This window comes from Thalia democratica, chromosome 2 (genome assembly GCF_965202585.1).
Source record: "Thalia democratica chromosome 2, ktThaDemo2.hap1.1, whole genome shotgun sequence".
NCBI lineage: Eukaryota > Metazoa > Chordata > Thaliacea > Salpida > Salpidae > Thalia > Thalia democratica.
The window spans coordinates 60,514,040-60,586,128 of record NC_139166.1 but is presented as its reverse complement, the minus strand read 5'-3'; the positions used below and the strand labels follow the sequence as shown (position 1 = coordinate 60,586,128).

The following is a 72,089-nucleotide window of genomic DNA, read 5'->3' as shown; positions in this document are numbered from 1 at the left end:
TTTAGTGTAAGTTGATTGCTTCCGTCAAAAAAAAACACATTTTTGTAATATTTTTTCACTGAAAAATATAAATAGCCGTAAGTATAAAATTGTTTTTGTAATGTTTTCTTATAATTTTTTATTCTCTGTGAATATGTGTACTTAAAACTCTGTAAATGATTTCGTTTAAGGTTGGAAAAGATTGAAATAAAGTAGCTTTTCTGTATGATGTTTCAAGGACTACTAAAAAGTTATAACTATTTTAACGACTGGTGTTAAAAAGTCAAAACATTTAAATTTTGTGAATAGTTTATTTCATTTAATCTCGGCAACAAAGCGAATCAGCAAACAACGGTGTTTATATCAATCAAAACAAATGCGGCAAACTAAATGCGGCCTCATTCTTACAAGTAGCTCACGGTAGTGCTTTATTGAAGTGCTATATTACAGTTTTGCTTTAACAGTTTTAAATTTAACTATTTAAATAATTTTTCTAAATGACACGGTAAAAACAGGTTTTTGGAACTAATGGGGCCGCAAAAAAAAAACTCTGAATAAAACTTCTTACTACTTATAAAAGACTGACGACCAATACAACGAAGAGTTCACACAATTCGAAAAATCTACATGGCAAAACTAACGCGGGCAGCACTTGTAATCGCTGGGGCGCTCCACCCTGTGTATCTGGTACTCCCTGTCGGCTCTCAGGGAATCGGGGCAGCATATCAGCTTCTTGCTGTTGCACGGGAACGCGTGATGCGTCGAGTTGACGCACACCTGTGAGGATTAGAAAGTATCTCAGTATGTCATCCTTGTAAAACTATACTTTCTGCTAACACTTTCTACTGGGTGGCTTCAGATTTCCACTACTATTTTGAATTTTTTGAAAATCATGCAAGTTTTTTGCATATTTGGTGAGTCAGCAAAAATTTTTGAAGTTTTTTTTATAACCTTTTTAATATTTATACCCTTATCTCTAACCTTACTTAAACATAAAAAAGATATATCAAAAAATAATATTTTATTATCATAATTAAAAATGATAAGGAAAAAATATTTGCTGATTCAGCTAATATGCAAAATATTGGCATGATTTTCAAAAAATTAAAAAAAGTAATGGAAATCTGAAGCCACCCAGTAGAAAGTGTTAGCAGAAAGTATAGTTTTACACTAACATGAGTCGACTTGCTCACTTGATTGAAACCATAACTAGTGAACTCTTTTAAACAAAAACAATGTTCACAAGCCTGAACACTACATGTGGATACATGGTATTTGTGCTGTCTACAACAAAGTTTTAAAGTGCTTGAAAAAATAAACATTAAAAAACTAACTTGCGTTGTCTTACAATGTACAGATTCTTTAAAAGACGAGGCAACTAACTGAAAGTGAAGTGTACCTGTTACAAGTTGTTTAATTAGTCGTAGTAAAACTATATACAATACTGATTTTGTATATAACTTACAAAATGAAAGCAGTTTTGTTTTGTGTAAATTTATTAAAAATATACAGCTATTAAGATCATAACTACTTATTCTAAAAGGTTAAAACAAAGAAAAGGTTAACTGTTTTCAGAAAAATTTTAAACCGAACCTAAATACTGAAAGTAGTTAGAAAGTAAAGGCTTTGAAATGATAATTAAATGTATTAATTTAACAACATCTAAAACAAATTTAAATGTTCTAAAGAAACAAATGAACACTTTTATCATGCTGATTTCGGTTCACAAGGCTTATAAGCAACGCACTTAATTACAATATGAGTTCGTCTTCAATCAAAACTTTGAGCGATAAGTATGTTTATTATTAAACAAGTTATTTGTATTTACAAAAACAGTTTTTCAGTAACTTATAATGTTTAGTGACAAACATACACTTGAATTGCTGTAAAACAAAATTCGTTTAGCTTAAGTTGTTATTCGGGTTATTGTTTTAAACAATGTTCAACTTAGTTTTACATAAGTGTGTATATAAACTGAATTTTATTTATGTCCTATTAGGTGAGCAAATTTATGTTTATAGCTCACCAGAATCTTTGTTTGACTTAAAAAAAAAATCCTTTTTCAGTTTATACTTTTTAAGATAAATAGTTTTATTTACATCATAAAACTACGTTGCTATAGTTCTATGAATATTTTTCGTTGCAGGAAATCAACTTAAGTTACAAAACTTATTTTTTTGTAAGTTTTTTTAACGATTTGTTTTTTGCTAATTAAAAATTATTTGTTAGTTAAATTATTTTGAAAACGGTTATTAAGCTCGTAATAATTAAAAAAAAAGTAGTATGTATCAAACAATAACCTTATAATGTTATGTAAATAAATAAGTAAATAATTAACTGCTCAAAAGTAGTTATGTTTTATTAAAACATAGCAAAAGGTTGTAGTAGAATAATAAAAATCTTAAAAATATTTTAGTAGCAAAAATATATCAACAAAAACTAACCTAACAAAATTATTAAAATCACAACGAAGTTCGGATAGCCGTTCATTTTGTTAAACTTCAACAGAAAAAATCACTCAGAGAAAAATTTACGAATTCCTACTAATTATCGGTATTTATACAAAAAAACACATTTTTTCCTCGCTTTTCGACTTCCTCTCTTAACTTCTTTGTGACGTCACTGTCACCGTTTTTCGCAGTGGAATTTTTTTCGGCCCTGCGTTGCATGAAAATGTCACAGGTCAATTTTGTGAGTCATTTTCGGCACTTTCTTTGTGATGTGTGTTTTTCTGTTTTCGACTTTGTTGATTGAAAGTGAATAATTTACATCAACAATTCTGATAACTTTCTGTTAAACACCATGAGTATAATGTTGCTGTTGATTACGCAAATATTTATTTTGTTTAAGTTTACAAATGATATTTACGGAAAAACTAGTGTAGAATATACAAATAAACCTTAAGTCAGGCTTTAATTACAATGTATTATTTTTCTACATACTTCTCAAAGTTTTGAAATTTCAAATTGACATTTCTAAATAAAAACCTAAAACTTGTGGCTCCTAATTAATTAGGTTTAAAGCTATTTGGAGCAAAAGTGTTTTTTCATAATTTTATTAATAACTTTATAACCTTTACATAGTAGCTGAATAGAGATGCTTTTGCTTAATTTTAAGAGTATAATACTTTTATGTAAAACATTAAAAGTATATATAAAGCCTATTTTCACAGTATGTACGCTGACCAAAATACTTATACATTTAAGTTAAAAAAGTCAATACAATTAAGTTAATACTTTGTAGGTTTCAAACAGTGAATGTAAAACTGAAACGTCCAGTTTTAAAATAAAATAATGTAGCTGTACTTTACGGTGGTCCTTAATGTTTATAATTATAACTAACTATTGTTATCTGTGTATTCCATAACTAATCATTAAACTTTTATTAAGAAATTGTTGTAATAAATTTGTTTCTACTTTGTATAAAATATTTTGTATTTTATAACATAAGTTTTTTCTTATAAAAAGACGCTTTTTTATTTGAATTTTTTATTTTTTAGTTTATTTTAAGTATTTTAAAAGTTAATAAGTAATTTGGACATTGAATTTTTGTTCATTTGACAATTGAATCAAAAAAATGTTTGAAATAATTGAGAGTCGTTTTCTAAATTCGATTGAAAAATTGTAAGTTTAATCGCAGAAAAACACACTACAATTCATGTAAACACAAAAGTGTAATCTTTGAAAAATCAACTGAAAATCACAAGACTACCACGTGATGCTTCTACTCATCAACACTTTTTCAAAAAACAAAATTTAATCTAGGTCGAATCTTGCAAGTCAACATGTTTTTCTCCCGTTGTGTCATGTTGTCGTGAAAGTAAACTCGAAAGTGAAGTTTTGTCAACAAAGTAGTCATTTTACTAAAAAACTGGTGAAGGATAGCATAAAAGCAAAACTAAAACACACACACATAGAGAAATTAATATATTTTATTTCAAGTGCCCAATTAACTTTATTTCTGTAGCTAATTTGTTCGCGATTGAAATGTTTACATTAGCTAGACTCTCGACGTATTTTCAAATGTAAACAGTTTACTCGTGAAAGAGTTTAAGCTCTTTAGCGGTTTACAGCCGCAAATTCGAGCACTTATATCAAAAAGAAGCTGATTTGTTCTGATTATCTTTTTAAAAAGCGTCAAGTTTGTTAGAAATCGGGTCTAAGTTGTTTATGCTAAATCCTTAAGAATTCATTTAAATATCAATATTTATATTAGCTGCCGGGTTTTGCTAGTTGATTATATTAACGGTTTGTTTGACTTAGAAATGCTGCAAAACAGGTGTAAAATTTTCAAAGTTTAACAAATGAAGTCGTTTTCTACAACTTATAAATTATTTCTAAGGTTATTTATTTATGTTTAAAATAAACTTTCAGGTTTCTTTTTATTTTCAGTATTTGTCTAAGTACTGAATTATTGAAAAAAAGTGGAAAGTTTGAAGACAAGGTTTAGTAAACTACTAACATCCTTCTAACATTCTTTAAAACTGAAAGCTTGTATAAGTTTTGTTATGTTAAAAGTTAGTAATGTAAAATGATAAAAAATCTTTTAATAATTGTTTTATAAAATAAATAAATAAATTTATATTTTAAATTGAGTTACTTAAAAATTTAAAAATTAATAGAAAATTTTATATTACATTAAGTACTTAAGAAAAATTAAAAAGTTTAAATTCACCAAAAGGTTTTTTTTTGTAATGCTTTACAATAATTCAATCTGAGTCTTAAAGTTTTTAATAAATATGTGTTAAGTAGTTTTTAAGAGTTTCGTATTTTCTAAACGGTAATTATACTTTTTACCTAAACTTTTTGTATATACCAGGGTTTAATTAGAAATTTTACCTCATTTTCAAAGAAGGTTTGTAGTTATATTTTCGATATATAATTAATTTCATCTAATTTTTGAGTTATTTTATAACTATATTATAATCTAAGTTTTTTAACTTGACTTATTTTATCTGATAATTTTTGTTTAATGTACCAAAATAAATATTTACATATTAGCAAAAGAAAAAAACAATTACAAAATTTATGCCATATTAAGCATAATATAACTTAAGTTTAGTATTCAGAGAAAATTATATTTTAAACTTCGTTAAGAGACTAAAATTTATTTATTTTGTTTTTCAAAGCTAGATTTTAATGTTCTGATAAATGTTTAACTTTATAACAATATTTATCAATATTAACAATATTATATTAGTTTAATATAACAAAATTAATAAAAAGAAAACAAAAAACTACTAGTTGAAAAAATAAAATATAAAATATTTTTAATATTTTATCTGTTTGTTGGTTTATAAAAATATTTTTACGCAAAATTAACAAAGTAACTTATTCACTTTTTCCAAGTTAACTTGAATCGAAACTTTGTTGAGTATAATGTAATTTCTGCCCGGGTGGTCTACGCAGCAGTTTTTACATGAGAATTAACTTTAGGATGAAAACAGTTATTCAAAAAATGTAAATATTTTTTTCTTTTGCGTAAACTTTAAACAAACTTTCAGTGGAAACAGGTGCAAAAGTTTATCTTAAATTAACCGAATTCAAAAAACTGTTTTATAATAATTTTGTTTTTGTAAGCTTTTCTACAAATTTCTGTTATGAAAGTTGTAAACAAGTTTAATTGTTTTATACGAGACTTAATTTTTCATAATTTAGTAAAACAGGCGTAAAAGTTTATCTTAATTAACCGAATCCAAAATACTGTTTTATAACAATTTTGTTTTTATAAGCTTTTCTAATAAGTTTAAATAATAAGTTTACAAACAAGTTTAAATGTTTTATTCGAGACTTTAGTTTTAACACAATCGTTTTATAAGTTTGAATTATATAATTAATTGCTTCTTATTAGTAAATAACAAAAAAACAATTGTAAAAATCTATTAGCACTGAACAGAAATTAACTTCAATTTCGAAGATATTTTTTATTTGAATTTCTTTATCAAAAAGTTGTGTAATGATATATGGCAGAATGTGATTATACAAACAAATAAGTAAAAGCAAGATTATCAAACTGCTCTTACAAACACTTTAAAATTGTTTACTTTATGTCTATAGCTTTTTTTTAAGTTGCAATACTATTTACTTTGAAGTCTGCGCAAAAAGTAAGTTATTATTATCTGTATTTCAATTGTTATTTTGACAAGCTATGTATTTTTGGTCATTTGTTATTTAAAAAAGTTAAAATAATAATGATAATGATAAGCTGGTCAGATACCCTATTTAAATACATTTCAAATATAAAAAAAAAAAAAAGAAAAAAATATAATAAATGAACTTCAAAATTTAAAGAAAAACATTTTTTAGTTAAATTCATACTTAGAAGCTAAACATAAATTTACTAAATATAGAATTCCCAGAAACACTTGAAACTTGTTTAGTATTTTTCTACAGGCAAGTTACTTAGATGAGGAAATATTTTAAGTTTATTAAATACAATTTTGTAGGAATTTCTTGTATCAGTACTTTGTACTAATCTCACATTAACAATTTTATATTAAAACTTGGTTTTTATGTTTTTGTTTATTTACTTGGAAAACATATTTTTGTTTTTGCTTTACCTTTAATTTTAAATTTAGTTAAGTTTTTGTTTTATTCCTTTTAATAGTTAATAAAAAAATTTAATGCACATCATTAACTTAACTCTTGTGTCTTCGTACTTGTTTATTTAAGTTAAAGTAAATATAGCTACTTAAATGTAAAAACTAACAAAAATTTATAAATATATCTATTATAAACCTTATTCAACAGTATACTCAACAAAGAGAGTAACACAACTTTTTAAAAGATTTATAGATTTTACTATTATTGTACAAATCAATTAAACGAAATACTTTTGTCAATGTTTACTCAATTTTTACAACCAAACGTTTTACAAAGTATCTTCTAAAGTAGTCTTTTAAAAAGATAAGTTAAATACTCATGCTTATTTCTTAAAGTCGTGCTGTTACATAATTTTTTTAATACAAGAAATAAAATGTTTCAGATAAGTTCTTGTCATTTAAAACACTTACATAACTAAGGAGTCATAGAAACTTTTCCATTAAATCACCGTTAAGACTTAGGGGAAAGTTTTGAAAACTTACGTAAACTTTTTAAAGCTAAAAGTCATTAATTCCCAGTTCTGAGTAAAATTTGATGTGCAGAGAATTCATTAATAAAAATTATTTAGATTTATAAAGTAAATAAACTGTAAATGTATACTTTTGAATACACCTAAAACACTAAGTTTTTTTAATCATTTTCAAAGTTTAAAAAAAAATTAAATGTGAAACTAAATTGAGTTATTGTTACACATCTAACTCATTTTTGTTTTGAAACAATATTTTGATTATTTAAAACATAAATTTATCTAATTTACGGTTTGATTTTTATTTATAAATTTAAATGATGTAGTTTTATTATTCGTTATATTAAAATGTTACCAAACAATCTTTATGTTTAAAAGACAGTTTATCTACCAGCAGGTTAGTATAGAAAATCTTTTAGATTACACAAAATAGCTTGACGATGTAGCTTAACGTTCTAAATTACCATAATTTATCAATAAAACTTGAATGGTTTAAAATAACTAAAATTTGAAAAATTTAATTTTCCAAGATTTAGCTGTATAAACATAAAGCTTTCTTCGCTACGAATTTGAATCCAAAAACTAAATTTTTTCGAATAGGTCGACGATGAAATTGAAAGTTTTTTCGTTGCTTATCCAAGAATTAATGCTAAAATGACCTTTTTTTTGAGGCCAAAATACCTCAGAAAACACTACGTTGGTAATTTTAAAGAAGAAACAAAACTCTTTATTTAGAAAAAGCAAAATGACATTTAACATGAAAAGTTCAAGCTTATTTTTAGCTTCCTTAGTATCTAGATTTTTGTTTCTCAAATAATCCGTTTCTAAACCAGCTCGACAACGATTGGTCCTGCGTGTCCGCAAGTCGTAAAACTTAAACAGAAATCACTGTGATAGCTAAAGTAATTAAAATTAAACGATAGCAGCTGCAAGTTCTTGGTCTTAAACTAATTTATCTAAAAAAACTTCTTTTTTGATAAAATAGTCGCAAAACAGCAAAATGGACCGCAAACTAACTGGTGTCTGTTTAATAACTTTCAGGCCAAGGTGGTGTATCAGCATCAGACAGCATTCTTAACGTTTTTTGTAATGTATATAAAACACAAGAAAAAAATATACCGGACATAAATAGTATATCTGTTTTATTTTTTTATGATTAAAAACTTGTTTCAGAACCTTTCGATTTGACGGTCCGTTTATTTAGATAAATAGCCAAATTAGCTAAGTTTATGCGCTTACAACTGTTTTCATAACAAAAATTTCCAGTTGAAAGCTAAGTACGTTTATTTCTTCAGGCTCTTTGATTTTTTTTTTGTTTGTTAGCCTTGTTTATCGAAATGTTTTATTAACATTTTCGATATTTTCTCAAAAATAGCTTAGAGTTATATTTTAAAAGTTTTGAACTACTTTTTTCACTTTCTGTTTAACTATTATTTCAACTTAATTTTGCTTGTTGCGCAGAAAACAGCATATTGTTCATACTGTTTGATTCCTGCACTCCTATCAAAGCTGCAGCTGTAAGCATTTGGATGGTTCTAACCAACTGACCAAAACTGTTAAAATGCTGAGATTGTTTTAATCTAAAGAATGAAAAAAGTTGCGTGCGACAAATAAATAAAACCTCTGGGTAATGAAATTCTTTTTTTTCAATAAAGTTGTATGAATTAACAAACTATAGAACGGAAAAAAAAGTACTTTAATTCTTTTGTTAGTATTCTACACTTATCATAAAAGTTCGCTGTATATAAATTTCGTCAGTTTTAATTTGAGAAGAATTTATCATTTAAAGTTATTGACTTTTAATGATATATTTAATACATGATTAGTATTCTTATACAAAGTGCTCAAATAAATATCAGGTAGTAAAATTTAAAAATACCAACGTACAGTCTACAGAAAATAAAAGCCGTTTTGAAAGTTCTTGTTTGATGAGGAGTGGTCTACAAGATGATTCCTAAAGTTTCTAGCCAGTTTCTGAAGAATTTTGACAAGAGATGCTTGATTCAAAGATTTTTTGTTTTGGAATGTATAATTGGAGATTGGTGACTTTGGAATCGTTGAATATTTTGGTCGTGAAAGTTTTAGTTTTTTCAATTTATGCCTTGTTATGGTTTTATGTTTGTTTAAACACTGTAATTTGTTTTTTCTTTTTATGTTAGTGTCTTTCAGTTTAAGTGGCTTAGTTTTAATGCCTAGGTCCTTCGTTTGAAAATAAACTTCAATAATAATAATAACAATAATGATATGTAATGGTTTGTCTTAACTAAAAATATTCCTCGATTTACTGAAATAAAAAGAGCTTATTTAAATAAAAACGTGCAAATTAAATATTTCATTTGCTACCTATCGATAAACAACGTTGCTATGTGCAGTTTACTATTTAATTATATTTGAAAAGGTCGTAACTTTTTTGCCACAAAAACCTGGTTGTAAATAAAACGTTTAATGTACACATTTTTATTTATTTATTTTTGTTTTAATTTAAACTCGAATATAAACATAAGTATTTTAAGTTCAGAATTGTTGCTCTTAAGATAAAAAAAATATACAGTTTTTCAAAATAACAAATTGATTGTTGTCATGGGAACATTTGCTTAAGTTAAAATAAAATTTCATAAAAAAATTCAGTGTAAACTAACTTTTAACTTATTTGTCTGAACTAGAAGCTTATGGGTTAATAATAGAATAGCTATGATTTATTTATTCACCAGAGTTTTACTAATAGTCTTTTTAAGCCAGCATCTGAGATTTGGAACGAATGAAGTAACTGCATTAGACAGCGTAGCAACTGAAGACATAACTGAAACCGATCTTGTTGAAGAAACCGATCTTGTTGAAGAAAACAAGTCCTCGTCGTGGCGGCCCAATGTAACTGCACCTGCTAATCTGCTCGAGCTGTTTTTGGCTGCCAACAAGACAATAGAAACGTATCCAGTCAAGAGCGTTAATTCAGACGACAAAAGAGCTGAAGAAAAGCCCGACGACCCGAATAGCTATTGGTTCGAAGTGGACGGAAAGCAAGCGGAAAACAGCACGAGCAAAACTTTCATTGGGACTTTCAAAAGGACTGCGGCGACGGACGCGCTGAAGATAAAAGACGCGATAAACAACATAGTGAACGTCAACCCGACCCTGTACGTGGTCCCGATCATAATCGTTCTCTTCTTCACCTCTTTCGCCATCGCGTTCTTCGTCTTCTTGAGGCAGATAAACCCGATCTATGTTGGGGAGCAGAAAAGTGAAAAAGACACAGAGTATCCGGAATATCCAGAGTATCCGGATGAGGAAGTGTAAGTGTCGTTTGGAACAATAAACGAAAACAATAAACTTGACTTTTTATGTAAGTCTACTGATAAAAGAATACAGATGTTTTTAAAATAATACTCGAAAAAACAATAGATTTTATAGGTTTAAGTAAAAGTATTTTTTGTCTCGCAGAACAGGCTTTTAAAGTCTAGTGTTGGCTTCAAGAAACTTTAAACTGTCATATTTACTGAAATAAGAAATAAATAAACTTTTAATTTTAATTTTTGATTTGTAACTAATTTACGTTGTTATAATCGAAAGTTAGTTTCGATTGACTTGTTTTTTATTTTATTTCAATGGATTTAGAAAGTTTATATTGCATCTAAAGCTTATTATTTAGCATAAAATTTATAAAGTGGTGGAAAACAAGACTTATTGAAATACAATAAATCATACTCACAATAAAAAAAACTTTTTAAGGTGAAAAATAAAAGCTTCTAATCTTATTTTCTTAACTTTGTTGATAAAAAACTAATAAGGTTTTAGCTATTATTACTTATAAGGTATATACTGCAAAGGGTGAACCATATTGTAATGTAATGTTATATATTAATGTTTTATATATGTAATATAATTGGTTATGTAAAATAATGTAGTGTAATGTAATTTACCTTTAACAACGCCCCTTAAAGCCTTACTATAGGCATTAATTGCATTTTTTATGGCCTAAACCTACATTTGAAAATCTCATAATTTAATATAAGTTAAAGAATTGTAAAAGCCCCTAAAACTACTTATACATTAAAAAATTCCAGTGTTACTTACATTAGCAAAACTCATAAACTGAATATTAATATAAAGTTTTGTTTAGTTATTCAAACATTCATTTATTAATCAAAAAATGTTACAAACTTTAAACATTTATTTTGTAAGTAGTTTCATAGTCAAACATATATTGTAACTTTAACAAAAATGATTATTTTTAATGAATGTTTGTTCTTTTTTTTAGAATAATTTTAACCTTTTTATAACATTATTAGTTTTTAGCATATTGAAACTAGCAACAAAGATTATGATTTCATGAGTTGTCAGTTTGGAGTTTTGTTTTAAGTGCGAATTGAAAACAAAGGCTTATTTGGTTTAAACTATTACAAACTTAAATTAACAAAAGCACCCATTTTAAATGAAGTAAGTAAATACCTACTCAATGTTTTCTTTTTTGAGATTAACTAATCTAAAATAAAAAGTTCAATGTACTAATGTGTTATTAATGATACAAACTAGTTATACAGACGAAATCTAGCCTCAATGATTTTAAGTCTTTCTTTGCAAATAAGCTTAGTTTACAAATAAGAATTATCAAAAAGTAGTTTGTACTTACCAAACAAAAAAAAATTACACACCTAAATACAAAATAAACCAAAGTTTTGTGAAATTTAGGCTCATAACTTAAATTCAAAATTAGTAAACTTAAGGTCATATTTTAATTTTACTATTATTGTAGTATTTTAAGCGACGAAATTAATATTACATACTGTATATAAAAAATTGTTTCTTAGATAAGTTTAATTTAAATTAAATCTTTTACTTTTGACTGTTCTAGTTCGACAAAACACAGTCATGTAGCAAACTATGATAAATGGGATAAATACGATAATAGTACTTTTTTGATATAGTTTGCTATATATGTCATAACTAAATAAGTTTTCTTTAATAGACTTTATAAACTGTTGGATTTTAGAGGTTTAGTAGATTTTTGAACATTTTATAGATTTGTTAGATTGTCCTAAACAAGACGTAAAAAAGTATTTGTGGTGTGCGATTCTATAACCGAAAGGTTCTTCGTCTACGGACCTAGGAGCAAATATTTTGAGCGTCTTTTTTTTTGGTTCAATAAACCATTGTTTATAGGCGTGTATAGTTTTTAGATTTCATCAAATAAATAAACTTTTATTATTGCATTTTATATTTGTTTTAAAGTAAGATTCTAAAAGTAAGTACTTTTATGTGATATAAATAAAGTTATAAGAAAACTTTTACGTTATTTAGAGAAATTTTTAAATCACTTTTAAAGTTATAAAATTTAAGTAGAACCAACTTATTTTTTCTTCAAAATTATGATGTTTTCTGTTTTTATACAAAGGGTAAACTTTAATAAGGGTACATATTTATTTTACAATATTTGAAGTTTTGTAATATTTTGTGCATGCCACTTAAATGCATTACATAAATTTTTAAATTTAATCTATACAATAAAAAATTTGATGAGTTAATTTTTTTTCTAAGGTTTGCAGCTCATAAAAAACCTAAAACACAAAATTGTTTGTCTTTTGTTGTAATAAATAGCTTCCAAAAAATATTCAGCAAATCTAGTTGAAAAAGGCTATATGAAGAAAAAAGATTTAGTTTTTAAACATATTACACAAAATTTACTCCTGTATGAAACGTTCAAGTAATCAAAATCTTAAACTCAGGAATTTAATTTGAGCTCTAATTAATTAAGATTTTGTACGAAGTATACAAATGTTGAAGCTTGTAAAACTTAAACTGTCTGTAACGCTTGATTTACAAATACACGTAATGCACTCAGCATAGTTTTGTCTAAAAATTACCGCATATCTTTTAGACAATGAAATTAACAGGAAAAAAGTTGAAAAAGTATATTTTATTGAAAAAGTAATTACATTTAGAAAACTAATATACTTAATTATTTTAATAGGTATACGATATTGTAGAAATTAAATTAAAAAAAGTTAGTTTGTTAGTTTAATTTAAACAGTGCTTTGTTTAAATTTATAATAAACACTTTCAGCAAGCTATAAGTTTCTTAAAAAGTATCCTTAATGTAAATAAACTTGAAAAAAAACTTAAAAGAAGAGAGTTATTTTTCATTTTGTACAAATAAACATTCATATGTAAAATATATAAAATATACTAAATTGACATTACTTAAAAACATGATCACATAAACTAAGTACATGATCTAATTTTTTTAATAACTATATGTTTAAAAAGTCATTAACTATATATGAACTGTTTGTTTGGGTAGCTGTCTAAATTGCGCGAGCGTACAAAATCGCACGAGGGGACAAAATTGCACAAGTTCACAAAATTGCACGAAGATACTTTTGCACGAAAACACTTTTGCACGAGGGGACAGAATTGCACAAAGATAAAATTGCACGGAAATACTTTTGCACGAAGGGTTACTTTTGCACGAGCAGACATATTTGCACGGAGACAATTTTGCACGGATAAATGTTTTTATATGTTTTATTTAATTTCTTAATAATTTGTTTTTAAATTTATTATTATTTTTTTATTACTATCACTGTTAACCCTAACTCTTACCCTCGGTCGGTAAGTTTTTTTTTAATTAATTTTTTTTTTATTATAATTTTTATTAGCAATTTTTTTTGTTTTATTTTTACTATCACTGTTACCCCTAAACCTTACCCTCGGTCGGTAGCTTTTTTTTAATTATTTAATTAATATATTATTTTTATTTAATTATAACTTTTATTAGCAATTCTTTATTTTTACTATCACTATTTCCCCTTACCCTCGGTCAGTATGTTTTTTTAAGTTTTTTTTTTGTTTAACTGTAGTTTTTACTTTTTTTTAAAATTTTTTACTCACGTGCAAAAATGTAACTTGTGCAAAATTGACCCTTTGTGCAAAATCATCTACGTGCAATTTTGTTCACTCGTGTAATTTTGTGCCCTCGTGCAATTTTGGCTTTGGGCAAATTTGGCTTCGTGCAATTTTGTACACTCGTGCAATTCTGTTCTCGTGCAATTTAGTCGCCTCGTGCAATTTAGTAACCTCGTGCATTTTTGTTTTCGTGCAGTTTAGACCCGTTCTCGTTTGTTTACATACTGTTTTAAATCAGTTTGTTCTTCTATCTTTAACTATATTTTGCCTAAAGTATTTATATTAAAACTAAAAAAGTATTTACTTCTTGTTTTCATGATACATCTGCAACCAAAATTTCTATGATGATAAAAAATTTACTAACAATTTAAAGTTTCTAGTTAAATTTCTACTGACTACTTAATACTAACTTTAATATAGGCGTAAAGCGTTTATATTTGAAACTACAAAAGTTCAAAGTGTCATATTTTTCATAGTTTAAACTAGTTCATTTGCTTTGAAAGTGTGCTACAGCTTGCAACACAATACAAAAGTGCAAAGTTGCACAACATGTGTTGATTGATTCGATTATTTTACATAGCTTCCAAACCACAGTTTTATAATATGTTTTGCAATATTTATTCAAAAAGTTAAATCCGAACACGTCTTTTGTCTAAGCTGTCAGAATTAATCATTTCATGAAAAAAAATAGGTCAATCGTTTCAAGTTCAGTTTTTTTTTTCATTGTCATTTAAAATGTAATCAATAGTTATTTAAACGTGTGCGAAGTTTCTATGAACGGGTGGGAAAAGTTGGTAGGTTAACAAAAGCACAATAGCGTGAAAACTAGGCAATGCAGCACACAATAGAAACAACATTTTCAAAAAAGGCGTTTGCGCAACAACTGCATAATGTTAGTTAAGTAAGACACTAATATGCGATTAAATATATTGATAAAATTAGTTTTAGAATTAATAAGTCCAAGTTACAGTTTTTACGCCACTGTTTCAAAGGGTGCACGATTATTCAAATTCCTACAACTCAAAAAAATAAAACATATTTAAGACGCTATATTTTAATAAGTAATGCTCGAAAAATGAGCGTTTGTAACCTTATCAACTGTCTATAAACGATTTTTTACTTTGCAAAGTTTTCAACGGTTTTTGATGTATTGCTATAATAAATTTAAAAAATGCACTAGTTTTTAGTAATATTAATGATTATTTAATTTCAATTAGTTTTAACTATCATAACCTTATCAATTAGACCTATAAGCACATTTTTCATTTTAAATATATATTTTTGAGTTTTTGAGGTATGGTTTTTTAAACATTTTTTTAAGAAAATAAATTCTCGGAATTTGATTGTCATATAAACAGATTCAAAACACAAAAAATGAAGATCCAAGACTTTCGTAACAACAAAAATTATTTAAAGTTTATATCGAGTTTAAAGCAATCACTTAAACAGATTACAAACTAAAAAAGTTTTTTTTTCTGTGAGAAACTTCATTTCGTACTTTTATGTACTTTTACGTACAAGAATATTATTATACGAGCAAGAATGTTGTTGTTTTAAATGTATATTCGATTTATTGTTTGTTAAGTAAAACGAGGACTTAAACTACCGGTTTAAGCCTGTTTACCAGACATTTTTGCATCATTGAAACTAAGTTTTGAGGCTTAAAAAACTTAAGATATATATAGCTGAAAAAAGTTGCTATTTGTGTAAAAATTACAAGATCGGTTTGAATTTTTATTTGTAAAATACCAATCTGTTATACTTACTTTTAAAACAACCAATTTAGCAAACATGTTTCTATGATTTTCAAAAGGTGCTTAATTGTTACTTTAGTAGTAAGAACGTTAACAACAAACACTTAAAACGTAAACATTAAAAAAATTAAATCAGTTAAGCGGCATGAAAAATATGTTTAATTTTTCAAGTAGTTTAGTATTTCGACTTAATTTGAGTTGTATTAGTTTAAACCTTTTTTCTTATTCAAAGTACTTTTTCTTCATTTAGAAAGTTCTACCTAAGTTCATTTGAATTTTATTTTGAGTTTGCAATATTTATACAGTATTGATAGCATTCATCATTGCAGCGTTAAAGCGCAACTACATTTTAGAGTTTACGAAGACACGGCAAGTTTTATACGTCATAGTTTAAGTTTAAGTAAGAAGTTTAAGATAGTTTTAAACAAACTGTGAAAAGTTTATAGAGTATTTTATTCAATCAAAGCTAGTGCAAAATGTGCTGATAATTGCTCTTGTAAAAATGTTAAATTACTTAATCGAATTTTTAATTTTAAGTAAAGTTGTTATATCATCAGAAATTAAATAAGTTAAGATCAGAATTTATTACTTTTCAAAATTACAAACTTGTAAACATTTCTAAATATTAAATCCACACAAGACTAACAAATACAAATGTAATAAAGGTTCGTGTGATATAGTTTAAACTTTCCCTTGAAAAACTGTTCATACCTTCGAGTGAAATATAACTCAAGTAAATGAACGACTCATAACGCTTTAAACCACATGTATATCAAAACTCATTAAAGTTGTTGCTTGTTCCAAAAACTATCAGTTTTTCTCTTTTAAACGCGTGTTTATTTTATTGGCATTTATTAAATACCAGTTAACAATATTTTCAAGTTTCTTAACAATAGTATTCTGACCTTTGAGGTTGTGGAAAAATGGTTTCGAATAGAAAAAAGGTGTGCAAGCGAGCCAGCTAAATTTCCAATGTCTGATTTCGTTTAACATACGAGGTAAACGCTTCACACTGGTTTTGTAAGTATTTGCAACCTATTTAGCAAATATTACGTAGCATTCCAAACTTTTTTTTTCAATAAAAAATCTCTTCTGTTCAGGTCGATATAAACTTGAACTTTGGGCGTGTGGAAAATAAGACAACAATCGCGTATGTTTTAACTTAATAATTGAAATTTACTAAACTTAAGTTTTTTTAAGCATAATCTCAAAAGTTACAGTTTGATAAAAATGACGTTTATGGTTATTTAGACATTATTGTACTAAGCTTGCTGATGAGTTTTTTTTTGTAGTTTCTTAAAAAAACATTATTCAAACTTTCTGAATAGCTTAGAATTAGAAACTTGAAACTTTCGAATGTTTAAGTAGTCAAACTTAGAATTTAGCCTTGCGAAGTTTGATTTATTTAATATTATTCGTCAAAACCATTTTCTTTCATGTATCAATGAAAAAATGCATTATAAATCTTGTCTACAAATATTGATAAATAGTTTTTAAACAACTAATAAAATTTTGGTCTTACAGGAATTCATTTGTAGGACTAGTCTGCTAGGTTTTATTGCTTTGCTAGCTAAATCATTTGCCCTGTTTAAATATTTTTAAACTAGTTTTAAAACTTACATAATCCATAAAATGGGTTATCTTAAACGCTAGGAAAATTAAGAGAAACTAGATATTTTATTGCTTTCAATTTTAACTTTTTATCAGTTTAGCTTACAAAAATTGAGCTTATCTATCGTCTAAATAAAAAAACGTCTCAAAAAACCAAGCTTAAAATTTCTTATACAGTATTTACGCAATAACTAAAGTAGTAAAAATACAAAAACTCTATTTAACAGCTGGTTTAGTCGGTAAACACTAAAAAACTACTAGTCAACCAAAAAATTCAACATGATAGACTACGAGGCCATTGCGAAACAATCGAACTTGGTGGGAAGAGCGCAGGTGGTGATCATTTTCATGCTGTCTTACGCCATGCTCTTCAACGGATTTCAAACGTTCATACCCGTCTTTATTGCGTACTCACCAACTCACAGATCAGTTTTTTGTTAATGAATACAGGTCGAAAAAATAAATCATAATAGTTTTGCGTTGTTTAATTGTTGTAAAAATAGAATTATTACACATTGTTGTAATTTATCATGCATACATTTACTTTGTTTTTTTTTATGGTTTTTATAAGAAACCTTATTAGTTTTATATAAACCTTACTCTGAACAGCAAATGCTTTCAAGACACGAAAAATTAACTTATCGTACAAAAATCAGAGAAGTAAACGAGGTAAATACAAAAAATTGAATCCCACAGCTATAAATATTTAATAACGTTAAAACTAATAAAAAATGTTTAAAAACTTTTAACCTTTTAATTTTCGAACAAATGTAGTACTCTACCAAAATAATGGTTGCGTTTGTGTACCTTAGTAGTATTCGATTTCTGAGAAAGCACTTTTGTCTAAAATGCTTTGTGTAATCAAAAGTTTACAAAACTTTAATGAACTTTCTTCACGGTTTTTCATCAGAAGTATCAAAGATATTTTAAGCAAAAAAGCAGTATTAAGTTTACAACAAATATTGTCTCAAAGGAATTAAATTAATGTTGCTTTACGTAGGTGCAACTTGGCGCCTCTGAGTGAATATGCAGAGAACGAAACGATTTTGCTAAACTATACGACTCCTTCTGAAGACGGTGAATACGATGGGTGTAAAAGGTTGTTTGAGTTTTTAAGCTTTGTTTAACGTAGTTGCAATGTTGGTAAGAACTTTAAAAAGTTGTATTTTCATTGGTAGTAGTGTTTAGCTGGTTGTGTAAACGTTATCTTATAATATTTTTAACTAAATAAAGCGTTTTAAGATACTCAATTAGTTTATCAATTCTTGTACTTAATTGATCAAGCATACTTGGTATATAACTTAACTAGAAGGTTTTTTAATCTCGTGCCTTAAACTTTAGTTTAATCTGTTATTAAGCATTATTATATAGTCGTAGACAACTTTTTTTGAAATTTTATAGACACAAAACGTTAAGATAATTATTAAACTTAGTATTTGTAATGACTTTACTAAATAAACATTAGGTACAGTTATAATTTATCCATGTGTAACTCGACAATTTTAAGTTGTGTTGACAAAACTTCACCAACAATTCAATGCGACCAAGGTTATGTCTACGACGATTCCGTGTTTAGCGAAACTATTGTCACTAAGGTATAGAAATTAATAACATTTTGATTGTTAATAATATTTTTTTTGCTAGTATAAAAGTTTTAAGTTAAAGCTGTTTCTTTGTTTTTATATTAAACTGTATCAACTTGTTTGAAGTATATTGATTTAGTGAAATAAAAGTTTTAAATTTGCTCGGGATTGTGATATTTAACTATACTTTAAAAAAATAAAAAAATATACAAGCAGTTTTAAATGATGCGAGCTTATAAAAATACAAAAATAGTTTTCTAAATATCTGTAACTGAAAAAACTAATTTAAGCCTTGATTTTTCAAGCTTGAAAAAGTTGTTTGAATAAATACAGTTTCTTGATAACATGATAATTTTTAGAACTTTAATAACTAATGTTAGCATACAGCAAGTTTACAATGATGTAGTGAAACATATAATTTGCAGTTTGATTTGGTTTGCGATAGATACAATTTGAAATCTTTTTCAACAAGCATATATGAAGTAGGAAATTTAGTCGGGTCTGTAGTTTTTGGAAATTTGGCCGACAAGTAAAATTTGTTTTGTTTCTTATAAAATTTGTGTAGACTAAAAATAACTTTGGTTTTAAACACTTAGAAAAATTTAAACATGTTTATATCACGTAGCACTATAAGAAAAACTAATTATCAATAAAAATTGACAATATTCTATCAATATCTAATGAAAATATTATTTAAAAAAAGGTGAAGGGGTTAAAAAGGTTTAACAAATAAAAAATTTTGGTAGAAAATGTTAAAATACTGTTTTGTTAGAACAACTAAAAAAAGATTAATGTTTATTACGAAACAACAATACTTAACTTGTTTTATGCACTGTGTTTTAGATTTCAACTTCGAAAACAACAAATATTTGCAAAAAGTTTTATACGATACAGAATAGGTAGAAAGCGAACGAGCATGCTGACGGTCGTGTGCGCGCTTTCATGCAGTTTTGTGACGTCACAATGCGGCTCGATCGTAAGCTACATGGTAGTCCGGTTTCTCACTGCCACTTTCGTCATCGGCTTGCTGGTTTCCACCATGACTTATGGTTAGTTTACTTAGAATCTTTATAAAACTAAACTGCAGCTAGTTATTTCTAGTGCAAAAGTATGTATTGAACGCCAAAGTGTATGTGTTTTTAAACATTACTATTTTTTCTTTGAAAGTCATGCTTTGCGTAGATTGTTTATGTATTTTATTTCATAATTTACACTATTTACAATGAACATTAAGTTATTTTTACTGAAAATTAAAAACTACTTTATTAGATGAGTAATTATAGTTGAATTTTAAAAGCCCTATTCTTAATATAAAGTATAAAAGCAAGTTATTTTAACGTATCGTTGTTTTTGTTTGTTTACATAAGTGTACATCTTAAGCGACAAACAAACACTTTGAAATTTAGAATAAAACAAAATACTTGTTAATTTCCTGTAAAAGCTATTTAAATACAAAATTCAGCGATGGAAATCACAGAATCAAGACACAGAACAAAAGTGATAATCACCTATCACAACATGTTTGCCGTTGCGGTCATAATAGAGTCTGTTATCGCTTACTACTTCAGAGACTGGAACGATATAATGGTAAGGTTTAATACAGTAAAAGTAAAAAATTTGAAAGTTTTTGAATTAAGCTAACATTCAGAAGCTATTCTATTCTAAATAGTTTTAATAATACGTATTATATTTTGAAAAAAATTTTGGTTGTTACTTACGAAACATCTCATTTTAGTTAGCAGTGAACCTGATTGTGGCTCCATACCTCATATTTTCTTTTTTAATTCCCGAATCTCCGAGGTGGTTGTTTGTCACCAACAAAAACGAACAGGGAAAACAGGTTAGAAACTTATCCTTCTTAAACAAAACTTGTGTTTATCTATCTAACATTTTTTTTCCATTTAACAGTGCTGCAAGTACAATTAAATTTTTTAAAGGTTTTTTATTTATACGAAAGAACTTTAAAACTTTTCATAAACATAAAATAATTTCGCATTCATATAGTTTGAGGTAAAATTTTTTATTCTCATAATTTTTAGGTCATAAGACAAATGGCCCGTTTAAACAGAAGATCGTGCGACGAAAGCGTTTGGAAAAATAAATCTGCTGCTAGTGACACGAAAGAAAAGGCATGTTTTTTTACTTGAATACACTATGTTCATAAAATTTAAATTACATTTTGCAGGACACGAAAAAATATTCTCCAACGGAGTTGTTTAAACATTCTCAAATGAGAAACATAACCATCAAAGTTATGTACAATTGGTTAGTAAAACTTCAATTAACTGTACTTTAATAGTTCTTGTTAAAATAGTTTAAATATTACTTGTTGGTTTTAAATAGTTTAGTATATTTAATAAGTGTAAGGTTGGTTATATTTTATTAGAAAAGTTTCTAAAAATTTTTAATAAAAATTCGACCGTATTTTTTTATACTCTAGTACTAGAGAAACTTTGTGGACCAAATGAAGAAAACACTGTTAAGCAGCATTTTAATGAAATATATTACCAATAATTTAAAATTTTACAGCGTTGTAACTTCTCTTGTTTACTATGGGCTTTCACTCAACACCGCAAAACTTGCAGGAAACCTGTTTTTGAACAACGGAATAAGTAAGTAGTTAAATAAATTTCATCTTAGTATTTTTTTTTAAATATTTTATAAGCTTATTTAAAAACTTGGTACAGTTTTTTTTTTCAATACAGCTTATTGACGTACCAGTCATAATTTTTGCGAACTATATAACAGAAGAAGTATTATGTATCATAAAAGTTCTTAAAATGAAACGAAGCTTTTAAAAAAAAAAAACTATTTAAATTTTATTTTTGTAAATTAACTATTTTAAACAATCTATCTTGTTTGAAACGTAAAGCACAAGTTCACTTGAACTAAACTTAAAAAAAGATGCACTTGTTGAAGTTGTCTCCAACGTATCTGGAGGTCTGCTGTCAGAAAAAATAGGTCGCAGACTCACAATATCGGCAGGTTTGCTCATTGCAAGTGTTGGAAACATCGTTTCATTGCTGATTGTTGAGCTTGCTAATGAAAATTCAGGTGATATTAATATATTTATACGTGTATTTCTATGTGTTTGAATTTTTTTTTTTAATTTTAAGTTAAATATTAATTATCATAAAATATAGTTATCAAATATCAAAAAAACAAAAAGTTTAGTATCAAACTCGAAACTATTTTTTATTTTTAATATATTTTAATGTTTTTAGAATTACAAACAGTAGCTGTTGCGTTCGCTTTTATGGGAAAATTTGGTGTTAGTTCCACAACAATTCTTCTTTTTTTGTTTGCATCAGAAATATACCCTTCGGTTATAAGGTTAGTAATTTATTTCCAAGATAAAAGGAAACTATTTCACCTAGAATATTTTATAAACTTGTATATTCGAAATTCCAACTAATTATTTCACGGCGGATATTTTTTAAAGTTAAAACTTCCAACTAAAAATGCATTTAAATCTTATATAAGCACATAATTTTACATTTGACTATAAAAGCTTTTAATAAGGGTTTAAACTAAACAACGGTTTTTTATTTTAGCATGTTACAACAATATCACTTAAAGTATCCGAAACAAATAGAAAAAACAGCAGTATTTAAAAGCCGCGCTCATCAGTTATATCGTGGAATAACAAATCGTTATAAACAGACCTGGTAGTCTTTACAAGTTAATAGTTTAAAACTAAATAAATAAATCATGTTTGCATAAGTTTTCAATTTTTTTTTGCACCTAACTTGTTTTTTTTTTATCTTTTGGCCTTCTTCGCTTTTTTCTGTAAATATGCACATTGCACAAAACTAAATAAAAAGTTAAAGATAAAACAAATTTATACCTATTTAGAAACTTTATTTTATTTTTTGAACTTCGTTTATTACTGTACATCTTTTTTAGTTAATTATTAAAGTTTTTTTTTTATATATATTTTTTGACTTGACTTTTTTTCTTTGGTATATTGTATGTCGTTCTCCAGCTGTATAGTACTGAGGTTTAGAAAAATAATTCTGTTTTGCCTGTTTGTCTAACCAAATTATTTTATAAAATACTATTGCTGAAATTGATTCTAGTTTTCAACATATTGTTTTTTTTACTTTAAGTTTATAAAAATGACTTTTTAACCTAACCAAACAAAAAACTGTACTCCGTTTGTTCAACAAAGTAGTTATAATTTTTCTAATATTTTGATATCACTTACAGTACCTTTATTCTAACAAAAAAATTTATCATTTGAGTAGTGTTAAAAAAACACTCAAGTAAATATGATATACTAGACTTAAGTTTAAGCTTAAAGACTTGTAAGCTGCTTTCCAAGACTTTTTAAATATAAATTTGCAAGCATAATTTTAACTTACAGATAAGAAAAGTTTATGGTTTTCAGACGAACCAAAGCTCGCTTAAACTTTATACTTATATTCAAATATTAATAAAAACAAATTTTAAGGAGCACGGGCATGGGTATGGTGAGCTTCGCGATCAGGATCGGCAGCATTTCGGCTCCATTCGTCATCATGATCCAAAGATCAATCACATGGATGCCAGGAGCCATATACACTGTGTTAGGTTTGTACTGAGTTAAATATACACTGTACTAGGTTTGTACTGAGTTAAATATACACTGTGTTAGGTTTGTACTGAGTTAAATATACACTGTGTTAGGTTTGTACTGATTTAAATATACACTGTGTTAGGTTTGTACTGAGTTAAATATACACTGTGTTAGGTTTGTACTGATTTAAATATACACTGTGTTAGGTTTGTACTGATTTAAATATAAGTTGTATTAGGTTTGTACTGATTTAAATATACACTGTAAGAGGTTTGTACTGATTTAAATATACACTGTGTTAGGTTTGTACTGATTTAAATATACACTGTACTAGGTTTGTACTGATTTAAATATACACTGTAAGAGGTTTGTACTGATTTAAATATACACTGTGTTAGGTTTGTACTGATTTAAATATACACTGTACTAGGTTTGTACTGATTTAAATATACACTGTGTTAGGTTTGTACTGAGTTAAATATACACTGTGTTAGGTTTGTACTGAGTTAAATATACACTGTGTTAGGTTTGTACTGAGTTAAATATACACTGTGTTAGGTTTGTACTGATTTAAATATACACTGTGTTAGGTTTGTACTGAGTTAAATATACACTGTGTTAGGTTTGTACTGATTTATATATACACTGTGTTAGGTTTGTACTGAGTTAAATATACACTGTGTTAGGTTTGTACTGATTTAAATATACACTGTAAGAGGTTTGTACTGATTTAAATATACACTGTGTTAGGTTTGTACAGATTTAAATATACACTGTACTAGGTTTGTACTGATTTAAATATACACTGTGTTAGGTTTGTACTGAGTTAAATATACACTGTGTTAGGTTTGTATTGAGTTAAATATACAATGTGTTAGGTTTGTACTGAGTTAAATATACACTGTGTTAGGTTTGTACTGATTTAAATATACACTGTGTTAGGTTTGTACTGAGTTAAATATACACTGTGTTAGGTTTGTACTGAGTTAAATATACACTGTGTTAGGTTTGTACTGAGTTAAATATACACTGTGTTAGGTTTGTACTGATTTAAATATACACTGTGTTAGGTTTGTACTGATTTAAATATAAGTTGTATTAGGTTTGTACTGATTTAAATATACACTGTGTTAGGTTTGTACTGATTTAAATATACACTGTGTTAGGTTTGTACTGATTTAAATATACGTTGTATTAGGTTTGTACTGATTTAAATATACACTGTACTAGGTTTGTACTAATTTAAATATACACTGTGTTAGGTTTGTACTTATATGTTATATAAATAGATATACCAGGGTTTCCCAAACTTTTTTGCAGATGGCCCCCTTAATAGAAAATTAAAAAGCAATGGCCCCCTTCAACAAGATTACTCATAAACTACGATAAAACACACCGAAGACCTTTTTTTTTTTTTTTTTTTGCTCTTCATGAATATCTAGTGTAAGTTTCTAAACTAACATAAAATAAACATGAGACATTTTTTTTTTTTTTTGCTCTTCATCTGCAACTCGAGAATGTCTAGTGTAAGTTTCATGTTATGGCCTCATGGCTCCCCTGTGGCTCCTCTACTGCTCATGGCCCCCCTCTTCCCCCTTTGCTGCTCTTGGCCCCCTGAGTATCTGTCATGGCCCCTAAGGGCCCACTTGGCCCACTTTGGGAAACCCTGAGATATACGCATATACACTGTGTTAAGTTAATTATATAACTGTGTAGTTTGTATTTATATGATATATAAATGTATATGCATACACTAAGCTTAGTTTTGGTTGAATTTATACTGAATTAAATATGCACTGTGTAAAGTTTGTGTTTGTATGTTATATATATGTTTGTATATATATGTACATACAATGAAAACAAAAGTTTTACTGAGTTTATTACTTAACGTTCGCACGATAACCACAAGTATTTCAATTAAATATAATAACTATTATTCATAATATATATACACCGAATTAGTAATTTATATTTAACTCGTGTTAAATTAAGTATACACTGTGTTAGGTTTGCATTGATTTTATTTAGAATTAATTAAACAATGTGTTAGGTTAAGATTAAATTGTATTAAAACAAACAACTTTGCCAGTTTAAATAGTATAAAGAAATTTATGTTTATTTATTTGTTAATTTTAACTTGTATTGAATTAAGTAGAGATGCTTTTAATAGTTAATTAGATTATAAAAACTAATCTAAAAATAAGATTAATTCTTGCAAACTGTGCTAATATCGACATAAACTAAACAGTAAAAATGATAAAAGAATGTCTGTTTTATTTTTATTTCAAGTTAATAAATAAATAAATAACAGGATTCACTGCAGTTCTAGTGTCACTTTTCTTACCAGAAACTCGGTTTATTGATTCTTTGGAGACTATCAAAGAAGCAGAATACTTTTATAAACACAAAGTACAAATGAAAAATGATCTTAAAAGGTTAGATACGTTTAAAATAATAAGCTTCTAAAATTTATTTATTCGACTTGTTATACCAAAAAAAAAAGCATTTCCTATAAAGTTTATTCATCGAAACTTTTTTTAAATGCTTAAAGTAACCAAGTCAGTTCTAATAATAACATTTTTTTTAATGTTTTTCTTGAATTTATTCTCCAATGTAATAACAAATAAGAGTATAAAGCGAAATTTATTTAGAATGTATTAACTTAAAAAATGTAAAAAGCTCAAACCGAAAACCAAAAACTAATAGTTTTTAGATTATTTAATATTTTTTGATGATTTAAGAAAGTATTAATTTTTAAAAGTTGTTTATTTTTGCTATATAATTTAAGGATTTTAAGTTTGAAAACCAAAGCATTGCCATATGATTCAATAAGCAAATTTACATATCTTAACGTGGCAGAACATATTTAAATTGCAACTAATTAGCAAAACACTATCAAAAAAAAAACTTTGTCTTTCTAACAACTAGCTTAGTTTTTTCTTTGATTAATTTTAAGTTATACTGTGTTCAAACAAGCTAGTTTTCACTTCAAAGCATTGCAGCTATAAAGTAGCAGTATTGCAAGATGTGTGGTAACAAGTTTTTATTCTAAATATTTATAAATAACTATGTGTAGATTTAGCGAATTCTATTCAAAACTACCTTTTTCTTTTCGTAAAAATCATAGTCTTTGTTGTGGTGTATGAACTGTCAAAATTAAAGTGTCAAAATGTTAGCATAAAAGCAATTGTAATGTTAATTATTTTATAAATGTTTGATAAGGTCGAGCTGAAACCTGGTATCAAATAGAAACAGTTAATTTGCACTTGTATTACTACTAAAATAAGCTTATTATCTAGTAAATTTAGCGATTTGTTCTATTGTCAAAATAAATAATCATATAGTTTTATTCAAAAAAGTTATTTTCATAATACATGTTTCACAGAGAATCGGGAAAAGAAAATGGTGCTTTTTCAGTTGCGTGAGTTAATATATGGAGATTCAAAAATTTATTTCTTTGTTTTACAATCAAACTATGTTAGACATTTATACATTTTTGTAACACTATTTTTAATATTTGTAGTAAAGAATTAAAATATGTACGCATTTGAATAAAAACTTGCTTTAAAAACAATTTCTTCTTAATAATTTTTAATGTTTTGTTAAGCTATCTCATTATTTTATTATTGTCTGACTCAGTTTTATATCAACTATGTTGGTAAGCCGCCTTTTACATTATTGTTTTCTCCAAACTGTCGTTCTTTTATTTGAAATATTTGGTGTACATGAAGTAGGTGTACATGATTAAATTGGTTGTATTATTTTATTAGCAAAGTAGTACCATTAACATTAGTTTTTTTTCGATAAAAATGGAATAAGAAATAGTCAGAAAATTGAAATATAAAAAACAAAACTTATCTATAAGACTTTGTTCAGTTTTCGTCGAACAAGATATTAAGTTTGATTTTCTATTCAACTTTTACTTTAAGATAATGAAATTAAATCTATGTCAACGTTTAATATTTTTTCATTAAAATACTTTTAAATCCAATTAAACATAATTTCTGAAGACAATAGACCAATATTAAAAAAATATATTAAAACAAGGTTATGAACTTAATAACAAAAATAATTGAAATAATTTTATCCTTTTTTTTTGACAACATTTATGTTTAAAGCTTTAGTTGTTAAAAAACGTAAGTTTTTTATTTTTAGCAAAAAGGTATATTAATTTAATTTTTTGAATTTAGTTCCGTAGAATGCTGATGTTTTTTTTAATGTTCAATGTATTATATACATTTTACGACATTTTTTTATTAATATTTTAAAGGTTTTATATAAAAACACAGTTTCATAGATAGTTAAAAAAATAATAAAAACATAAATTAGAAACTTATAAGTTTGATATCATACTAAACGTGTTTTCAAAGTATATTTGTAAGTTATTGTATTTATTTTTTTGACTAACCTTTAAACAAATCTTAAAATTTACTAAAACACTTCTGTGGTGCTACACTGCAACAGTTTTTATAACCATTTAAGTTGTACTGAAATTTTATAATAAAGTTCTATTAACACCACTTTATTGTTAAAGCTTAGAAAATATTCAAGAGCTGTTTACATCAGCTTAAACAGTTAACAATGTTTTCTATAGTAAGTTTAAAAAAAGTTTTCTACATAAATGTTTTTTAAAGAAACCTATAGTATTAAAAGCATTAGTAAAAAAGCTAGGAACACAAATAAACTAAAGAATAAGCTTATATAATATATTACAAGAAATAACCGTAAATAAATTCTATAAAAAATCTCTAGGTGAGTCTGATAACATTTTCAAATTATGTGAAACTTAAAACTTAAGAATTTTTTGTATTATACAAACAGTGATAAGCATAAGTTTGCAAACTGGTTAAAAAATTTTTTAAAGCGCTAAAAAATGTAAAATAGACTAAAGGTTAATCCAACAAACCAGTATCTATTATCAACTAAATGATGTTAACTATATGTAAAAATAAAAATTTAATTTAAAAAATCTCTAATGTATACCGTAACATTCACTTGAATGATACATAAACAAAACAGTTTTGTAAAGTTGTTAAGTTATTATTTTATAAAAGGTTATTTTTAAATGCTACAACAAAAGTGATGGAGCAACTAAAATAATAAGAATGTTTAAAACGTATTTAACACTCAAAATTTAACTAGTAAAAGTATTTTAAGTTAAAGAAAATACTTTAATATTCGTTAGATTTTACAATTAGAAACTTAAAACAATAAGTGTCAGTTTATTAACCACACAATATTGTTCTACAAATCAAAATATTTATTCTTTTTTATTTATAGGTATGCTAAAGTCTATTATTTTTAAAATGTACAAACTATATATAAGTAAAATAACTTAGGCAAAAAAGTGAATTATTAAGATTGCTAGGTAGATATAATAAAACATATTTGCTAATCTTTTAAGTATGTCATATTTAAAAATATTACAAAAATTATATAACTAAATATTATGATAATTATGATGAAACAATTATAGTAAAACAGATGCATTTTTCTGAAAAAAAACTACATTGTTTTATATTTTGATAAGTCTTATATTAAAAAACGTTTGCATGTCTAAATGGTAGCTAAACTGAACTTCTTCACGTTGTACATATTTTAGTTTGAATTATTTTTTTATACTCTTTGTTTGTAGAATAAAATAAAACCTAACATCAATTTAATTTAAGTTTTTTTTTATTAAATTTTTTTTTAACCCATTTAAATAAAAGAAGATCGTAATTGTTTCGAATTTTTTTTTGTTAAATGTATTATAGAAAACAAAATTCCAAACAGATTTAGTTTTTTAAAATGCAACAGATATTAAGAAAATTTTTCCTTTTAAAAATAAACTTTTGAAATCTATATTAAATACATACACACAAATATGCTTATAAATAGATGGTGACAAACTAACTAAAAAAGCCAGGACCATGAATACCAAGATTAACGAAATTTGCTTTTCTAGAAAATTCTTTTTTATGCTTTCGATTTAATCGAGTAGACCTTTTATGGTTTTTTTACAAGCTGTAAAGTGTCAACATAGCCCACAAGAGACTAAGTAGGATTAACAGAGTTACAGTAGTCATACTCCCATATAAGAAATATGTGTCAGTTTTAGTAGATATTTGATTTAATCGAGTAATCACACCTTGTTTCTACATTAGGTTGAAACATCCAACAATAATTTTCTCTGTCAGTAATGTATATGTTATTGTCTTAACAGTAGCACTTAATATTCATACGAAAACTGAGAAAGCTTTTGCCATTTTAATGCTGTTTAAATGCTGTTTTTAAAAGGAAATGTTAAGGCAACAAATCTACCAACTGAAGCGAATACTAGGTAAAAAAAAAAGTAATTAGTGTTAGAAAACATCGTCAAACTTGTTCAATGTTTTCCAAAGGAAATTATCATTTAGTTCTACACTCTTACTTGAAGTCTATGAACAGCAGTGTTGTTTTTGTAAGTATTTATATCAGGACTAGTGCCACCTTTTATATTATCAGGATCTAAACTCAATAAAATTAAACGACTATCTAAAACGAACAAACTTACAGACGAGCCACAAATAATATCAGAAACTGCAATAGAAAAATTATACACATACTGGCTATGACTTAATTCTTTGAATTTATAAACAACGAATAGCACAATAAAGTGTCCGACCACAGATATTGTTCCAATCAACATGTCATCACTGTTACAGTTTCCGTTTTCAGCCTAAAATATAAACAGTTCAAAATATTACAAAAACAATAGTTTAGAATCCGTAAAACTATTTTTGTTAGGTATGAGATACTTTTTCAAAAAACACTAATAGTTAAAACTTTATAAACTTATACACCGTCTACAAACAATGATTGATAACTTTCAGAAAAAACTATCAAATGTTACTGTGCATACAAAAACGTTTTTTTCTGTACTAAGTTCATTTGAAAATAAAGTACAATTTTCGTTATATATTTTTAAAACCACAAGATTAATTATGTCTTTAGATATAAATAATATTTTTTATTAATACTTTGCTGGTATGTTAAAATCTTAAACAAAAAATCTAACAAACATTTTACAATTTTGTGCAGTAATATCTAATAAAGCATTTTTTTTCAATTAACAGTAAATCAAGTGCTTTTCAAGTAAATTTTTTATTCAAAATGATCTTTTTATAGTTGTAAAATATACTTAAATAGAACACTTCTATAAATGGTTTTTATAAATGCCTCTCCTCTATTATCCGATTTCTCGCTTATCCGACGGATTTTGGTCGAGAAATAGATTTATTTAATTCAGCTTTAACTTTTAAGATAATAATAAAAACTCACAGCTTATAAGTAAGGATAATAGATTTATAACGTTATGTACAATAGTTTCTGGTTGATGATATATTATTAATAACTGAAAAAATAGCTTAAATTGATTGAACTAGTGAAACAATATTTTGGTAGTAAAATTTAAAAATTTGAAGTTGAAATCGATTTTTTACCATAAATACAGGATTAATTAAGTTTTTTAACTAACCAAGCAATTTATAATTACGTCATAGTTCCAAAATCTTCTCAAACCTGTGCAGGCAAGCATATTGTTGATAAGTTGTGTTAGAATATAATGAGCTATAATTATAACTTTATAACTCTAATTATATTAGCAATTAGTTGTAAATATTTACTATTATACTTTTTTTTTGTTTTACGCAAAAAGTACATAAGCATTCATTTAATTTTTTATAATTGTACATCGTACGATAAAGTTATAATTTAAAAAAATAAAACAAAGAAAATGTATGTTTCTGAGTTATAAATTAAACACATTTAATTCAATGTAAAGTAATTTTTATTAATATATCAATAACAACGAGCCTGAAAGAAAACTGTTTAATTTACTACACATACAAATTATATAATATATTTAAGCAATCGTAAAGTTCTATACTAACAGCTTTGACGAATTGTGCTTGCGATTTTATATTCTTGATTCTTGAAACTAGAAGTTGAGCTTAGCATGTTGAAATGCCTTGCAGTACATTTAACAACTAACGCGTATTTGCAAAACAAACGCCGATATATACGTGTTAAAAGCAAATTAACTCATTCTAATAAACAATGTTATCGTAGGAAACAGGGAAAACTGTTTTCAGAAAGCTTACTAAATGTTTTTATTGTTACAAAAAATCCCATATCACACGTTGTAAAATTATAAAATGAAATGTTAAATTCATTATAAGGTTTTATCAGGCTATAAACTCTGTTAGGTTTATATATTTTTTACTTAAATAAGAGTTTATACCTTAATAATTTCTGTTGCTAGAAACATAGTTGATAAAACACTCTTTAAGCAAGACTAAAGTTTATTAGTATCCTTTTTTCAAGATATCTTAGGTCGCTATAAAAAGATTTTTGCACTTTAAATAAAAAAAAGTTGAAACCTCGTTAATAATATTATCAACAATAATTTTTAGTTAAGGTTTTTCTAATTTTAAATAAAAAAGCGTTAAAATATCTTTTCAAAGGTTGTTAGTGTATACTAGAACATACATATTATTTTTAAACAATAAAAAAAGTGTTTAAAAAGTTTAGTATAAGGACCTGGTGAACGAAAAACATTTCGGTTATCTAGTCGTACACCACATGCTCATACAATTGCTTACGAGCTAAACAAATTAAAAATTTGATTTAATCTTTTAAACCTTATATAAAATAAAGAAATAAAAATATATGAAACCAATCAACCAATAAAATGAACGAATAGAAAAGAGAGTTATACGAAAATTAACTAAAGTATGTGTTTACTTCAGAAAGTTTTATTCATAATGTACTCAAAAACTGTCTAATACGATAAGAATGATAGTACAGTCCAGGGGCGTCGCGTGAGGTGTTGCACTGCCGCAACTGCACCACCTTGAAATTTTCTAAGAAAAAAAGTAAGTATCTATAACGTTTTCGTTATTTTTTTGAACGAAATCTCTTTTAAAACTTCAATTTTGAAAACGACCATTTTGCCTACTTCACTGCCGCAAACTCTTAGACGACTGCCGCAAATGAACTCAAAAAAGCAAAATTTCTTCAAGAATTACCGCAAAATCAATATCTTGCGGTAAGTAAGCTAAGTTGAAAATTCCCTAAAACAGGACTTGCTTAAGTATCATCTACAAGCTATTGTAAACATAAAGTAAAAACAAAGCAAGCTATTGCAAAGGATTAAACTTGAGTTTATGTACCCACATGATTTTTTAAATTTAACCGATCACTTCTATTAAAAGATTTGTCATAAATTGCATTTTTTGTAAAAAAAGATAAAAACCCTAAATCACCAAAGTCTTAAAAATTTGATTTTTTATTTTAATCTGCATACATAAACTTAACTATAACTGATTATTGTTATCATAAAGTTAACAAAATAAATAATAAAATTCAAGTTCTGAAAAAAAGAATTAAGAAGTTTATTATAAACTTCTAGTTCACTCTTACAGAAAAATATTTTAGATTTATATTAAATAAAAAATAGTATTATTGAAACAATCACATATTTAAATAAAGTAAATAGCCTTAATTTAGAAACTTTGATTACTTAGAGTAGTTTAACATTTTAGGAAAATTTAGTCTACCTCTACTTTATATAACTTTTGGCTTAATTTTTTCATAAACAAAGCAAAAATTTTAGATAAAATTGTTGAAACATGGTTGCCTTGCCTCATAATCAGGATAACTTAGAAATGTTAAAAACTCAAGATGACCCAAGATAAATTAAAACAGACCAAATTAGAAAAATATTCAGGCTGACTAAAGCAGTTTTAATTTTTACTCTGAAAATAACAAGGTTATTTAAAATTAAAAAATAAGTGTTTTAACCCTATGGCCACATGAAAACTAACTAACCAAACTGTTACTTCTATAATGATTACATATTTATAAATTATCTTTAAAATTCTTAAAAAGTTCAACAGCCTCACAACTAAACTTAAAAAAGTTGAGCTCCTGAGAAAAATACTGTCATCAAAATGAAAAACAAATAAATATTAAATAAAGAAAAGATACCCTTAAAAAACTATTGAATTTTAAACCTCCAACAAAAAACATTAAAATTAGAAAAAAAGTTAATAAAAATGTTAATGTTTGTAAAAAAAATGTGCAAATTAGTTAGGAGTAAGGGGGGAGGGTGTTTAGGCACTTTTTTACATGTTGTTCTTATTTTAACTTTTTCAGAAAGCTAATAGTTACTCTTTATTTCCAATTAAACTTTAGTTACAACCAGTCAAAGCCAGAGAGTACAATGGTTTATTATACAAGGAGCAAACCAAAACAGCAAAAAATACAATTTCACTGAAAACCTATATTCTCCATCATTTTTAAAACAATTTTTAATTAAACTTTTTCATCCTAATTTTTTTTAAACTTTATACTTTTGTTGAAGAGAAGTTTTCAATTTTTAAGTATCAATATATATTTTTGTATATACAAAAAATAAAACTTTTGTTATAACTTTTTTTTTCTTGGTGTTTTAAATATCTAATTTAGCAATTTTTTTTCGTTTTATAAAAGAAACATCTAAAGATTTTGAGGCCAACTTATAAAAAAAAGATATGATTTTAGTGATTTGATTTATTTGTTGTTTGAGTTTATATTATAAAAATAAGGATTCATTTGTACCTCTGACTGTGAATTACCATATCTCAAAAATTTTAAGAATTTTTTATATTGATAAAAGATGACTTGTAGTTAAATTAAAACTGTATAAAGTAATTTCAGTAAAATAATTCTAAAGTAGATGTTAAGGGCATAAAGGGGGGGGGGGTAAAACATTTTTTTAAACACTGTTTTAGTTTGTGCCTCCCATTATGAACCTTTTGTTGCCTTTGACTTTGACCGGCTATATCTTAAAACATATACTGAATTTTTAAAATCTGTAAAAAGCATCTTGTAGCTTAGTAAAAACTACATAAAATAAGATCAAATTGCTTCATCCCCACTATGCCCTTAAAAACAAAGCTTATCTTCAGGTGTAGCAAAAGTTCAGTTGTTTTCAAGCTTGACAGTAAAAACATATTTTTATTAAAATAATTGATATTTTTTTAAATTCTGCACCACCTAAAAAAAATACCATGCGACGCCACTGGTACAGTCCAAGCCTTAAATTTAAAAAAAAACATTAGAGGTACAGAAATTTTTTAGACTTAATAAAAGTAACTTTAGCTTAATTTTTAACTTAAATTTATCTTAATTTATAAAACCAGATAAACAATACTATTAGCACACATTACTTTTGTTTAAAATTACGTATCAATTGCATAATCGTTTATAACGTCAAAATACAACTACTTATAACTTTTTAACTACAAACAAATATTTGAAAACGTTATAAAGTTAATCAAATAAAAAATGGTTACTTAATTTGTTCAACATTATTGTTTTAATTAAAAAGTTATATTACAACTAATAATTACTTTTTTATTAAAATAAACATGAAAGTTGTTCAGAAATGACTAATGACTATTATTTTTATTTAAAATTTATAATATGAACATCTAAAGTTTATTTTACTTAAAACTTTGATAGTTTCACAAAATAAACTACGACTTAGACTATAAAATTTAGACTAATATGAATAAAAAAAATTGCAATTAAAATAAGTTATGTATGACATATTAGTTACTTTTCACTCTTAAGTATACTAGAAGTACTTAAAAACTAAATTTTTTAAGTCACCTTATTTTTGTATTTTTTATTTTGTGCTCAGATCATACTTTTAAGTTTGTATAAAAAGTAAAAGAATTTTCTTTTTAAATCAGCTACAACAGAAAAAACACATGGTAAAATTTGTCTCTCGACAATATTGTCTTGTATTAAAGTATGCCGTTCATTACTTTAACAATAATTTATTATGTGTGCAATGTTTAATTTCAGCACTTTTGATATCATACTATTGTTTATTGATCGACAAAAAAAAGCTCAAAATAGTTGGTTCTAGGACCTGGTGAACAAAAAACTTCACGGTTATCGAGTCAAACACCACTTGAGTAAAGTTTTATGTCTTAACCAGGGAATTGTTGTATATCATTGTTAGAAGATAAATAATAATGGTTTTTGATGTATCTTGTAAATTTATATTTTTAGATTTATTAACTTAAAATCGAACAGCTTAAACTTAATCGGATAAATATTGATTCATATGATCGCTTTTATTTAAAAAACAGTTAAAAAAAGTTTATTAATATAAATTATATATTTAAAACGTTACTTAAAATGATTCTAAATTTACATTAATGATAAGAATCTACTTTAAACGATGATTTTTTGTTAAGTAATTGGAAACTAATGTAGAAAATTATTTATATATACAAAAAAATCTAGTTTGAATGCAAAAATTACCATTTGTTAGAAGTTTTTATTTTTTATTTCTATTGAACTTTTACAAACTAGTTCAAAATATTTTTTTTGGCTTTAAAATCTTGTAAAACATAGTTTTAAATAAACTTATTTTCTATTAAAAACATTACAAAAACAGCGTTATAATAACTATACTATAATAGTAATAACTATTAATGTTTTATTTTTTAAATAGTTCTGTTGTTATTGTAGTTCCTAGAAAAAACAAAACATTTAAGAATTAAAACAGCTTTTAAAATACAAACTATTTACGCAAAGTTTGTACGTAAAATATCAAATAAAGTTTAAATAAAGTCAATAAAAAATAAAATGCGTACATTTCTAAAAATAAAGTAAAACTTTATACGCTGTCACCAAGGTTTTTTCTAAAGTTTTGTAACCTTTAAAAGTCAATACAGTCCTGTAAAACACTTTTTTAGTACGTAAGAGATTCTAACACGTCTTGTTTAAACTTACTTAATTATACGTAGACAACTTTAAATGCAAAGGTGATAGATTTATACGTTTCAGCCCATTTTAAAGTAGATTTTATTGTTCATTGAACATAACTGTAGCGGGCAAAACTCAATTATCGTCCTTTTATTGCTTTTTTGAGTATATGGAGAATATTAGTTTATTGAATTACGTACCTAGTTTTATTAAAGTGATCATTTTTAGGTACGCTTAGACTTCAGAAAAAAAGATAATTCACACACTTTTGGTAATAGTATTACGTGTTATTCACATTGAATTAACGTATAAAACTCAATAACCTTTTAAATATATAATCAGTGCGTCACTATAAATAACTAATAAAACTAATAACTAAAAATAATTTTGATGATTTATAAATGAACCAACCGCAGCTTTATTAAAACATTTTCTATTTATGAAAAAAGAGAACTTTCAAGATATGAGTATATAAGCTTAAATAATGTCCAAAATATCACATGTAGAAAGTTTAACCTTGACGTAGTAAGTTTGTTAAAACTATATTTATTGTGACTTAAAAAGAGTTTTCAAAGGCTGATATTGATAGGGCTTAGATACTTCAAGTTGCTAAAAACTAAGAGTTTTCATTTATTGGATTAAAAAATATATTAATATATCGTAACTTACTTATAGTCTGGTAGGCTAAAATATAAAATTTATTGTTTGACTTTAATATACAGTAAGATTGTATAATAAAAGTATAAATACAACGAGTTTTTTATCAATAGTCAGAAATAAAAAGTTGAATAAAAGTTTATTTTTTTTAACTAATTCAGCTTCCATATATGGGTAGTTTCCAACTTTGATGTAGCCATACTGACACAGATATTTTAAGAATAAAATAATTCAAGCAACAACGAAGGATGATGAAATTATTTGTACCTCTTCTACTAATAACTACCCAGTCTCTTTCATTCAAATTCAACAAGAAGACATATGAATTGTTGCTGAAAAGATTTGATTATTTGACACAACACAACATACTGGAATATTGTCACTCATTTGAAACAATACCGCCAGTTGATAAGACAGTTTTGTCAATTGCCCCGTATACACATGTCAAATATCGTTGCTCGTAAGTTTGTTTAGTTATTTAGCATAAAAATTTGGTCGTGATTAGCATACATATGTTTTTCTTTTATGTTTTAATATAAATAGTTTAAAAACAATGTAAAAATAAAACATGAAATAGATTTATTTTCTAACTTTTACTTAGTAAAGGTTGAATATGTAAAGGTTTGGAAAAAGTTCAAGTTTATCAGTTTTATAAATAAGTAGAAAACACAGTTACAAAATTTATTTTTCAATATTAGTTTAGAAAAATTAAGTTCATTCATTCACAATGATTTAACGTATAAGATATTTATATAATTAATGAAAATTACAAATTATATTCAAACAAATCAAACACTGTTAACTAGTATTTGCATTTAATAATTTTGCTTATTAATGTTTTAAAGAGCATGTACAAAAAGATTAAAAATTAAGAAGTGTCTTTTTACTTTAATTAAAAAAAATTTAATAGTGAAAATTCATTTTGAACAACTTTTCTATAAAGTTACGGTTAATAGTAGATACAGATAAAATTCAAACAGACACATGCAACATAATCATCTTGATGTTATATTTTGTGGAATGTATTGTTACAACCCAGTTACTTGTAAAGTATTAAAAGGTTACACAAATGAACCTGTTTATACTGGAGTTACTTACAAAGACAACAGTGGAAATAATGTTCATTTTAGGTATCTAGATTAATAATTTTAAATTTAAAAATCAAACATAAGTATATTTACTTTAATTTTTTTTAAATTTTCGAAATCCTTTTAATTTTAGTGATTTTAAAATAGATAACTTAGGAAAAAGATTTAGCTTTATAAAGCTTTACAAATAATGATGCGCATTTTAAATATTTTTTTCAAAGTTATTAAAGTTCTAAGTTGGTTATTACAATCTAAGTATTCTATTTATTTATTCAGGCTTTTGAGTAAAAATATGTTGATTTAGCTAAAAATAAACAATGTCACAGATATCCATCGGCTTGCCACTGTGTAACTTCAACAATAAAAAAACCAAAAGCAAAAACAAAAGAAGTTTGCACTGCAATTAGAAGAAGACGGAAAAGAAAAAACGGATATTTCTAAGCTAACTGTAATGTATTGTGACGTCATCTAGTGCAATTTTGTTATTATTTAAACATAATTGTTACGTCATACAAACTTTTATTTTTGTAAATATTCTTTCAACATACTTAAATTGTAATTTTTAAAATTGATTCAAAACGTCAAACTAGGTAAAACTTTATTTAATCTACTTATTAACATTGTCTGCTCGAAATTGCCAAAGTGTTTTGTTGATTTTTACTTGTTAAAACTGCTTTTATTACTAAAGCAATTGTACTATAGTTTGTTGTTTTAGTTTCAAAGCACGATCAAAATTAAATTTGACTACGAGGTTTGTATTTTTTAAATACCTTAATGTTCTTAAAGTAATGTTATACGGTAAATATGTATACTTGTTATGGAACAAAAAGTGTCAATCGATGTATAAATTACACTTTAAAGGTACTTTTTTTAAAAATATATCTTTATATATATACATATATATATATATTGAAACGTATAGAATTATAGAAAGTATTCAGTAAATTTACTGTTATTGTTATTAGTTTTACAGAATAAATAACTATAAGGTCAATAATTTCCCTAAATTAACTTATCCCCCTAGTTTTCACTTAATTAACAAAAGTTTTAATCGGTCTCAAGAGACAAGTTTTACCAAGCTGTTAACGTAGAAAACAATTAATTATCTTTCGTCTTGTCACTGTGTGACCTCAGCATTTAGAATACCAAAAGTAAAATTAAAAAAAAATTGCACTGTAATTAGAAAAAGACGAAAATGAAAGTACGGATATTTTTATACCTACTTTACTATTAAAGTCATACAAAAATAAAAACTTACGTTATACTCGTTCGAATTTTTGTTCAATTTTTTATTTCAACAATTCAAAAATTATAAACTATTAGTTTTCTTTTTTTAACGTTTTGCTTATTGTATTTATATTTAACACTATTTAATTATGAACTTCATGAGAACAATAGCCAAAATGTTTTGTTGTTTTTTGAATTGTTGTCTTATTCAACAGAAACACAAAAACATTGCTTTTAGTTTTTACTTTACAATAATCAATAAAAAAACGGGAATTAAAAACGTCAAGTTTATACAAGAACAGGTATTTTTAAGTTTATGATTTTTTTCCTGTCATATTAAGCTTTATTTTTAAGAGTTGAAGCACATGGTAAAAGTTTTGTCTTGACTTTATCATATAATTTACAAGCTACTTAACATTAAATAGTCTTCAAATCATTGTTAACATATCCAGTTTTATTATTATGAATATCTTATTAAACACAAACTATAATCTTAAAAAAAAACTAAACATTTTAAACCTACTTTTTTTTTGTAAATATAAAATCTATATCGAAAAAGTCTTCATAAACTAAGTATTTTCGTGATGACTAGAAATGTGATACAAAAACTAATTCGTACTGATTTATTACATTAAATGTTGAAACAATCTTTAAAGTAATTAAATAAACATACAGAAATAAAAACGTAAAGCACATAAAGGTTTAAATCAAATTGGATATACGACTGTTTAAAACCTACAGAATACCAAAACTTGACTCTCTCTGAATGTGCTCATAATAAACAATAAAACCTTAAATATAAAACGTAAACTGATAAAAATTACTAAAGTATGCACAGAAATTGTTGTTTTCAAACTTGTGTTTAATTTATTTATCATATCACACTATTTAATTGTAGTCTACAAACCACACGGTATAACTTGTCTATTTACTTTGTTGTAAACTTTTATGCTACTTTACTATAATTAATATTTTAAAAGTAGCTTATAATTAGAATACTTAGTCTTTTAAATACTTACTTTAAAGACAAGTTTGCTCGTTAAAACAAAATATTTTTTCAGTTTAAGATTGTTTATTTAGTTCAATAAAATCAAATCTTGAACTAAAACAACTTAAGTCTATGTCTGAATTAGAAAAGCTATACAACTCTTAAATTAAAATAAAATGCGGCAAACTTTATCCCAGTTTTATGAAAACTGTAATTGTCAAGATTAATTCTGTTTTCAATTTCATATTACAATAATGTATTGTAATCTACTGAAACACATTGAAAAAACTTCTCTTTTTATTTTGTATATAACATTTTACGCTTACAAATTCTATTAATACAATGAAAACAATGAAATGCTTAAAAGTGGACTTTTAAAATGTTTTTGTGAAATAAGAAAACAACTTTTGTTGTTTTTACTTGTTTAGCTAAATATTAGGTTTACAACTCCAATAAATAAAATTTTAAAGCTAGTAGATAAATAATAAAATCAAATCTATTTTCAATTAGTTTGTTTAACGACTGTTGTTCTTTTAAAATATCGTTACAAGCTAATATCAAAAAAAAAAAAGTTTTTACATAAATAAAATATTAGTTTTATTTAGCTCATACAGTTACTCCTATGAAACATTTGACATTTTGAACTGTTATATATAGATAAGCTGTTTTTACTGTTGTCGATTTTTGTGGTATGTTACTTAAAAATAATAATTTCTCTTTATTTTACCAAGCTAATTAGAATTATGACTTTATTGGTGTTTAACATTCTACTTCAATAAACTTGGTCGTGACGCTTAATTTTACAAGTATGACTTATAATTGAGATTTTATTTAGTATATAAAATTAAACCAACATGTTATGTATAAACATTTTTGTAAAAAATTAATATTTTTATAATACCTATTGTTTTATTTTAAAACCCATCGACTTTATAACTGAAAAGCACTTAAGTTTTCACTGATTATAACATTCTCTTACTAAAATGAAAACTTAACTCAAAATAGCTTCTAAAGTGTCAACTTAACATTTAAGTTATATAATTTATGTAACAACTAACTGTATTAGCATTGACTGTTATGATTCTGTTTTATAGGTTACTTAGTTTAAAAAGATCAAAGCAAACGTAACAAGTTAAATAAAAAGTAATTATTTTCACATTTTATTTAAGTTTTTGTTTATTTTTTTTTATACTTTTTCTGCTTGAAAATTTATATTGTATTAAATGAATTATTTTGTAACCTTCACGCAACTTGTTTTCTTTTTTAATTTTAAGAAAGTTCTAGAAGAAGTTCGAAAATAGTATATTAGTTAAAGTAAAGAATATCTAATACCTATTTAAGATGTAATTATACTACAAGTTTTAGTCAAAACGTCTACTTTTGTACACAGAACAGTTGTAAAATGCGATTAATTAAAATTAGCGGTCCCGAAAAAGAATAAACTCAATAATAAACCTAACCGATTTCGAACAGAACTTCTACACACCTGCTTTTTTATAAATTTTTCATTATTTTGCGCTTATCATTACTTAATCCACAATATCTTTTTTTAATATGAAATTAAAGTCTTTGGCTGCTTAACTTAAAATACAAAAAGTTTACAAGCTCCTATTATGAACAATTTTTTTCTAATTAATATGTATTTCAAATATACTTCTATAATAGCAAAACAATTTTTTTTTCGATCTTTTTTTTTTTAATACCATAATAGGTATTTAACACTCTGAAAGTTTTTATAATATTTTTAATTAAAAAAATTTAAAACTAAACTAAACTATTTGTTAGTACAAAACATATACTACTTACAACAAGCTTATTTTATTTTGACTAAGATTAATTTTATTAGGAGTTACTAAATAGGGCGATAATAAATATGTATGAAATATCAGTTTCAATTTTGCAAAGCGTCTGAATAGTTGCACAGTTGAGCAAAAAGGGATAGAAAAGAAACATTTGAATCAATCAATCTTTCACACACAAGGAACACTTTCGGTCCAACGAGAGTAGAACTTTTTTTCGGTCGACTGCATCCTCACTGACACCGTGCGGATGATATTTTCCTTTTTCGGGCCGATCGGAACATCGAACTCGTCTTCGGAAACTCTGATGTGTTTCCTTTCAACTTCGCCCACTCTGAACTGGGGACGCTGTGTAATTTTTTGTATTACGATGTTGAATAATATTCATTACTAAAAATCCTTGATTAAATTTAATTTTACAACTGATAAAAACACAATTAATTAAACAAAAAGAGTTTTACATGTGTGGTAAATAAAGTTTTTGTTTGAGTTCGAATTTACCTTCTTCATTAAACTTAATGTTCTGACAATTAACTTAAGAAGTGATATTAATAATAAGACAAAAGTGAAATTTCAAACTCACAAATGCATTGTATGTGTCTTCCACGTCTACATTTTCAGGAAACCTCAGTTTGACTCGGCACCAACCAGCACCTATTATCTTTAGGGTTTTTATTTTCGCAACACCCGGCTTCAGACCCGAAGCCTTGAAATCCCCCTGATACATGTTGGTCATCTCAGGTTCCATACTGAACGGGTTACTCCAGTATATCTGAAATCAAAAAGTAGTCTTTTAGTTGTTGAAAAGTGACTGCTTACAACGGTTGTTGATGGTGATTGGAAAGAAAAAAGTTTGTTACAGTACAACTATTTCAATTTTTTTTATAAAATAGCGTTGCTTACCTATGGTATTAGTTTCAACTAGAGAAACAACGTTTGTTTTTAATACTTAGCAAGTTTGTTCAAACTACTTTGCAAGAAATTTAAAACAATTTTGTAATGCGGTAACCTTCCAGTAAAATACGCTTCTTAAAAATTATACAAACACACCTGTGCTTAACAAAAAGTGTGCATCTAAAATGTGCGTACTTACCGGGAAGTTTGTATATAAAACGTTCATCTTCAAGATGATGATCGCTGAAATTTATATAAATTTGAAAATGCCTTTTAAAAATGCTATTAACCGTAACACAATGATTTTATAAACAATCAACATTTTGTTTTCAGTAAAAAAAAAAAATAGTATAACTTTAAATAATCAAACCATGACGTGATACTTGTGGTCGGGCTCGAAATCTTCGTGGCTCAACGTCACTTCCGTCTCTGTGACGTCATCGAACGCGATCATTTCGCGGTGGTTTCCCCAGTCGTAAGCGAACTCGAAAGAGAAGTTGTGATTACGCAGGTTGACGTAATCGTTCAGTTTGAAGGAGAAGAACGGAACGGGCTTGATCTTTTTTTGTGACGTCAGATCGGTGGCTTCGAATACTAAACGATTTTCTCAAATTAGTGAATTATATATTAAATCTAATTAGTGTTACTTAGTTAAGGTACAAAACTTTTGTTGGTCGCTGAAGAATGAAAGATTATTAAAACATTTGTCGAAGTGATTTTTTGGAAGTCTAAAATTATTTATCAACTTATAGTTTAATCAACTTCAACTGAAAAGCTGTATTTTTTTTACATTGTTTTTAAACCTTTAATTTTAACTGTTTAATCATAGTTTAGTCACTTGTACTTAACTATGAAAGTTAAAATGTAGTGAGTAATTTAGAAATTTTACTGTTTGTTGATATGTAGTTAGTATTCAAATCTATCATAAAGCAACAACACTATATAATATAAGATTGTAAAAAGTATTGCAATCGTACTAGAGCCTTTATAACATGTTAAAAGCTTACTTTTAATTTTTTCGCACTTGCAGCCATTTCTTTCTGTTAAATTTTTATTTTTAAAAGGCTAATCATAGTTTTTATTTCCAATTTTTAATACTTTTGATTGTACATTTAGTACTTCGTAATAGTATTAATAATTTATATATCGAGTTTCCTTGGGAAAACTAATAACTAATTAACGACTTAAATATATTTTTTTGCTCACTTTATGTTCTTTAACTTTAAACAAATCAACTGATTTTTTTCAGTTTAAAATTAAAGTTAATATAGAGCAATTAAGCATATCTTTTTAATTTCTAAAACAGAATTAAAGAAAAAAACAAGCTAACGGCAGACTCCTTTATCAGAACGCCCATGGAAAACCCCGGAACCCAAATAACGATTCCACTTCTCGCATATTTTTCTCACCCTTCCCGGCTTGTAGTTTTGATAAATATCTTGCCGACCAAAGTGGTATGTACCGTAACCGTCAAACCCAGGCTCAAGACCTTTTAAGTAAAAAAACACTTTTGTTTTAATTACTGATGTAAAACAGTACGTTAAAATTGTACAGTACGTTTCAGATATCTGTTTTCTAAAAAAGAACAAAAAGTTTTTCTATTTTGTTTTTTGATGCCTTATTTCTTTAAGTAATTTTATATATTGTGCACAGGGCTAATTGTTAATTTTTTTCGTATATGTGTAGTTAAAAGAAGTAAAGTAAAATAGTATTGCTTTAAAAAGACTGCAGTAGGTAAAAAAAAGTATAAGTTGGTCTTACTCAACCCTAATTAGTTATCCTCATTTTATTTATAACACCAACATTTATGCAAAAGATTTACGTGTATCTTTAAAAATTAAGAGAGGCCACAGTATTGAAACTTATTTTTCAAAGTTATTTAGTTATTTTTCTAGAAAATTAATTTTAAGTTAGCTGCAAAGGATTATTCGAAAAATTTTGCTTTGCATTAAGTTGTGTTTTTGTTTTTAGAATTTTAAAAAGCTAAGATGGTTAAATTAATAACAAACTATGTTTTAAAATAAGTTGTATTGTACGCAAAACTGTATAATAACTAGTCTAAACCTTCAATGTTCTCAAAATTCCAACCTATACCGTCTAACCAACAAGCGTAAGTGTCATTTTGTGAAGTTATCCTCGGATCTATCTGTGAAATATTGAACGATTATCACATAGTTCAGCATGTTAACTACAAAGCTTGTGATACCTTTGCTACTTTGAGTGTATTTTGTTTGTATTACAGAACCTTTATACAAGAACTCAATATTTTTATAAGATTGTGTGACTGTTATAAACATGGAACGTAAAAAGAAAAAATTCATTGTTAGCATTAAAATATTAAATGAACAAACAACACCATAATCATAGTTTTTATCAGTCAATCAACAAACCAACCGTTTGACAATTAAATAAGCAACGTCACAAAAAAAAGTTGTTTTAATGTTCAAAACCTACCGATTGTTTTAAAACGCAAACTCACAACTCTTAGCTCGCTCTGCACCTTCATCTTCCCATCTTCCACGTCCGTCTCGTAGTTCCACCAATAAAAGTACCTGATCAGGTAGCTGGAAACGTCGTGACCGTTGAGGTACCACCTCACAACGGCCCGTCTGTTGCTGGTTAAAAATTTGCACCTGAAGGTCAACTTGGACTCCCCCCACCTTTTAACTGACAGCAGCTCTGGTTCGTCTGTTATGATTTTTCGAAGTTAATTGGTTTTAGTTGTTCTCACGCGTGAGTTAGGCGCACAGTTTTTATTGTTAATTCTTGAAATGACACGCATTCACAAACGAGCATTTGTGTTGACGTTTTTCGTTTGGCGCTGTATTATCAAACTTGTAGCTAAATAAAAGAAAATTAAAAAAAAAGAAAGCGTGAATATTGAAGATTGTTGTAAAAACCATGAGAACCTTCGTATTTGGCCAAGTAGTTGGCAGTTGTGATTGCCAAGCAAGCAAAAAGAATCAGAAACTTTATCATTTTACCTACCAAAATTTCTGTATTTAAAAACTTTATTATTTTTTCTTTATTTAATATCTATTAGTTTTTTATCATTATTTATTAATTAAAGAAAATAAGAATTAACTATTTAGTTTACTGACTAGTATAAATTGATATCATTAAATGGTACAGTATCCATTTCCTATAAATTTTAATTTGACATATTTTGCGAAAACATGAATTAAGGCTACTAATAAAAACTTTTATTTTCTTCGCACAGTTATTTACTCATCAGTAGTGTACAGTATATCAAATAAAAATAGTTCCAATGCAAATAAAGCTTTGCAACTAAGAGGCTAAAAAATAAATCAATACATAAAAATTTGTAAAAACTCTTTTAGTATACAAATACTTTTAACTATCTTTCCAGCTAAATATTTTGATGTATACACTAAAATGTTTAAATTTTTAGAAAAATAATTTTAGGCTTGCTTAATTTAATTTTCAACATAATAAATTATATAGTAATAATATTTCGTTTATTTTTTTTTAAGGAAATAACTAGTCTCTGTAATATTTGACAAATTATTAGTATCTTGATTATACACAAAAACTTTAATTAACTTTTATACAACCAAAACTTTTTATGAATACAAAAAAAAACTTTTATTTATATAGATAACCACAATGACAAATATAGATTAGTTTAATCTTACGAGTTTGTCTTGTTTTACTATTTTGAACTGTATGCAAACTCGCTTTTATACTTAATAGTAGTTAATCGTCTCAAATAATGATATTTATAAATTCAGTTACTATTTAACATCATCTTACATAGAATTTGCATACTGTTTAAAAAATAGGATAAAACAATAAAGTTTTATCATTATTAGTTTAAAGCCGCTTCGTTGTTTTTTTTTACTTAATGTATTTTGTAACAACAAGTAAATCGACTTAATCTAAAACAACTTGTCAGTGATTTTTTTTTTAATCCAGCAAACATTGGTATTTATATAAACTTTTATGTTATTAGAACTGATAATAACAATAATTATTTGACTATTTAGTTAATCAAAACAACGACTTTACCTTTTGAATGGTTTAAGTACTTTAAAATCAATTTAATATGTTTTATTATAAGTATTATTATATAAAAATTACTTTCAACAAATTCAACTAGGTAAATGCTCATAAAAGTATTATCTATTCATTAATTTATCAAGAGCTCTTGTTCAGCGAAACGACCTTACATAAATAAAGTTTTACAAAATAATTGTGTGATTTACTTAAAAACTTGTATAAAAAGCTTGCTTATGGTTGATTTTTAGCCTTTTATATAAAACTTTTTAAGCTATTGATGAGTCACTATCGCCCATTCTGTAAAATTAAGGCTAGTTTATACTTATACCTAATTGAACTTCAGGTAAATTGTCAAAACTTTTTGAACGTCAGCTGTGTAAACTTTATGCCCACAGTGTGGGCCCCACACATTTTATTAGAAAGTTTATACATAACTAATTGTTAAACCATATGTAAATTCGTTTTAGTATATTCTTTAAGCTTTTAAATAAAAGCCGATGTTGATTTTTATAATAATAATGTTGTAGATTTAATCTCTACAAGCTTTTTAAAGGTTAACAAAATATAATATAACAAAATATCTCATTAACTATGAAAGTAAAGTTTAATAGCCGAAAAGCTTTTTTGTTACACGTAAACATATCTGCTTTAACAAAAATATTTAAAGATAAATTTTAATGAAACAAATGAAAATGAATAGAACGGTAAAGACTTCGAAGCAAAATCAAACCAATAGTTTAGTATTAAATTGTTAACTGCTTTTATCTTTTCGTGTCAAATTTTTCTTTTATTATCTGAGATCAACTTTTTAAATAAGATTTTTTCTAATAATGGTGCTTTTAAAATCGATTGAGGACACAAACTGAGTTGAAGAGGCTTAAAGGCAAGTAATATAAATGCAAGAACAAAAATATTCTTCAGGAAAAAGACCTACTTCAAAAGGTAAACCTAGACAACTACGAAAGCATGTTTGAAAAATCAAAGTATGCTATAATAATTTTTATTTTATTTGCTTGCTTATCGATTGAAGAAATAGGATGAAGTTTTTCATATAAAAGGAGATCAAACTAATTTAAAAGAAAGCCTTACCAAAGACCTTATAAGTAAAAAAGGTTTGGTCGAAGGGATGAAAATAAAGACCTCCTGTTGCAGACTTTTTAAACCACGAGGGAAAACTGATTCCACATTGACAGATTAGGAAATGTATTCAATCTACTTACATGTGTAAGACGCTACAATTCAAACTAAACTTCAAAAAAAGCTCGCAACTGTTCAAAAACTTTTCAAACATTGCTTTGAAAAAAAAAGATATTTTTTTCGTGAGCGAAAGCAGGCTAATTGATACTAACCCAGCTCGTTTATATTCTGAAAATGAAATAAAAAACAAAGTTGGGTTTGAAAACAGTTTATTTTTTTGGAGAAATGCGAGGAAGGTTGGTAAAGAAGGTTAAGATCGAAGCGGTTATTGAAAGAAATTGTTAGGGTGAAGATTGTAAACGAGCTGTTTATAAACCTCAAGCGCAAGAAAAGCTATACGATACGTTTACAGGTCAGGAATTCTATTCTATTTACGTGTAAAAAGCTGACCGTGAGCCGCCATGATACCATCCTGATGTAATCAAAACGGAAATGCAACTTCGACAACAACTTTCTCTCTTCGCGGCAACAACCGCACTTGGGATATTTTGTATGGCTGGAAAAAGCACAAAAATCTTCCAACAACCAATTGAGTTGATCCAATCCAACAGAAAACTATCAAAGCTGCCTCCATTGCAATTTGCTATCCCGGCGCGTCAATAAGTTTTACCCGGTAATTGATGCAAAGAAAATAGGTAGGGGATATAACTTAATTTGAAGATAGGTAAAATAGATGCAAGATAAGTAGTATTCTTAAAGACAAAGAAACACGCCAAAGTACAAAAAATTTTCGCCAGTCGTTTTCCAAAAAAGTTTTTAATATAAAGTTATAACTCTGCACCGTCTTTTTAACACTGAAAAGTTAACAGTTAATAACTTTTAGTATAAACTCTTTTCTAAACAGTTCTTGTCCGAATAGCAACATATTCTACCGTTGTAGAAGGTTTTATGAATGAATACATGCTTCAGAAAAAAATTTAATAAAGTAGTTTCTCAAGGAAAATAAACGAATGCAAAAAGAAAGATGTATAATGTTCTTGAGTATAAACAGTGTTAAATAAAAAAAATAACCGATTCCTCTTTTGCGAATTTTCAAAATCTAATGCACGAGAGAGAACTAATTCTAGGTAGACATACCAGGAAATGTAGTCTAACTGTTAACATAAATATAAACTTTTAAAATATGAACTTTAAAATATCAACCTGTGAAATTTTATAAAACCTTCAGTCAATAAGAAAATTAAATATGTATGCAGTCTAACTATTGGCATATAAAGTGCTAGCCGTGAGTCGAAACAGTTTCAAAATACAAGCAAAAAGATAAACATAAGTTCCTTTTTAATGTGGTTAAAAGACTAAAGCGCCAACGATGAGAACTTTCTCTCTTTCTAGCAAGAACCGAAGAAAAGTATCAAGACAATAGGAAGTAAGTTTTTGAAGAAGAAAAAACAAAGTTAAATATGAAAATATTTCAACTGTTTCCACTGTTGCAGATTTTTAAACTCAAAATACGAGAGAAAATAAATTCCACGTTGACTTTTAAGTATTTACGTGTGGAAGAGTTAACTACTACATTTAAAACTAAAAACTACCTACGAAGAATGCTGTCGAAAGCTTTTGGAACGCAACCAAAAGAAAAGAAGTTTGTCATATCTAATGTTGTATTAGAAATGACTTAAAAACGCACAATCATTTTCTTGTCACAAATTTATATTCTTTTGCAGTGTTGTTTGTTCTTCCAGACGATTAAAATCAGTAAAGGTTAAGAGACTCCAAAGTAAAATTTTGAAAAAATAATAATTTAATTTTATTTGATAGAAAGTCAATGGAAAAGACGTAAAATAAGCTGACATACAGTTTTCTTCAACATTAAAGATTGTTGTTTTCAAAAAGCTGTTTTAAAAGATTTAAAAAGTTACCTTCAAACAAAAACCTAAACTAAAAAGAATTTATGTGTTGTCTTCACAAAGACTTTGAGTAAATGATATGTTAGTACAAAACTACTATAAAATTTTGCAAAGATATAGTTACGTCATACTTAAGAAGTTGTACATTTACATAACCTGTCTAAAATATGCTAATTTAACTCAATGCCTGTCACTTTTAAGGCTTATAAAACTTTATAAACTTCCGTTATATATTACAAATTTTAGTTTGGTAAATAAGGTATTGAACTTCAGTATTTATTTATTTAAAAACACTGCAGTTCAATACCAATATTACAAAGTTATTGAAGGCACATCAAGTAAGGTTTAATAAGTTCGATTGAAACTTTGTTTTTAAAATCTAAATACCTTAAACTTTGTAAAATTAGTTTAACTTACTGTTGTGTACTTTTTACTTTATAGATAACAATAAAAGTTCTCGACTTAATTATAAGGAGAATGATCAATTCAAAATTTAAATTTTATTAACAAAACAATGTTTCATTCGCTTGAACCTAATCAAACAAGATCATCACTTGAATAAAATCTGTAAAAAATAATTTTAACAATAACATGTAAGAAGACATTAGGCTAAACTTGAAACAAAAAACTAAAACAAAAAAACTAAATAAAAATTTAAATAAAACTTATAATTTAAAGCTATTAATATAGGAAGATCATAATGTTATTAAGTTTGTTTATCTTAATTTTTTTAACTTACTATTGGTAAAACAAAAGCGTTTGAATTCACAAAACAACCATCATCAATTACAAGTCAGCACCAAAGTTTTATTTCAAATTTTAAACAGAGTTTCGACCATGTATATATATTTTTCTGAGAAAACTCCACAATTGAAAGCAGGTATAATCAAGATTGGCCTGCAATGCGTTTTACTGCTAAAAACATACTTTTGAAAAATAGTGAAACACTTCAAACAATCAAACGTATTTAACGTAAAAACTAAAAGTTAGTATATTTGTTCTACAACTATAAACAATATATGCTTTATTGTTACTTATTTCATCATGGTTTTGGGTTGAACTAGTAACTTTAGATTAAACACTGAATTATTTTGATAGCAACTTCTACGAAAATTAGCTCACGACTTACTAAAGGCTGCCAACAACTTGGCTAGAGGAGTAACAACTTTATTGATTAACAAAGTTATTGTGGTGAAAGACTGATAATAGCAATCAATATATAAAGCGTCTTATTGTTTAACTATTATCTAAAACTAAGTTTTTTTTCTAACTATGTGGCGTAGTGGCTAAGCGATAGACTAAAGTAGCGTAAAAAGTTACTCGAAAGCTGAATATAAAAAACTTGCATAAATTATCCAAACTTTTTAAGTAAAGTTTGAATTACAAAGTATCGAAATAATCAGCTCGAATAAAAAACTATAGCAACTTGAAAAAAGCTTCGTGTTTTTATATATAGTTAACCTTTAAAAACATCATAAAAAGAAAGCCTGACAGCGAGTCTTCAACCCCTAATCGTTGGATTAAAAGTTCAACGCTCTACCGACTGAGCTAGGCAGGCTAATCCACATTTTAAGGTGGTTTGTAGCGTTTAAACATACAAATGCAACATATAGTGTAGTTAAAACGTTGCTTTGGTCTTTGCTCGGCAAACTGCAGCTCGTCAACAAAACTTAAAATTTGCGGCTCCCTAATTTTTTTAGACAAAACCATAACTTTTTAGAGTTGTTGAGAAACAGTTAATTTTTTGTTAAAACTTTTAATTAGGATCTTAACATTAAAATATCTATTTATTTTGTTTTACTATTAATTCTTTTATCAAACTTGTGTTTTACGTTTGTACAGATATATAAAAATTTCTAGTTAAAGAAGCTTTAATCATTTTGCTCATTCTTTTTTAATTTAAAAAATCAAATAGTATGTAAACTTTACAGTAACTAAAGAGTAAACTTTTGCTTTATACTTTGGAAACATATTTAGTGAAGATTTAACAAAAACTTAGTTTTAAAGTTATTTTTTTATGCGAAATTGAGTGTGTTGAAAATCGTTTAATGCGATCTAAACTAAATCTATTTCGTATTTATAACTACAAAACCTACTATTAGGTTAAACTATTTTTAAGCCTGCAAAGTACTGTTTTTAATTTCTGGCAAATTTTCTTTTTTGAGTTTTTAAGATTAAAAAAAATGTGACCTTCTATTGTTAAAAATTATTTATACTTTATTTACGTTGATTATTTTATAACGATGAATATTTACTAAGACGAAGTATTAAAAATTTTTAGTAACATTGTTTGCGGTGAAATAATTAATTATTTTTTTATAGTTTAAATTATATGCTTTCTTAAAATTGCCTATTGCCATAAAACTAATACATTAAATAGAGAATACTTGATTTTTATTAGTATATACCTTTATATACTTAGAATTTTCAATTACTATCTAAACATTTGTTATTTACTCTTTCAATTGCTTGGATATAGTTTTCTATTGTTTCATAAAATTGATATTAAATGTGAACTAATTTAAAACTTTACAGAATTCTATTTAAAACTAAGATTTGAATTTTTTTTTTAATTACTACAAATAGAACTTAATAAGTATAAAAGTAGTTGTAAAAAAATCCTGATGTTTTAATCTAATTTAACAAAGAGCACAGACTATGTGGAACAAATTACCGCAGGATGTAGTATCATGCGAGAATGTGAAACATATTCAATTAAAACTAAAACGATTTAATTTAAAAAGTATAAATATCAGTAAAGTTCAGTAACTTTTCACAAAAACAATACAGAAAAACAAATAAATAAAGATTTGTATAACATTTATCTCATTCAAATTAGCTACCGATTTCTTCATTTTTCTATTTGTAATATTAATCATGTTTTATTTCCCTACCCCACTGACAGAATATTAATTTTATTTTATTATTTTTGTAAAACTAATTTTCTTAGTCTTAAGTTATTGACTTTCATATCAACCAAATAAGTTTAAACTTGTTAATTAGTTTTTATAATTTTAACTATATTTGATGTTTTGTGTATGTTTATTTTTTGTTGAATATAAATGTTTTTGTTTTCATTACTCTTATTGTGTGTCTTGTTTACGTGTCTCAGGTTTTGATGCCTAAGTCCAACATTGCACAATAAACAATATAATAATAATTTAGTTTTTCTTTATTAATGTCACCTATTTATTCAAAAACTAAAGTAGCCTACATAATTTGTTATTATAAAAATGTTATAAAATAGAAAGTATAAGAACATAACGAACATTAGCCATGTGTGGTTAAACTATTCAATTTTTTGCTTAGGGAAGTTTTTAATATTATTTTTGTGTAATTACAAAGCTGGAAAAACCGAAATTGTTTGAAATTAAAAGTAAGCATATAGTTAAATGATTTAAAATTATGATTTTAAATTTTTTTTTTCAATATATAATTTACTTAAATGGTAACACTATAATGTTTATATTTGTAAATGATGGTTATTTTATGTCATTTTAATACTGTAAGCCTAGTAGCTAGTGTTTGTCATAAATAATACCTAAATTCAAGCTTGTGCTTTTAGCACAACCATCATAGTAACAATTTATTATCGTTTATAACAGCTTGGCTAAAATTAATTTAGCTTCCAAGAAAAACTATGTATTTTGAATTTTATCTAAATTCAAGTTAGAAAATCGTAGTAAATGTATTATTGTGTATCTAATAGGTTTATTAAATATTAATTATTTTTAGTTGTCAAATTTTTACTTCACAATTAATAGTTTTTGTATTTGTTTGTATTTTAAGTAGTTCTAAAATGAATATATATCCTTTTGAAATTTAAAAACTTAACTACTACTAAGAATATAAAGTTTTATAATAGAACATAACTGATTTGCATGTGTGCATGATCTAAAAATAAGACTAATCGTTAATATTTTGTTGATAAAAAATAAGTTGAACATAGGTAAATACTAAAACTAGTATTCTGTTAATTATACATTATCTATACCTATATAATATCACATAGGTTTTATAAATGTAATGTATAATGAATAAATGGGATTAATCTTAATACTTTGATTTTCAACACTAACTACATCTAATGACTTAAAATTAAACTTTTTTTCATGTTTTCTTTTAGCTTTTTTTTTTGTTCAATGGAAAATTTTAATATAATTAAACTGACTTGTTTATTAAGTCTAAAAAGTTTTAAACAAAACAAACATATATTTATTTAATTCTTAATGTTACAAATAAGCTTAAACAAGTTAAGTCTATTTTGTGTATTAACTTACTCTCTCGTCGAAAAACAAAAATAAAAACAAGTATGGCTCAATGTTGAAAATAATTTAAAACTTTCATTTTTTAATTTTTGCTTTACATATGAACAAACGAACTAAAATGATTTTTTTTAAGTAATGGCATGTGATTGGTATAACTTTTCATGAAACCTCTAAAAAATAACTACTACTACTACTATAAAAATAGCATAAACGTCAGTTTTCCCTTAAAAGTTATTTTTGATACAATTTATAACTATATTTGTTAAGTCGTATAGTCTAATTTTGTAAAAATATTTGTAAAACCGTGTAGTCTACTTTAATGTAAATAGAGTCGATAACCAAAAGGTTTTTCATGCACCAGGTCCTAGAAAAACAATATTTATAGATTTTTTTTAATAAACTATAACTATAATAATAAACTATCTCATAAAAATCTTTAAAATATCTCAAATATTGTTTGTTATAAACTTTACTGATAATAAAAACTTAAAAGCATATATAAATTCACCATGATTTACTTTTAAAATTACTTTAATGAATGTATACTTTTAGGCAAGAGTTGGTTGATACAAAAGAGTTTGTTTTCATTGATGTTTTGCTTTATCAGGAGCAAATATGTTTCATTTTTTGCATGAAAACTTACGAATGAATTATAATAATTTCGAACTTTGCCGGATTTTTCTTTTCGATTAGTAAACTATACAAATGATAAAAACAACATTAATTTATAACAAACAAGGACTCAATAATATTTAATTTAAATATTCTTTACGCTTAAAACTGTTATCAAATATAATTGAAAATTTTGAAAACCAGATAAAACTATATCGTTTACAAAATTAAGACAATTGTATATATCAGACCAAAAACTCGCTAAAAAACATATAACATTATCAAAAAAAAAGCTGCTTTCTATGCATCTACTTTCAAAAAAGCAACATCGAATGTAAAACAGACATAAGAATAACTAAAACAAAAAAAAAATTGTTACAGTTAATTTATAAAAAACTATACTACAGTAATGTACCTTTGAACACTCTGAATGTTGCGAATAAAGTTTGATAATAAATTCTAGAAAAAACTATTATATAAAGCAACATTTCAAAATTAAGTTTGCTGTGAACAAAGTAAATGAAAATTTAATTTCTACCAAAAAGTCAGTATAAAACACGTAAATTTACAATCGTAATAACTATATCCCGCTTTCCTATGCATCTTCTATGAAAAGTGCAACAATAAGTGTAAAACATGTGCAAAATAAATAACTTAAAAGAAACTTAGTTTACGGCTAAATGAAAACATTATAGTTTAGTGTTCTTACTGTGAACAAACTAAAAAGTGCATTATTAATAAATACTAGTCTAAATGGAAAATTACATTTGAAATGGAAACACTTTTTTGCTCAAAAGTCTGTTCTGAATAGGAAGTGCTTACTTAAGAAGAACATACTTTGATTAAGATTACTGTACTTGTATTTCTTTTCACTTTTTGAGGCTGAGTTTTAAAGTTTATGCAAAGTGGTTTTTAGTTTAAATTGGTAAATAAGTGTTTAACATAAAAAAAAAGTTATAAATATAGTAACTTATATTTGTTCTATAAAGTTAAACTAAACTTAATTTTAAATCAAAGCATAGAAAATTTTAAAATGATGGATGACATAACAAATTAATGTATTTAATATACTTTTATTTTAATTTATTGAAATTAAAAAAAAAAATTTTTGTTAAAAGTATGTTTTTATTTTATTATAATTTTAGCATAGCTCCTAAATGGTTCTTCCTTACTTTTTAAAAATAGTTTTTTTTTAGTTTCAAAACACTGTTAACTTCAGCATTATGTAAATAATTCTATCAAAACTGAAACTTTTTTTTCATATAATTTATAAAAAACCACTAATAAAACAAAAAAAACTATTACTCTTATTTTTGACTGTTTAAATAATTTTTAAAGCTAAAAAATAATCGTATAATATCAAAACTTGCTTAATATAGAAATATATTTAAAAACAAATTTTTGACAGGCGTTATGCTGAATTATCACTAATTTATTGTATATTTTACATTTATTTCAATTGTTACAACATAGCAGTTTTAGTTTCTATTGGGATAAAAATTTGTTTAATCAAGTTTAGTTTTACGTTTACCGAATTTAGTTACTGAAATAATTAAAAACTAATTAAAACTTAAATTTTAAACAAACATGTATAAAACAAGCATGTATATATGCACGGTAGACAAAACAAAAACATTAACGAATAACAAATTTATATTGTTGTTGTATGACATTAAACAAAACTATATCAATATTTTTTAACTAGTCAAATTTAAAACTTGATGTTTCTAACTTGAATTCTATTCATATTTCTATCATAATAGCAAGCAGTTTTGGTAAACAAAGCAATATTTATAATTCATAAAGTTTTAAGAAATAAAAAGCAGCTGGTGTCAAATTTTTTGTATTTATATTTCTGAACTTATATAGGCGCATTTTACACTAAGCGCACAATTTTTTTTTGACTTCATAATTTACAAAGTTTTATATAACTTTTTCATTAAGATAACTCTATAATACTTTATTATTGATAGTCTTACAATTTAGGGTTTTATTTTATTTAGTTTTTCTCATTATAAAAACAAATAATTTAAAAGCTACAATATATATGTAGCAACATGAAAAAGTTACTTCATAAGTTTATATGTATTTTTTTCTTTTTAAACGTTAAACATTATGTTTAGTTTATATTATAAATAACAATATAATAATATAATGCTGTTTTATTTAACTTTACTATGGCATAACTTGTTAAGAGCTGGTCTTTTTACAGTTTTTCATTTTTAATTTAAATTTCTTTATTTAAAACAACTTTTTAAGTTTAATTTCAGTATTACTTATAATTCTACAAAGTTTATTAATTGTTCGTATACGAGGAAGCTTTTCTGTAAAGAAACAATTACATTATGAGGTAATCGACAAAATAAATCTTGTAAAAACCAAACATAATTTTAGCTTAATTTTCATGTTTAAATTTAATTTTTTTTTCATTTCAGTTTTATAATAATGTGTCATTAAATGTCGACAAACGATTGCAAATATATATATTTAAATTTTTTATTTGTTTTTATAATCTCTAGACTTTATGAACTTGTTTTGAATTACAACTATAATTAAAAAAAAAAACTAGTGATATATACACAAGGTAGTTTAAAAATTAAAATTTAATCATTTCTGCTTTTTTAGCCTAAAAAATTTCTAAAAACTCCAAACATTTAAAGTAACTTGTCCTACTTATTTTATCGAACGTTAAGCTTATATTTTACTTTTTATAAATCAAAAACAAAACATCAAAAGACAAGTATTTGTTCGAACAGTTATGTACAAAACTTGAGTTTCGTTCGATTTGATGTATAAAGATGCTTACTTCCTTTCTTATCAAATTAAGTTTGCTACTTATCACACAAATTGATCTTTTAAGCTTTCATGATTTTTTGTGTTTGTGCATAACGTCTGCCATGTAGATAAATTAAAAATAACCTGTTGTTTGACTGTTCTTTTTTAATTAAACTTATCTTCAATAAAAGAAAACTTTAACGTGAATAAATATTTACAGATAATTAAATAGCACAAATTGTTATAAAAACAATAAATTTAAAAGTATTTTTACTTTAACTGTTTAGTTACGTTTTGTGCTTGTTAAAAATTTAAGTTGTCTATAATTTCTTAGTTCGCAGCGCAAAGCATTCCTATAAGCACAACATTATTCTTAACATAATGGTAAAGTTAGTTTAACTCTGAAATAAGTAAAACTGTTTCAAGTTTGTGGTCTAAATTAAATAATTAAAATAATACCTAAATAAAGCTACAAAAATTTAAAATTTCAAAAAATTTTTCTATGAAAACGTTAGATAATACATATATAATTTTACAGTAATACAATTATTTAAAATTTAATTTTCTAAAATTTTCGATGTTCTTAACTTTAAAAATTTTATTACACTAATCAAAACATTTCATATATCTTTAAAAAATTTAAACATAGTTTACAAAAAAAAATCATTACTTTATTCAAAAAAAAAAGGTACGACAAAAAAAGTTTAGACCAAAAGTAAACGTTAACAGTTTTTTTTGTGATTAGTATAAACTACTCGTAAAAAGTGTGTTACGAATTAAAGTTCTATGCATAAGTCGTATACAAGTCTAAATTCAAAATAAGTTTAGATTTATTTTTAAATAATAGTTTCAATACAATATAAAACAAAAAAAAAAGAGTTTGTAATAGGCAGTCTAGTTAAAATAAAGTAACTTAAGTTCAAATTCATGCATCATCTATATTAGTATAAAAAGTAAAATTTTGAGACAATGATTGTTTTTTACTAAACAACCTTTAAACGTTGCAACACAAACTTAAAATAGTTATTAAGCACATACTGGTATAGGTTAGTAAAAAAAATTAAAAACTACATAGTCAAGAATATCAAAGAGTTTAAATGTCAAGTTTTTGGCAATCTCAAGCATTTTTTTTAATTATTGAGGTTTGTACCATGTTGTGGTTTAAGATAACTAGATTGCACGTGTCTTTGTTTGAAAATAAAATATTATTTGGTTGCTGTAGATCTTATTAATTTAGTAGTTAACTGGATAAACTGGAAATACTTTAAATTGTTACAAAAACTAACAAATCAAATATATTTTTAGTTTAATTTAATTTTAATTAGAATATATTTTACTTGCCAATTTTAAATAACAGTTGCATACTACGTTACAAATTACCGTGTTAATAAAAATGTATTAGGTTGTCTAATAGTTTAAACACCAGATAAACTGTTTACATGGCATGAACAATTTACATTGCTTTTTTTGTCGACAAGTTCTTTTGCACCCAACGTTTGCAGGTACATTGCAGCCCCGCTAACTAATATTAAAGCTGCTGCAACAATCGAACGATAAACTGAGTTTCTGTCAAAATTCACAACGGGACAGTTCGTCACGCACGAGTAACTAAATACTTGTAACAAATGACCAATCACGAAAAGCCACGAGCCTACTATTTGAACTATTCTCGCATTTTTGTAAGAAACTGAGAAGCTAAAATGTTTACTAGAACTTATGATTTTTGACTTGCTAGCAATAACAAGAACATATGTTGAAACGATTCCATACAAAAGAGACGTTAGAATTGTAGAAGCTTCTGGAATATACATTATCCACGTCTTACTTGAGTCTATAAGATCAAAACTTTTATAGATTTTAAACAAACTAGTTTTTTGCTCACTCAGGTCAACGTTGTAGTTAATTTCAGCAATGTAAACAAATAAAGTGGTTGATTCAATAATAAAAACCGCAATGAATATAAGAAAGCCGCATAAAACAGAAGCCTGTTTAATTGTTTTTATGTAGCTTTTTATAGATTTTTTCGCACAAAGCTTGGATTCGTAATGAATTTTAGCTGTGATTAGGCGTACTTGTGAGTTCTTGATGTCTTCTTTTTCACCTAACTGGTTGCTTGCTCTTATACTTTGCCACCTGACCCCAGTAGAAACGACCAAGTACGAAAGAATCACGAGAAACGCAGAAGTCGTGCCCGCAAAAACACGAGCGATCGCCCACAAGGACCTTGACGGCAGCAGAACAGCCTCTGCTTTTGAGTTGTGTTGAAAATAACGACATCCACTCGCTTCTGAGTCTATATCATGGACTGCTCTGTTAACCAGTCCACAGAAAAGCATGTTCAAGGAGTAGAAAAACATCGTAAGGCCGGTGAAAAACGATTGTTTTGAAAGACTGCCTTGAAATTTTGTTATTTTCAGAGTGTGGTCGTTTTGTTTTCGGGAAACTGCACCTTTGCATAATTGTTTTTCGACAAATACTAAGCTCCATGTAGCAACGCTCATGAAAAGCATGATGAATGATGCAATGTTAGCAAACAGAATTGTTCCAATAGAACTGTCCATATAATTCAAATGGAAATTTGCCTCTCTCATGTTATATAAAAGTTTTAAACTGTAGTGAATTATTCAAATGATTTGCTATAAATTTTCCAAGATATAAAACTGCTTTTGGAAATACTTAAATTTAATTTCAACCTACAACTGAGATTTAACATCCTTTTAGTTTTATTACTATCGAATATTAAAAAAAAAAGTTTTTTGTTTTAGAATTTTTGTTTTGGTGATAAATGAGCTTGTTTTATTAAGGATAACTGAACCTCCAACAAAAAATAAATCTTGTGTTTATAAACAAAACTTTAGTTTTATTGACTTTACTATCTAAACTAATATTTCTTTTTATTAGAAATTTATAAAAAAATGTTTAGTTTTTAAATTAATATTAAAAGTTAAATGTGTTCAAAAATAACTAATGACGTATTGATTGAGTAATTTTAAAAACAAATCAATAGAAAACATAAAACAATAAGAAATATTACAATGAATATTATATATACACTATAAGAAGTATGAAAAAATTAATTCTAACAAGTTAACACTATAGAGAGTTGTTCAATGTAAAACTTAAAATATATATTTTAATTAATTAAATCCTAGCACATTTAATTTAGCAAAATTAACTAGCATACTAGTTTTAATCAATTTTGTTTAATTAATAACCATAGTATTTTACATTAATAAAAAAACAAACAGTAAAACTATAGGCTAGTGTTGATAAAAGTTTTAACTAAAACTTATACTTCAAAAAAGATGATTTTTGTTGAAGTTGTTGTGCTTAAAATAGTAAATTTCCAGCTGCTATACTAGATAGATATATTTTAACTTGATTATTTATTAGACTATAAACATAACTTATCAACAAACCATTCAGTAGCTACTACAAATTTGTAAGTTTACAATAACACCATCATAACATGAAAATAGCGTCGGTATTGTACTTCTATCAAAATGTTTTTCATTGTCATGTCATACTATAAAGCGTTTTCAGCTTTAGGGCAAACTTATTTTTCGATAAAACTTGTTCTTATGATAACCAAAAACTTTAATCTAGTTAAAACACTGTGGTTAATTAAACCAGCTATTCAATTATAAATTTAATCCTGTATAAATATTTCCTTAAGTTGTCTTCAAAATTTTTTTACAAAACAAAGAATTTAACGAAGTTTCGATTATCAAAACATATTATAATCAATCATACTTAAAGATTTAACTTAATAATAAAAATATATACTAATAAAAACAATTAAAAGGATATCAATCAAGTTTTTATTTAAAACATGATTGTTCAATTAATAATAATGCCATATTATTTTTTTACTAAAGTATAAAAATAATTCGTTTGTATGTAAACAGCAGGTATAATATAACTTAAGTTTAAAAATGCAAAACCTCTAAAACTAACACTTTTGCTATAAATAACTAATTTAATAAAAAAAAAAAACAAAATAAATTTTTTTGTAGCATTTAACTCAAATTTAAAAGTTTAATAAAAAACAATATTTTCAGCGTTAAAAGACTGTGTTAAAAACTGCATTTTTTAAATTAATCTTGAATTCTAGCTTCTACACAAAAAAGATTAAAACTAAATCACTAGCACATTTTTCTAATATTCAAGCTATGAACTTACTTATGCGGTTTAAGTAAACCATAAAACAAGCTTATTGAAAAAATATGTTTAAAACTACGTAATCTGACAGCATATATAAACATATTGACTTAAATTGAAATTTGGAATGTTTAATAATTTAATAAAAAAGTTTGTTCAAGTTTGAATGTATGCACTGCACAATTGTGGTTATTTTCAAGCATGAAATTATTCACTGTTTATAGTTTTAACAACTAACCATTAAAAAGTTCAAACTTTCTACACTGACTTCAAACTGTACAAAACTGTAAGTTTATTGAAATGTATATCATATTGATGTGGTTAGATTACGAACTTTAAACTTTGAAAGTAATTTTTTCATAAGCTTACAAAATTTAGAATTATAGTTAAGTAATATGTGGATTTTCTTCGTATTTTTTAATTATATTTCAAAGCAATTTCAATTAATTTTAAAAAGTATACATAAAAATTGCTTTTTTTACATTTATGCATTCAATTTAATAAGTTATGATTTTAAATCAAATAATGATTACAAAACTAAGATACAATAAGTAGTTTATAAATAATCGGTTTGAGTAGCATACCAGAATATCATTCTGTACATATTATTTTAAGTAATTTTGTCGTATTAATTGCTTAGAGCAAAAATTTTCAACCTTTACTTTGGATTAAGACTAAAATGTTTGTTTGAAAAAAAAAAACAATATTGTTGTTTTTAATTTTTATTGAGTATAAACAAAACAAATGCTCCGCGGAAAAGTTATTTACTGATTTAAGTCTTATAATGTCTTTGTTTGAATTACATGCAGTTTGATTTACCTCAAAGTTTAAACTAAATCAATTTTGTGCGGTGGATTTTTCAGACTCACGTAAACTTTAAGATGTTTACTGTTTTTTAAATCCTTATAATAATACAATTTTATAGTAAAAAAACATTTGTGCTATTGATTAGAAATTTATTCAAACTTATACTACAACATTTTTTCATTGAAGATATTTCATTAAGACAGATAATTTTTTCGAACTCTAGTAGTTATTTTGGAAGAAATTGATTACTTATATAAAAAATAACATTTAATTGTAATAAAGGTACACAATTATCATGATACTTTAAATAAAAGTAAATAAAATTTAGTTAAAAATACCTTTTAACTTTTAATAAGCCGATTAAAATTAATTGCTTAATTGAGTAGTTTAAAACTTAAATAATACTTTAAGGAACTCAATCAACTTAAAACTTTTTCTTGTTTAAACTTGTAGATGAAATATACTATGTAGAACATCAAAATTATTTGAATACTAATAACGAGTACTTTTGTATTAAAAATAAAAAAACTTTTTTATACGTTAATTTACACAAAAGTCTGTTTTACAGCTTAATAGAATAAAAATTTTTGAAAAGACTGGTGTAAAAAAAGATTAGCAAAAAAAAAAAAAACAGTATAAAAAATATTAATCTTTTTAGGAAAAAAATTCAGAAAACTAAATCTAAAGTTTTATAAATAAACTATTTATGTTTAACATTCAAAAAATTTATAACGTCGATATAACATAATAAACCTAAACACATTTTAACTTGTTCAATAAACTTTATGAATGATTAAATTGTATTAAACCTTTTAACCTCATTTTTTGTAGGTTACTGTTTTGTAGTATTTAATTTTATTTTCTACTTGTTTATACTTGTTTTAAATCGTGAAACAACTTTCAATATTTCATTATTCAAATTGTACTAAATAAGATTAAATAAAAAATATTATAAGAGTTTCCTTTTGATTTTTTGTATTAAAGTTTGTAAAAGCCAAAAAATATTAAAACTATTTGAAGCTGCATTAAACCAGCAATACCTACTTACAATGTTTTAAATAGAAGTGCTTACGATATTGTACGTTCTTTAAGGCTAAGTATTTAAGCTTTAAATTTACAAACTTCAAGAATATTTTTGAAATAGGTATTTTAAATATTCACTCAAAATTTTTTTAATGTGCTACAAAACTTAAACTCACTGGCTTGCTAAAGTTTTCAAGATATGTTTAACTAAATAGATCTTAGATTCAAACCCAGCAATTTTTTCTTAAAAAAGTGATTACTTATCAATTGTATAAGTTAAACGGAATTCATAGAAATAAGAATCCTTGAAAAAGCTTTAGGAAATAGTTGTGTAAAAATTAATTACTTTAAACTTTCGATTTACCCGAAATGTCCAAAAAATAGGCCTAAAATAAAAATAACGCTGTAAAATCAAGTTGAAAAGCAAACGTTAAGCCTAACGGACTACTATGTACTTAGTATTTTGCTTTTGTTAATAGAATAAATTTAGGAAGTAAAATTATAGTTTACCTTTCAGTAATTTAATATATTAGTGCTTTATTTTTACTGTTTAAAATAAATTTATATATATTTATTGTCAACAAAAAAAAATCAAAATAAAAAATAAACATAATAAAGTTTTATTTTTTTTTAGTAATAATTTTTAATTTTTTATATTATTACAAATCATGTAGTTAGATGTTCATAAATATAAAAAAATTATCGTATAATGAAGATTTGAAATTGTTTGTATAGTTTATTTGTATTAAATTATGATAAAATTTTTCTATTATTTAACTAAAAATTTGTTTATTTTTTTTTTTTTAACAATCTTTATTAACGTATACTTAGTATACTTTATAAAACCGAGACTAAAAGTTATTATTTAATTATACTTATAGGTTATACACTTATTTAACATGGAGAATCAATATTATTTAACACAGTATTTTGTACATTAGTGTTAGTTAAGCTTTTATATTTTACACTGCTATGTGTTGTTGCACATAAATTATAAAAGTAAACACATTTATTTCAATAGCAAAAAGATTGGTAAACACAAAAGCAATGTTTGTTTTAAAAGTACAATGATATATTAACAAAAATTTAAATTGCTATTCTAGTCTAGTATATAACATTTCTAAAGCATTAAATAACACACTTAAAAGCTTGTACTTAGTAGAACTTAACAAGGTTTGCATTAAAAGTACATATGTCTAAAAGGAATCAAAGAAACAAAGTTAAACAAACACAATTTTTATAAATCTGATTTTTCATTCAATTTAGCGAAGTTTCGTAAAATATAAATATGTTTAGTCTTAAACTTAGTTTAAATATTTCGGTAGTTTCTGTTAATTTAACTTTTAAAAGGAAACTTGTTTGTCAAATACACAACTATTGATATACAAGATTTAGGTTCAAAAAACCTTTATACCTTAGCTTTATTTTAATATTTTTTTTATTATTGCAGCTTTATAGTACTTAATTGTTATTATTATTTATTTTTAATGTTTTAGCTTTATTTTATTATAAGCTATAGTAAAATCTAAATACTTAAACATACTTTTTCTGAAAAATTTAAACTCATTTATTAATTTAACTTTTTTTTTTCTTAAACAATATAAAACATTAAAGTATTTGCTAAAATTATTGATAAATTTAAAAATAAAAAACATTTCGGGTTGAAACTTTACCTGTTAACATAGAGTTCAATAAATATGTGTGTATACTGTAAGATATTATTATGTATTTTTATTTTTTTGGATTTTCTTTTTTAGAAAAAAAAAAATGTTGTAAAGTTTAATAGTCTCATTTTTCATAAAGTTTTTCGTTTTAGTGTTTAAAATTTAACTGTAAAGTTTATTTCTTTATTTTTTCATTTGAGGTTCATTATAGTTTTTGATTAAGTTGGGTATGCAACTGGACGACCGAGAGCTTTTTTTTGTACCCAGTTCCTTGAAACAAAAATATTTTGAGCAACTCTTCCTTTTTTTTTTCAATAAACCACTACACCCCTTAAAAATCATGAGTATATAAAACTTTGTTAGGTTTATATATTGTTTTATTTATTAAAATTAGTTCTTTAATTCTAAATATCAGGAAGTAAAAAATATTTAAAACTGAGAACTTAAAAAAAACATTATGAGTTTATAATTTTAGAGCTTTGTAAATAAAATACAAAAATGTTTAGAAATATATCGCCGTTTTTAATAAAATATGTGCTTCTATGCCAAATTTTGCAAGCAGCAACTACAATTCAAAACAACGAATCAAAACTCTTTCCGAGTGAAAAAAATGAAAATGTTTACGACAATCAATATTACGATGAAGAATCTGAAAACCTAACAAGTGAAAAAAGTGAAAATGTTTACGATGATCAATATTACGATGAAGAGTCTGAAAACTTGCCAAGTGAAAGCTTTTACGACGATCAGTATTACGATGATGAATCTGAAAACTTGCCAAGTGAAAACTTTTACGACGATCACTATCACAATGACGAATCAACAGATGAAAAACAATGGAAAGAACTCGTGATGCCGGAAAAATACTTTCGATCTTACTTCAACGCGTGGATGATCGAACAGTGGAGAGTGTGGAAGGCGAGTTATGACGCTTTCAAGTGGAAGGACCGGTTCGCCAGGGAAGTCGGATCGTTCCTCAGATACCTCAGGTGGAGGGGAGAGCACACGTGCAAGGTAGATCACGAGTATCTATATACATACATATATAGAAAATAAGGTGATTATCTAAACTCAACCACTTGAAGGGCTTTTATATAATTTATTAGTAAAATGCGATTAAAAAATACTAGTACATGTGTTTCATAAAAACAAAAAAGAACTTCTTTAATCTTCATCTAGTTTAAATAGTATATATGTATATAAACTAACTAATTAATGATTAAGTATTGTTTTTACAGTTTACTCCACGATAATTTACAATACAAGTGTTTAGGTTAAAGTGTTTAAATGGTTTTAGCTACATTCTTTATCGTACTAAAATTGTTAAAGTGAAAAGTAATTAAACAAACATGCAAGGGCTTGCTCGAAAAGATGCAGGCGGAAACGAACGAAACGGTCGACGAGCTGGTCAAGGATTTGGGTGAAGAGAAAGGGATTTCCGTGTTCGGGTATCTCCTGACCCTTCCCTACCAGGACGCCAGGCTGAAAGCGGCTGAAAACAACGAGACGTTGATGTTAGAAGACGACGCCAGTTTGGAAGAAATGTTGGAACCTCAAATGGTTTTTCAGGGTTACTATTCTCCTGACGAAACCTCGTTCGAGAGTTTGTTGAGGATGCGGGCCAAGGAAGTTTATTATGAAAAATTTAAGAAAGAGAAAGAAAGTTTGTCACTTGAAAACGAACTTAGTAGAAAAATTCTTTTTAACCGAACAAAAAGCGATTTTAGTGAAAAGTCAAACCGACACTTTCCACTCTCAGACTCAAGTGACACTGAAAATAAAATGATCTTTATAAAATCAGGTATGTTAGTTTTTTTTCACTTAAAAGCTTGTTGTCATAAAACTTACATAAGCTGTTTAGTTAGAATAGAAAAAAAAATGTACTTGAGTTTTATACAACTAAAACGTTTTAGTTAAAAAAGATGACTTGAAAATTATTGAAAACTAAATTAAAAACAAGAAATTACTAAATTTAGGATTACATAAACAAGGTTTAAAGAAATTTATTTCCAAACTTACAAAAAACTCTAGTTTAAATAGCAAAAACTTATTTGTACGTAAACTATACAGAAACTTCAAACACCCACAAAAATGAGACCAAAAAAATTGTAGCATTTTAAGAAGTAAAAATACTTCCACGAAGGTTTTCTTTTCAGAAAGTTTGTTTAAATTATCAAATATTAAATTATTATCTACTTGTGATCGTCGTGTAAGCGTGAAAGTTTGTTAAGAAACAAAAACACCATCTTTTTTCTTTTAATATTATTTATCAGGTTAAGCTATCTCATTGTATTGTTGTTTTTAGATGATTTAAAATATTAACAATTGTTAAAAAAACATGTATTTACCACTTAATATATTTTGTTATACCTTTATATTTTATTTATAAAAACGTTTAAACCTAATTTATGCAAGCAACAATATTTTTAGAAATCTAATCTTTATAAGTTTTTATAACTATTGTTTGTCGCTCAATTTATTTATTGTTGTTTTGTTTTTAGAGTTGTGCGTTTGCTTATTAATTAATTTATTTATATTTATGCATTTATAAACTGTAAATCTATCTGTGATTAACTTAATGTAACTTTTAAAGTATTTGCTTGTATTGTTTTATGCAACAGTATATGCTCATAAGTATTTATTTTAATGAAGTTTTTTGTTACAACGTTAACAAAATGTAAACAACATAATTTTAAGCTTATATTGTATAACTTTTTTTCTACCAAATATTATTAATAGAAATTTAAGACATGATTTATTTAAAATCATTTTTATTAAACAAACAAGTAAAACCGATTTCAGCTAACACTTATCAATTACTTATGTTAGCAACTAATTTTCTTATTAACTTTTAAGTAAATAAAAAGTTAGAGGTTTCATCATACAATATTTCATAAATGCAATTAGCATAAAAAAACAATATTGCTACAAATATTTAGTTTAAACAAAAAGTATTTATTTATAAAAGCATGTTACATATTAATTAGGAAGACAAACATAAACACAAAAAAGAATACAGGTTTTACAATGCAGTGTTTATTTAAAAATGATTCCGTTTTAAAAACTAAAAAGATCATCGGTGAGTTTTTGATTTTGCCATATAGTCTGTTTTACTATCATATAAACAACACTCTAACTAATCTATTATATTTTACTTGACAATATTTTTGCTTTATGTTTTTGAAAAAAACATATTTAAAAAAGTGTTTTGTTTTTACTATTAAACACGTTGCGAATCCGTAGTTTTTTTTAAACCCTGTCCCATCTATTTTCTATTTACTATACTGAAATAGATTTATGAACAGACTAATTAATAAAAGTAAAGCATTCTAGTTTTAAACTCTTTATATGAAACTTTCTATTTAGAAGTTGATTTATAAAGATATTCCTTTGAAAAACTCAAGTAGCATTGGTCTTTGCAACTCGTCTTCACATTTGTACATTTGCCTATTAATTTGCAATTTAATAAATATAAGTCGTTTTAATCTGCACTTTTTATTCAGGTGAAAAAAATCGTTGTACATATATTACGTTTGGTTTTATTTTTATACTAAAAAAGCTAGTTAAGACTGTTTTTAAAATAAATTTATTTTAAAATTTTAATTTTAATATAAAACATATTTATTAAAAAGACATTATTTAAAAACGTATAAGTTACAACTTTAAAACTAACACATTAATTAAAAGTAATTTTTTAAACATAACAAGATAAATGCATACATGTATACAAACTATGTGTATGTAAACTTTGTATAATGGTTGTATAAATTTGAATAATACGTAATGGCTAATTAGGTTATTTTGCAGAAATAGTATGAAAATATACTAAAGAAATTAAGTTGAATTTAAGTTAATTACATAAAATACAATTAAAAAAAAAATTATCGTAATCAGTGTTTACAATTTGGGTTCTTACTTAAAAATGAATTATTTAGCACTATGTAGTATAAAATGGTTAAAATGGAAAAGCCTTGTTTGAAAACTAGTGTAGTACTTAAAACATAAATAATTAGTTTTGGTTTAACTGTAAATGAAGAAGATTTTTAATTATATAAACAAAATCTAAGTTAGCACTTAAAAAATAACAAAGAAAAATCTTATAAAAAATTTTTAAAAGAAATAGATTAATAAAAATTAAAAATTATAAAAAATTTCTATGGAAATAGAACTTTTTAAAACTGAAGATGAACACGACACAACACTTATTCAAAGTAGTAAAATTTCCCGTCAAATGTTAACTTTTTTGTTGGTAGAAGTTAATTAATGATAATATCTGTCGTGCGCACTTTTATCTTAACATATTTACAAACACGCACGCTTCAAGGAAATCAAAACACAAATATTACCGCTAACAAATATTTGTTATTAACATCAAACAGAACTAATACAATTTTCAATTTAAACTACAGTAAGAAACGTGATTTATATATTTTAGCTTTATTTTTTTAGTTCTCAATAGTAAATAAAGCTACTTGTTATAAATAGTTAATTTTAATTAAAAGTTTCTAACTAACAAAAATATTCAAACTACGTAATCTAACAACTTCAATATAAGATAAATTTAAAAAATTTAATGTTTTGTATAATTTGAAACTAGCGTATAAAACTTTCTTGTATTTATTTTTTGTCACTACAAACGGTAAAAGTAATTTCAAGCTTCAAAATAACCACAACTGTGCAATTCGTATTTTAAAACTTAGACAAACTTGTTTCAATTTTAGCACATCTTAACTTAGTCAAAATGTTTATTGGCAGATTAAGTAGCTTTAAAAATATTAAAAAAAAACTTGTTTTGTAGTTTTCCTACACCGCACAAGTCAATTCATAGCTTGAATTTTAGAAAATATTCTCCTTTATTATAGTTTCAATCACTATTATGTAAAAACAAAAATTATAAATTAATTCAGCACTGTTTAAAATAAACTTTGAACGCTGGAAATACTAATTTTATTTCATTAAGCTATGAAATGTAACACAAATGTTATAAAATGTTGTTTTTTTGGTGATGTTTTTTACAGCTTAATCACTTTTTAATAGTGATGTACCGAGCTCACTATCCGGGTCCGTATCCGGCCGTATATTGCCGTTTTTGTCTGATATCCGGATCCAGCTGGATCTTGATATGAAAAAAAGATCCGGATCCGGTTCCGGCCGGATCTCGATTTTAGAAAAAGGTTCGGATCCGGCCTATACTTTTGTTTGCTAACAATATCTCTAAAGTTCAAATCGTCGTTACAAATTTCTTGTTTTAACAACTTAAGGAAGTTTTTATTCAGTAATCAAAGTATTATGAAGAGCTTGTTTAAACAACCCTAATGTTTTAATGAATTAAGTTTTATAGTTATCATAAGAACAATGTTTATCGAAAAGTAAGTTTTCCTTAAAGTTTAAAACATTTTATAGCAGTGGTTCCAACCTTTTTGATGCCCAATACCTCTAAATAATTTTGTTTTTTACGCATCCCTTGTAGTATATGCCATGATCTATTTAGTTAATGCTGAATTATGACATTTTTAAACTAACTAATTACAATGTGTTGATATTTTTTTTTACATCCTGGCATATTTTGTAAAAGTACAGAATGATTTTTAAAGAAATACAGTCAAGTTCAATTGCCTACTAAGTTTTATAAAAAACATTTTTTATATAAAATAAATGTGTTTAAAGTAAAATATGTTCTACAAAATCAACCTTTATATACAATGATGGTTGTAGAAGTAAACGTTTTGTAAGTGTAATCCAGAAATATTTAAATTAAAAGTACTCAAAATAATAACTTTTATTTAAATATTTGTATATTAATGTAGTGTTTTTAATAGAGTTGATAAAATGGTGTGTGAGAATTAAAATAGTTAAAAGTCGAGTTAAAATCTTATTTTTTGTTAACGTTAAAACTTTTTGGTTTTTACCATTTCACCTTAAAAAATAAATTTAAATTAAATAATATATATACAAAACCTCAAAGATATAAAGCATTAATTTTTCTTATCACGCTTTTAAATAAAATATTTTTGTGACTTTTATGAAGCCGGATACGTTTTAGAGAAAATTTTAAGTTGTTCTGTAATTAAACAAATTTATATTTCAATTTAGTATGTTGATATAATGCTTATAAAACAAAATCAAAAAATTTATTGCAATTGTAAAGTTAAAAAAGTATATTAATAAAATACTAAACAGTTAGTAGAAATTAAGCTGTGTCCGTTGTGTACGACTCAATAACCTAGAAAATTTGTTTTGAATGCCAAAATCCTTGTACCAAAAATTTTGAGCGCAAGTTTTGTCGTTTAATAAATAATTCAAAAACAAATTAAAAACCAAAAATCTAAACAATAAACATTGCAGTATCTTTTTTAGCCAAATTAAAAGCTTAAGAATTGAAATTTAGCGTTTTTACTCTTTTTAACGAAAAATAATAATATTAACAACAAATAAGAACTTTTTTTTTGTATCAAAATTTATTTTTTCTGCTTTTTTTACTGTATTTAAATACTTATTTTTTCTTGATGTAAATAGTAATAAAAAACTAGCATGTTAATCCAAATTGTTGGTGATAATTAAAGTATAAACTTTAAACGTAAAAAATATAACCTGTCAAGTTATTGTTTATTACTTTTTCTAATCTTAGTTTGAGGAAGTGTTTTTAATATAAGGAAAATTTTAAAACAAATATTTGTGAAATTGATATAGTTACCTTACACCGCTAGTAAACTCTAGCAGTTAATATATCTTTTGCATCTAAACTAAACAGTTTCAAGGTAAATTTTTGTACGATATCAAATAATATTATGGTATATGGTGCATAAATACGTATATTGCA

The 72,089-nt window shown here is 25.6% G+C and overlaps 1 protein-coding gene across 1 annotated transcript; it reads left to right on the top strand.

The window, feature by feature from the left end:
* Positions 1 to 17,591: 17,591 nt before the first annotated feature.
* On the top strand, positions 17,592 to 38,428 carry LOC145828819 (solute carrier family 22 member 7-like). Its single transcript, XM_082936573.1, has 17 exons — positions 17,592 to 17,719; positions 18,313 to 18,411; positions 18,778 to 18,907; positions 19,321 to 19,424; positions 19,790 to 19,944; positions 20,358 to 20,482; positions 20,631 to 20,735; positions 20,935 to 21,024; positions 21,081 to 21,160; positions 21,425 to 21,507; positions 21,800 to 21,949; positions 22,120 to 22,228; positions 23,349 to 23,467; positions 25,765 to 25,888; positions 26,839 to 26,874; positions 37,880 to 38,029; positions 38,314 to 38,428. The coding sequence occupies exons 1-17, from the start codon at positions 17,592 to 17,594 to the stop codon at positions 38,426 to 38,428; spliced, it is 1,902 nt and encodes a 633-aa protein (XP_082792699.1).
* The last annotated feature ends 33,661 nt before the right edge of the window (positions 38,429 to 72,089 follow it).

Excerpts from the sequence above, each read along its gene's own strand:
- LOC145828819 (XM_082936573.1), top strand. The coding sequence starts at position 17,592 with ATGATAGACTACGAGGCCATTGCGAAACAATCGAACTTGGTGGGAAGA. Across the intron at positions 19,425-19,789 it reads TTTGGAAATTTGGCCGACAA|AATAGGTAGAAAGCGAACGA; the intron begins GTAAAATTTGTT and ends TATACGATACAG. Across the intron at positions 21,508-21,799 it reads GTTTTTGAACAACGGAATAA|ATGCACTTGTTGAAGTTGTC; the intron begins GTAAGTAGTTAA and ends ACTTAAAAAAAG.